The 72089-nt window shown below is 44.6% G+C and overlaps 1 long non-coding RNA gene across 1 annotated transcript; it reads left to right on the forward strand.

The window, feature by feature from the left end:
* Positions 1-7673: 7673 nt before the first annotated feature.
* LOC138472763 (uncharacterized) lies at positions 7674-56073 on the forward strand. Its single transcript, XR_011268678.1, has 2 exons — positions 7674-7776; positions 54879-56073. It is a non-coding gene; the product is annotated as an uncharacterized lncRNA (long non-coding RNA).
* Positions 56074-72089: the final 16016 nt, after the last annotated feature.

Genomic DNA, 72089 nt, shown 5'->3' on the forward strand with positions numbered 1-72089 from the left:
AACATATTTTATATGGTTTGGATTTGCCGAGGGGGAAAAAACAGAGGCTTTAGCCTCTCAGTGAAATTGAATTAGGTTGTGGTATTAAATGAACGTTATCAGTGGAATTGAGCACTAAGTGCGTGTGACAATAAAGGAACTGCTTATTTTGGGTGTTCCATTTGTCTGATGAGCGTTTCTTGAACACCTCATGTTTGTGTTTTTATTAACTTAAAAGATGTTATGTTTTGTGTGTTTTATATGTATGCCCAAATTGCAGAGTACCTCGGATTACCCTTGTGCTGGTATCTTCATAATTGTAATGTGTTTTGACATGTGTGTTTGTGTTTTGTACCTAAAGACAAATGTCGAATAAAGGCTATGAGGATGATGATGATGAAATAAAATGCAACTTTGAGATGAGACTAATACTGCATTGTAGATTATTCTCATAGCATTCATTGATGCAGATTTCCATTGACAACACATTCATTGTGGTCATGAAGTTGGTATTCCAACGGGAACAGACCCTCCTGTAATAACTGTTCCTGGATCAGCATTGCAGCTATTTTGGACTGCAGAAGCAGGCCTCACATTATTGCACTAGAGACTTTCAAAACCACGACAGGCATCAGCAGCACCTCACACGACTGCAGGCTCGACAGATGTTTTGGACTTCAACTCCCCTCACCTCATAAGGGTGCCCCCATGTCCTCTGAGAGATGCTCACCTAGCCCTTGCATTTTCTTGGCTTTGCAGGATGTATTGTTTTCCTTTTCCTGTTAGAGGTCTAGGACTACATTTCCCAAAATGCATTAAGCGTATTTTATTTTTATTGGGTATTGACATGAACTACACAAAACACAGACATCCTGCATTGCAAGGGGCATACCACTAACATAATAGGTTAAAGGGCATAGTGCATACTATAAAACTGGACTAATTGCAAATATATTTGCGTGAGCAGTTACGATTTGTATTTTTTAATCAAACTCTTATGGCATCACTAAGAGCGTGTAAAGGTGGCTGTAAAGGCATCAACACCCAGAAACATTATCTCCTTCCCAATGAACCGCCTCTCCCCGAACACCACCATCTTCTTTAGACTCAATGTTCCGCTGAAGCTGCCCTGCTAGGCCTGCAATGTTACCATTTATTGCCCTCGTGAGTACTTTCCACTTCTCACTTTCCCTTCCTGGTTTTGTGAATCGATGCACTCGGCCTGAACTGCGGTAATTCAAACAGAACAAAGTAAGGCCTTCACGTGATAGAACATCTGATGACTCTGCAATGATGTGTGCAGTGCATACAACTGGGGAAGAGGTTGCCAAGAGCACCTTTATTGTTGGTTCAGTTCTGTACACATCATTTGCCAAGATTACCCACAGCATTCTCTGAATGGAACCCACTAGGTTCTACCAAAAGAATCATACCATGCCATGCAAAAAACCTCACCTTTGTTGATAAATCAACTTTTAGATGTCAGGAGACTGCCATAAAATGGGAGATAGACCAAAACATCTCTAAGTATGTCGAGCCACACCTCTCTACGCCCTTAGTGAGTTGCAGCACTCCTGGGTACAGTACGGTGTGTCTCTTACCTGCTTCTTCCTCTGTTGTGGACTATTACATTATCTATTTCTGTATTGCCACCAAAACAGTTTCATACTCTATGGGGGCGCTGTAGTCTATGTTGTGTCCTTACCTGTACAGCCTATTACAGCCCTTTCTATTCATTCATTCTCTGTTGGCGTTGGAAGGGAAAGATACTGTATGGGGATTGTGGTGAGTCAGCGGAAGGAGTCAGACACACACACGTTGGACATTTTAAGTGTTTTATTTAAATAATAAAAAAAAATGCCTAAGTCGCCCTATTCCTACAGGGATGTTCCCTACCTAACAAAACTAGGTAAGGGTGCTCGTTTGTCGTCAAAGGTCCAAGGAAAAATGTCCAAAAGCCTACTTCTATTTGACCCTTCCACCTGAATTAATAAGTAAATAAATTGCCAAAATATGTATCTTCTGGCACCTTCCCTTTAGCCAGATGTCTTGGTGCTTTATTTCAAGGTTAGTCCAACTGCAAGGAGTCTGATAATGCCACTTTGCTGGCAGCAAGTCAATCTGGACTGTTTTCCTGGTTCACACTGTCTTTTTCATGAGCTTCTATAGCTCCTGCTAAATATATTCATTGGCCTGGTGCTCCAGGGGGTGCGAAACCTAGCAATGTACTGGATATCCTCCTCCCTGTTTTGCTGAATGCAATCAATTGCAGTTTGTCCTTTTACTTTTTAGTCTGTCAGATTCTTTACAGTCAACACTCCTTCGGTTGGAGTTTGGTATTCCCTTAATAATGGTGTGGCACCGCCACCCCAGGGGCCTCTTTGTTGGGTTCCCCTCTGTCTTTCTTAGATTTCTCAGATTGATGCTTGGACTTAGTTCAGAGCGCTTTTCACAGTCTCTTAATAATGGATTCCAGTTTTTATAAACAATTATACTTGGCGATCTTTATTGATCTCTCACAATTGGTGTTTTCTTTCTTTCCCAATATCTTATTTGATACTTAGAGACGCTCCTCTTTGGTGTCTTCTAACTCAAAGGTTCCTGCTCTCTTAATGCCCCCCATTCAGTATGGATTATAACTCTATGTTTCCCCTCCTCCAATAGATATACTCAGGCTTTCTTAATGCTTCACATTCAACATTGCTGACAATGTTCTTTGGTATTTCCCAATACAGCTACTCAGGCTTGCTCAATGCCCCAGAACCAATATTGTCAATGACCTTCCTTGGTATCTCCCAAAATGCACATTCATGCTTTCTCAAAGATCCACACAATGATATTGCTGTTCTTCTCAATTAATTCATGTGTTCCCAGTTGCCTCCCCTTTCTCGGTGCAACCCCAGTACCTTCTCTCACGAGGGGTGGCTTTTCGGGACTTGGCATCCGCACGGGTCGGTTTCCTCGACTCACCGTCTCCTCTTTCATGGCTTCATGGCAGACTTGCTTTTGTTGTCTCACTGTGTTGGTGTGCTCGGCGTAGGTCTGCTAACGGGAGATTTTGTCTTTCACGTTTCTTTTGGTTTCAGCGTTGTTGATTGGGCCACAGGGCCACCACAGCTTATCCACGGTCACGCCACCACATAAGACGGTCTGCAACATTCCGTCCTGACCGCGTTTTCCCTGCTATTCGCTGCGCAGGGCCATCAGCGTCTTTCTTTGGCGCCTTCTTCCTCTCAGGTTGCAGCGGGCTCTACGGCTCCACACTGCTCTGCCCTGACAAGGTGTAGCAACGTCAGAGGGCTTCCCCTGTGTATGATTTGATTCATCCAAGTTACATCCAAGTTTACACTTAAAGTGGCATTCCCTTTTTCTTCATGCATCGTATTTGATCCAGCATTACCTGAAGGCAAACAAAAGGAAGGCCCATTACCTATTACTGAAGGCAATTCCATTTAGGCAAATAGTGTTGCTTGTATATGGAGAATGAGAGTCTTTGTCCCCTAGAGGGGAGTCACTATCAGTGAGGTCCCACTTGCTCAGACCCCTCCGGAGGGTCTTGTGGAGCAGGCTCACCTCCCTAGCCTCAAAGGGGGAGTCTCCCCACTGGGGAGAAGGAGCGAATACTCTTGTTTTTTCACAGGATACAGTACTTTATGTTGTATTGTTCGCATTTGAGAATTCCCAACACATTAACGTGCTCTATGTTTCTTTTCTTGAGCACTTATATTTCTGCTCCACCTGCCCGTATGGAATGCCATCTTGGAAGAGCCATTGCCCCTGGTCAACATTATAGTGTTGGGGAAGGTCAGGGGCCAGATCAACCTTTCTACTTCATATCGGTGGAGGTGCAAGCAGTGGAAAGGAGGCTAGCGTGCAACAAACGCTAGAGGAGGGAGCAGGGTTCACAACCTGCTTACAGACTTGATGATGAGGCAGAAGTTCTTCAAGTGCAGGAAAGACCTTCAAATGAAGGAGGACTTTTGGATGCCAGTAGAAAAGCCTAGCACCTACAGGGCTACCCACACACCCTGATCTCCTACATGCAGCAGATTTCCTCTGAACTGTGCACTCAGAAGTGGCATTTGCATCTCCCAGGGTACAATGTGCACCTGTTAAGGAGGATGGTGTAAAAGGAGCACTGGGGGCTGGCTGCAGATTTGCTGTTACATGAATTGGCAACAAGTTGAACAGCCCCATCATTAAGAGCCTCTGACATGTTGCTTACTTCTGCCACAGCATCCTCAAATGGCACTGCCAATCCTCTTGGGGCTGCTGCCGCTCCTCATCTTTACCAATCAGCTCAGTGCTCTCTATCTACCCTCAACACCCTAGTCCCAACCTTCCTACTAATCCCTCATGGCACCCCTCTTGAAAACCCCAAGGACACCTGTCCCATTGGCTGCATCGGCCATGGTATCTTTGCCCATGACACTGCATACATGTGCACTGGAAATCAGCAATGAGGGGCATTGGATCCCTTCTTGCAGTCCTTTGCCCTACATGGACCCCTCGCCCTGCAACATGGTTCTAAGGAAGAAGAGCTCTGGTCCAGAGGCATAGCCAGGATTGTCTAACAAGTGGGGCGTGAAGGTAATGTAGTTGGTCCCATTGCAGAGACATTAAAGGAATAGTTCACTCAAAAATGTTATTGTCCCAACAGATGGGCAATAATCAAAAACATACATTAAACATATTTTTTAAGAAAGTTCCTATGTAAAGTTTTGAGCCAATGAGGCTCAAAGCGTTTAGATGGGAGCATCCATTTTGTCATTTCAGGCAGCCTCCTCAGCTCATGTTAAGCTCTGCCCTGGCGGCATTAAACAAGCAGCAAAAGCCCCCTACTGGGAGCTTTTGCTTACTGCAGCCAGAGCAGAGCTGTACATGGAGGAGGCTGCCTTCACTTTCATTTTACGTTTTCAGTGCTCCCCAAGCCTAGGGAAGCACAGAAAACGTAAAATGAAAGGCAAAAAGCAAAGGTGCTCCATTATAAATACAAAATTGTTGTATTTGTGATTGCCATGAAACCATGGAAATCATAAATACAACAACGTTGTATTTCTGACTGCAGCGGCTTTCGCTTTGAGTCTTGTGGGCTCCCCCGTGTCGGAGCCCAGGAAAATTAGAAAGAAAACCGCAGCATTTACAAATACAACAACATTGTATTTATATTTGCTGTGGCTTCAGCTTTGAGTCTCCTGGGCTCCCCTGCGTCGGGGGAGCCCAGGAGACTCAAAGCTGAAGCCACAGCAAACATAAATACAATGTTATAAATGCTGCAGTTTTCTTTCTAAGTTAGAAAGATAACTGCAGCATTTATTTTGCAGTGCTTTGAAAAAAGAATGAAATGTAAAGCACTTACCAGCAGCAGCTTGTGTTCATCTCTGCTCTCCACCAATAATGAAGCAAAAGCCACCTGCTGATAGCTTTTATTTATTACAGCTGGCTTACTTTTGCTTCATTAGTGCTGCAAGGGCAGAGATTAACAAAAGCATAGAAGGCTCATTCATTTCACAAAATGGATGCCTCCTAGTGCTCGAAATGTTTGACTTTGAGCCTCATTTGCTCAGAATTTTACATAGGAACTTTCCTAATAAATATTTTTTATATACATTTTTGATCATGGCCCATCTTTTGAGCCAATAACATTTTTGAGTGAACTATTCCTTTAACATCTGTAAATGCCGACACAGCACTGCCAAGCGGGCATTTACAGTTTTGGGTGGGCCTTGCCTGCTCAGGCCCTACCCTGTCTACGCCTCTGCTCTGGTTCCCTGTTGCCCATAATACTTTGAGAGCCATCCCCCCGGAGGATGAGCAGGCCGCTGTTATTAGCATCTATAGACATTCCATTGGCGAGATTGTCCACATTCTCTCAAAACACTTGGTCATGCTTCCACAGTATCAAGAATATTATAAAAAATGTAAATGCTGATGGGTCCGACAAGATGGCATTTATAGCTCTTGATCTGCGGATGCAACGCTGGCATTTCTCCACACATTACTGACAAGATACATATTTGTGGATTCATGCCTAGTCACTTTTGCATTCCCACTCGCCTACTTCCTCCCTCTGCCCCAGGCATGGAAGTGACACTTTCATCCACCTCAGACCAACACACACAGTGACTCTCCCCGACAAACCTCAAAACTCTCACCCATACAGGACTCTGCCTCATGAATGCAGACTTGCCTCAGTCCTTCTCGCAGCTCTCCATACCTCCCTCCCTCCCTTCCTTCATTCCTTCCTGAGCCATAGGTTGCACAGTACAAAACGCTCCCACAACATCACTCCCGCCCCCTGCACCGTTCCCCCAAAACTGCTATAAACGCCAGAGTAAGGCCGCACACCGAAAGTACTGTACTGTCTTATGTATATGAGAGGATAGCACAGCAGCAACATGCACGCCTTGGAAGCAAGATGACACGAAGCAACACAGGTTCGATCCCCGGGTTCACGCTTAGAAACATCTGGGTGTTTAAGTGCGTTATAAATACGCAACTAAGAGAAAAACAATTACGCAACTACAAAACAAACAATTCCTGTAACAGTGCCTCGATGCCTGTGGGCTGTTGAGCGCTTTAAAAATAAAAAAATAAAAAATACACTATCTGATCACAGTTGCAGAATAACATCGGCATTGATTATCAGAATGAGTTCAACTTGCGGCCTGCTAGGTGAATGCATTTCTAAATACATCCAGATGTATGTAGGTGCATCCCAGAGCCAGCAGCACGAGTAAGGCAATTTGGTGTCAGCCTTCGGAAGCCATTACTATTCTGCAAGACAGATAGAAGGGTAAGGCAGGCCTATGCTGCTATGCGTCAAACCTCGCACAGTGCAACGGTGCCTTATACTGTGCCTTAATGCACCATACGCCTTACACCACTTGGGTTGGCTGGGCTGCCATGCGAGGGGCGCAGTCCTGCTTCAAAGCACCTGCTCAGAGCACTGGGGACAGCATGTTGCCCCGCGCAGGGCTATGCCCGAGTGATGTTATGAAAAGAAAAAGGCCCTAAACGCAAATGATGCAAAGTGCCTTCAAGTATAAAGATATAACATGGCAGCGGAAATCAACCCCGGGAGCTCCCTTTGAGGGGAAGGGGAAGGGGGAGGCAATCAGGGTCGTTGCACTCCTTCCTGAACTGACTCATCCATACACAAGGTTAATGCACTTACAATAATATCGCGGCCCGCACAGAAGAGGGCTGGCCTAGAGCAGAATCGCGACAGGCATCTGAAGCGCTGGCGGGGCTGGGGCAGAATCAGTCTCTTACTCTGCCTCGGGCCTATTAGATACTCCTTATCTATGCATGTGTTGTGGATTATTTGGTAACCTTGGGTCAGTGTGTTCGGACACTAGAGAAATTCCTGGTAGCTCAGCAGCACAGTGCCAGGGGCCGAAAATAATCCCTCCGTGTTAAGGACTAGGCACCTGACACCTGCCTTTGCTTGTCTCTTGTTTTGGGCTTGCAAGGCAAAACACAACATTGTACACATTAGATACAAACCACATCCGTCCGCTTTTTGCTAGTCCTGGCCGCCGGGACGCTTGGTTTCATGCGCACCTAATCTGGAGAGCGCGAGTAGGTTGGGCAGCCCCAGGCATGGCGGAGGGCTGAGCCCGGCCCTCGCAGTGAGCATCTCCGGCGCACTATAAATGCCGCCCTCCCCGGCGCTCTGCTTCAAGCGAGGTCCTGGCGTCACCGCAAGAGGCCGAAGGGGAGCAGCAGCAAAAGCGCCTGCCCGTGCCAGCCCGAGCAACATGTGCCTAAAATATTACCTGAAAGAATGCCCAGGTAGGAGGACCATGCGACGGGCTCTTGCTCTGATAGAAAGCTATGCAGCATCGGGAATCCCTGGAGGAGGGTGTGAGGACTTGACTCTGCCAGGTCTGGAAGAGACGAGGGCGGGTGAGATGTCAGAGCTGTTTGAACGTCTCAGTGGTACAACTACAGTAGGAGTAGGCACTAGAAACGGGGTCACATGATCAAACTTTTGGGCGTGGAGCTCCAGGCTGAGGACCGAATCCATGTCGGGTTTTCAGGATACCCCGTATTAATATTTATGAGATGAATTCGCATAAAATTATTCTAAATGTATGCACATTTTTCATCATGAATATTAAGGAGGGATATCCTGAAAACCCATCAGGATCCTGGCCCTCGAGGCCTGGAGTTGGGCAACCACTTGGAAAGATTCCCCTTATTAAAATAATCTGCAGAAAACTTTAGTATTAATATTGCAAGTATAATGTAAAGTACTCCAGTTCTGATGCACAAAGTATACTACAGTAAACGGTACAATGGGCTTGCCCAGCTCCAAGACACGAGGGCCAGATCAATGCAGATCTTTGCAGATGAGGAGCAGGTGCAAGTGGATCTAGGTCACCTGGCCTAAGCCCTGCCCACCTCGTGCCTTCCTGCCTGCTGCTCTTTTTCACTATTTAGCAAGCCCCACCCACCTGGTGCCTTTCTGCTTCCTGCTCTTTTTCACCACTTCGCAAGCCCCGCCCTCCTGGTGCCTTCATGCCTGCCACTCTTTTTCACCACTGAGCAAGCCCCGCCCACCTGGTGCCTTCCTGCTTGCCGCTCTTTTTCACCACTTAGCAAGCCCCGCCCACCTGGTGGCTTCCTGCTTCCCGCTCTTTTTCACCACTTAGCAAGCCACACCCACCTGGTGCCTTCCTGCTTGCCGCTCTGTTTCCCTACTTAAGGAGCCCTCCAGCTTCTTTTCCTTTGCAGATGGGGAGCAGGTGCAAGTGGATCTACGTCACCTGGCCCAAGACCCGCCCACCTGGTACCTTCCTTCACCATCACTGTCTTGCGGCCAATACTGGATTTGAATTTTATGGACTTCATTCATTCATGGTGCGTCACTCTTTCTCAACTCTCATGCTGGACTTCCTTGCATCTTGTACTCATGTTGGCCCTGAATTATGCTGTTCCCATCTTCATCTTGTATCCTGGCTTGCAACATTATGTGTTACTACTGCCTTCTGCAATTGTATTCGCTCTCCACTCTTGCTTCTCCACTCTTTGTGACTGCTTACTCTCTTTTCTCTCCTCCTTTCCCCTTTCCCTTTTCCTATCTCCTCCCCTTACTTTCTTCTATGCACTTACTCTATCAGAATTGTCCCTGGACCTAATATGATAGCAACCTCGTCTGTTTCCTTCACCCTCCCATTACTGTTTTTTTCCTCCACACCACCCCTCCAGCACTATCTGAAATGTCGTCAGGCCTAGTATGATAGTCGCTTGTTTTGTTCCTCCCCTCCCTTTCTGCACCCCTCTCCCTCACCTTTTGTTTTTCTCCGGCTCTACCAGAAATGTCGTCAGGCCTAGTACTGTAGTCGCCTGTCTGTTTCTATTTCCTTCCCACTCTCCCCCTCCCTTCCATATCTATGTCTTATCTCTTGCACTATCTGCAATGTCGTCAGGCCGAGTACAATAGTTAATTTCACATCCTTACTGTTCATGGCCTGTAAGAATGTGGTTGTATTTTCCCTTGTTCCCTCCCTTGCCTTGAAGTGCTTTGAAACACATTGTGCATAGGCGCTATACAAATAAATGATCATATCATAAACAATCATATCACATCATATCATGCTTGCCTTTAAGGATTCCCTTCATTAATATTCATGACATACATTTGCATACAATGATTCTAAATGTATGCAGCATTTTTCCTCATGAATATTAATGAGGGATAACCTGAAAACCCATAAGGATTCCAGCCCTCGAGCAGTGGGCCAGACTGTAGCAATGATAGATTCCACCTAATGTACTAACATGCTTCAGTAGCAAATATACTCAGAATACTCTAGTATATACTACAGTACTGCAGTAACGGGTGTACATAGGCTAGGCTGAAGAAGGATGCATGCAATCACGCACACCTGTCCCTACAGTATGTGAAGATGCCTGGAGCAGCATCATAATCTCATGGCCTTGACTTTTTAAACACCACCTTGTTAGCCAAATGCTACATCAGGGGGCAAACACAGAGGAGGTGCCGCGCCCTTCATGGAACTAACACTGTGATGATGATATCATACTGTGCGAAATGTAACATTCACAAGTGATTCATGCATCATGTGAGTAAAATATAGTAGGGGGAACTTATAAAAATAGTCTTCACCCAAATCATACAAATCTACACGGCACTCAAAACCCCTTTACATCCTTGGATTGATCTATTTCTCCCCAAAATAAAGCTGCCAGCAGAAGTTGCGTTTCTGCATTCTGCTAGAAAATAAGGTGTTGCTGAAGAAAATATGCTGTCCACACCCCGTTTTTTTTTATTAATGTGACACGGTTAACATAATCAAGATTTCACATATAATTACACATAATAGATTGTATTTTTTTTTAAAAACATAACATTTCAATAGAAACGTTCTGCATACAAATGATCTAAATACATTAAAAATCCTACTACAAAATATTAAAATTCATCATCAAGAGTACACGTATAGTTAAATAAATCACAGCTAAGATTAAAATACATTGATTACACTCATTAGATTACAGCCAAAAGCTCAACTAGCAGTGCGTTTAGTACGTACCAGTAAAAAGTCACCATCTAATTTTAATAAAACCATTTTTACTTAAGAATTTCAGAACCTCTATCGTCAGTGCCATTTCAACCCCTGAGCCTCGTCTAAACCAGAAATCATTGCTCTTCAAGATGGTCAACAAATCGGGAAAAGGACTTTATCCTGGGTTCCTGTAAAGCCGAGGATTCAATCGTTATATGTTTTACAACTCTTCACTGGCACAAAAATTACTATGAGCTGGCATCTTCACCGTTTTAAAACAGGCTGCCATCACCTCCCTAGTCTCCACCAAGTTTGACTGAATCTTAAAAATTGTCCACGCCACTAGGCCGTGGGAAACTTGTGTAGATAAGGTGGGATTGAGCACAAAGGATTGTCAATCGTGGAGAAGGAGGTTTTGAATTTTGTAATGTCTTATTTTCTTGATAGTGGTAATCCAATCCGAGATAGAAGCCGATCTTTTATCCAAGCACGGGTTAGACACCAAGGTATCAGTTGATTCATTACTATCCCTTTGAATCTTAAGGGCAGAGTTCTTCAATGTCAAAAGGGTAATACATTTCCGCTCCTCCATAGCTACCCTTAATTCTATGAACATAGAATCTATTGGGGGAGCAATCAGCTTACTAAGTAATGTTAGAATCTTCCAGTTGAGGCAACCCTGGAGAGATACCAAACCAAGTTCATATCTCACCAATGCCATTGGGAAGCTCTGGGGAAGATTTAAAACCTGCTTCCAAATATGACCTTCAAGCCGGTGTCAGTTAATGTCATACGCTTGACAATCAATCTCCAGGTCGTAAAGAAGAGAGGTGACAGCCTGAGTTTTGTAAAATTCTACCACGGCAATGATTGAATACCTACAATAGTTTAGTACACTTTCCTCATTTGAAATGAGAATTGGCCTGCTTTATTAAAGAACCTAAGGGAAATCAAGCTCTTGTTCTGAATTGGATAAATCTCAAACCCGAACTACGTCGCGCTTCTCACCGACACCCGATTATAATTTTCCAACATTATAAAAGCAATAGAAACAACGCTCTAGTTACACTCGCATGACACTTTACATAGCAAAATGAGAAAAATGTGCCTCTGTAACTTTTGACCACATATTTTAAAGGACACCTAATTTGGCAAACAAATTATTACTTCAAGTCGGTCTGAACACTCATACCAAATTTGGTGAAGAAAAAGAATGTTAAAAATATTGAATAGGTTTATATTTGTGAACAAGAATGGTGTAAGAAGAAAAACTATTACAAAACATCACTTTCAGCTAATAATAATGTGAGGATTTCTATTGCTCTTTATGTGGTTCCACTTCTAAGCACTGTTTTAATTGGTGTTTTAAGCGCTGTTTTAATTGGTGTTATTATTGTTATTACCCACTTGTAATACTCAATTTATCGATCTTGAAAAGATAATGGTCTGAGTCGGGACAATCAAGCTCATGTCACATGGTACCGTACAGCTCCCCGGGGGTTGAGTGTTGCATGTGAGCTACCAATCTGGCTGCAGTTTGATGTGAACCCTGCAGACACTATAGTATACACTGTATAGCTACTACAGTATAGTAACCATTGAGTACAGTATTTCATACACATAATTGTACAGTTCAGTAATACTCTACAGTTCACTACCATAAAATGCTAAATATAATGCAAGTATTCTACAGACACAATCCATGTACTACAGTTTTTACTAGAAATTACTGCAGTTGAGCAGTGATTACGGTTGAACACTGACATATGTACTATACACTTGTACATGTAATGTGGCCACCTTTTACTACAGTATTTACTGCAGACTCTTTTACAGTTCTGTAATACTCCACAGTACTACTTTGTACTGCAGAATATATTGAAGTATACTAGAGACAAGATTCATGTACCATAGATTCTTCTAGACATTACTGCAGGTTAGCTAAGAATACTACCGTAAAATATACTATATGACAATAATTTGTATAAATAGCTGCAGTACACAAACCATACACTTCAATATTGATCCCCAAAACACTGTAGATTACCATATCTTACTACTACAGTATACTGTTGGAATATTGTAGACTACCCTAGACTATTTTTTCATAAGAGTCCTGACTGGTTAGTGCCTCGGAATGTTACATAGCGATTGGGAATAGGCAATTCCTCCCCTGATTGCTTTTAGATCCCTTGCTAGCAAATTGCCTGCCCTCACCTTCACCCTTTAGCTCCCTGCTCCCCTCACTGTGTTCTTCCCCCTATGATTGTAAAGCGCTCCATTGCTTCCCAAGCTAGGTCCTGCTCAACGAGTACCCTAATAATAACAGGCTAGGCTTTCACTCTGTCCCAGCAAAATGGCCTTTTACAGGCACTTTGGTAATAATCTCAGTTTCCCTACCAGCCTCTCCATCTCTGAGTCTGACGTGTAAAACATTGAGGGATGTTTCTGTCATCACAGTATCTAGGGATTGTGACACGCGTTATCTGTTTGCGCGACTGTGCCTTGTTATTGTTCTGCTCCCGTGATCTGCAGTGTGTTCCTGGATGGTTGGATGTGTTGACACAGGCCTACCGAGACTTTCATTCATGCATGGCCAGGAGCCGGATTAGACTGCAGTTTAGCCACAGGTGAATGTCCCAGTACTTAGAATCAGTAGAAATCAGGCTTTGAGGGGGAAGTTCTCTCAGAAATGTTATTGACATTTAACAATAAAGTCTCGGTAGGCCTGTGCCAACACATCCAACCATCCAGGAACACACTGCAGATCAACAGAGCATGCATTTTTTTGCATTTTTTGATCGATAAGAAAAAAAATTGCTATGCGTTTTACCTTCCATTTTCTCACATTTACACATGCGTTGGAAGCCACCATCTTGTGCTGAGTTCAAGTACCCTCACGGCAGTAAATTATAAGACCGCCCCTAAAGTTGACATCATTAGAAGCTTACACCCCTTGTCACAACACTAGTGCATTCTCATGTCTCCCACCCACAAACCAACCAAGGCTGATCCTGCTTATCTGGGGAAGGAGGTGCACAGGGGCGACAGGGTTGAGCCCGTCCAGGCTTTAAAGCCATATATAATCAGTGCTTCATTCTAGCACCCTGAAGCTACAAACCATTTGCCGACCCTGCCCTGTGAAGCTAAGCAGGATCACCCTTGGTTGGTTTGCGGGTGGGAGACATCATGTTAATATATATTTGTTATGAATCAGAAATCAGTATTTGGGCAGGGCCTAAGAAATGCAAGTAGCTGAGAAACCTTAAAAAGACATGTATCCTATGTAACTAATGAATTAACCAAAGACACGCTGCTGAGTTTCCGGACCTCGCACTGATGTTAATGTTAATGTTAAAGGACATTTGTACCGTGTACTATCACCACCGGAGTGGTCCCCTGGCGCTCTGGTGGCTCTGAAAGAGGAGGGGAGGTTGAGTTAGTGGGATGAAACAGGAAAAGTGCAAGAGAGCAGTGATGTGCTGTTGGCGGCCTAATCCCGGTGGGTCCGTTGGCTGGGCCTGGGGTGTTTGCGGCCGGTAGTCGTCGTGTACTGTTGTGCAAGACTATGTGTGTTTTTGTTTTGTTGTTGCAATGTAGTGAAGTTTGTGCGGTTTGTTGTGCTGTAGGTTTTGGTTGTGTTTGGTTTGGGGTTTGAGAGGTGGATGTAGAAAGGGAAATTGTTACTAGGGTTGGTTAGTTTGCGTCTCTATCCTAGTTGAGGCGCTCGGCTTGCGTAGTCTCCCCTGATGCGGCTCTGCCGTGATCTGGGTCAGACTGGCATACAAGGTTCCTTACTCCTCCGGCCCCCACCTCTAACATGCTCTCTCATAGCTCCCCTTATCCTCCCTTCATACTCCTGTGGCCAGTGCACCTGCCAATGTCAACCTCTCAGGTAGTGTGTTGATTTCCAATATCTCGACAATTCGACACCACAGTGGTACCTGGTGATAACTAAGGGGTGGGCGAAAGTGTTGGTGGGATTGTCTGGGGTAGTTGACTCAGTCTCCGTGCGTGCCACCTGTGTTCCAGTCTATCCGGTGTCACCCGTCCAGGTGCTGTGGGAGCTACCCTCCCGGGTCTGGGATGTCTGTGTCCTTTCCGGCTTAGTCATCCTTTTTCCGGTTTTGGTTTCGAGATTTAGTCTGTGGTGTTGAAGAGCCAGGTTGTTAGTGATTTCCTGAATTTTAGGTGATCTCCAGTGTTTCAAAAATATATTTGAAAAGGTGTGCTGAATAAAATATAATTAACCAGTACACAAAAAAATATTGAAATATGAAAACGAAATCAAATCTAAATAACGACATCTACTGGTGTAGAGCAGTATTGTCACTGATCATCATTTTCTTGAATTCTACAATCGGATCAGGCCATAGAGCCTCGGCATAGCTAATATTGTCTAATAAGTGGGGCCTGAAGCTGATGTTGTTGGGCCCACCACAGTCACATTAACATCTGTAAATGCCCACACAGCGCTGCTGAGTGGCCATTTACAGATTTTGGGTGCGCCTTGCCCACTCAGGCCCTACCCTGTCTACGCCTCTTACCTCGCTGGTGCTGAATACTGGCTATCCGCGGCCCACTCCCAGCCTAACTTTATTTCAAAAATCCTGACCTGGTACGTTATGCGTCTCCCTGAAAATGAGAAAAATGTAACATGTTTCAACGCGAACAGGGAGAGGTGACTATCCCTAACCTACGCTGTATAAAGAAAGTCATGTGAACAGTATCACGGCCTTATTCCATGAAAGAGGTTACTCACCTTTCTCTCTATACTCTCACAACCAGCAAACAGCAGATGCCCTGGGAATGGTTAGTGCTTGAATAGCTTATTCTATCAACATACTCTTTGTTACAAAGAAAACTGGCTATGTTTCACAAATCGTTCTATCATTTCAGCAACTGCCTTTGCAAATTATAATTTGCGAAAGCAGTTGCCCAAATGATAGAACACTTTGTGAAACAGCATTTGAACAGGAGTAACATATTTTAGTTTGAACTAGAAAAGGGGGAAGTATTTTTCTTTGCAAATGAGTATGTCGAGAGAATAGGTTATTTAAGCGATAATAATGATGTGATCGGGCGCAGTTGTAACCATTCCAAGAATATTCGTTTTTTTGTTTTTTCAAAGGTGCTTGGTGATCTTAAAATAGAAAGGCGCAGCTCCACCCTCAGAGTACCACGTCGCCTGCGGTGTAATGTCAAGTAACTTCGACATATAAGCGCAATACCTGCTAGACCAGAAAGGGCGTCTAATTTGTTTCCAAGTTGATTAAAGTCACATGCTCCAAATACGCAAAATAACCTTTAGGCTTCTATAAAGGGCATGGTGTGCAAAATAAATAAATAAATAAATACATGGTTCAGTTGACTGACAGCAAAAGATTACGTTTTGAACACTATAGTGGCCAAATGCCATGATTTTTTGAAAACAGCAACCTGGTTTCGCAAATCCCCCAGCCAAAATGTGATTTATTTAAGCAAGGCGTGTACGCGCGCGTGTAAACAAATTAACATTCCTGCACTCCAGGTGCGGACAGACACAAAACATCCTGCATATTGACGCGCTCAAGGGCAGGCAAGCGAGTTTTTTGGGGCCCAAAATCTGCAGCCTCAGCAGTCTGTGGAACACACACTGAGGTCGTAAAAACTCCAAAGAATAGCTCGAAGGTGTCTTTCGCCGCCTCGCCACACGCCGCAGCTGTTCCCGTTAGACGTATGCACTGTTCGCTATGGACAGTCATCGGAATAGGGTTATGAACGTATTTATGCTCTTCTAACTTCAGGCCGTTGTCACGACAACCGTGTCCATGTGAGAATGCTTCACCCCCCCTTACTTTGGCCTCGTGGCAGAGGATTAAGGAATTCATAATCACCTGCGACGTGTCATGGCAGTGTGTGTGTGTGTGTGTGTGTGAGGTGTGGGGGGGGGGGGGGCTTTGGGGAGGGGGGTAAGGGAGGAGGGGGGCTTCAACTGAGCTTTTTCTCGACCAGGAGTTGCTGTGGGAAGAGAGTAGAGGGTACCCTGGTATTTTGTATGATTATGCTGCTCTCTCGAGTCGCTGCTCACTGGAGACAGCGTGGGGGAGGGGGTGAAGGGACACGGGCCCTACGCAACCTAGAATTGCAGTTGAAGAGCACTCAACTCCAGGGTGTATTCAAGCACCTCCTGTTTCAGAGTGGCACCCTCGTTCTTGCTTTGCTCTCGTTCTCTACGTCACTCGGAAATCGTTAGTGGAATAGAGCGCGGCAGTTCAAAGCTACCCATATACAGTGGTGGAAATGGAAACTAAATATGAAGAGGGATCCCACATGGGTTCGGAGGCGGTGCGGTTCTGATGAGGCGGATTTCAGAGGTCTTGGAGCTGGTAGTTGAACTCCACTCAAAGGAAATGTTCAAAATAATAGTTTTAAAATGGTGCAATTTCTTTGAAACTGCTTCTTTCCAAACTCCACGCTGTACATCCGTTCCACTTTAAATCACTTCCATGGCAGTGGTGCACCCAAATTATGTTATCATTGCCACTTTAAAATCGCTTTGGCATCCCATTACCAGAAAAATAACCAGAGAGATGAGATTTTCCAATAACTACGCTTGCAAAGTATAAAAGGTGCCCACCTTTTAAACCCAGCAATCTATACTCCAATATTCCCTAGAAAACAAAAATCCTAATATGAGACATGTGCTTTGATGACAATTTTATGTGGTCTTGTGGGTGAGCTTCAGCACTGGGGGCATGACAACCTGGGTGAAATCCTGGTAGCCAAACATTTGGGCAAGCTTGCCGGCCTCAAAAACACCCAAAGGTTGTTGCATCTGCCCTCTGTAAAATAAAAACGACACTGCCCGCCCGCATGTATCCTTTCCTTGTGCCATATTACTGGAAAAGCAGAGGGTGGCATACCTTTGTATCGTGGTACACTGACAGAGCAACCAGTGTGCTCAATCACCAGAATAGCAGTGTGTGTATGTGTCACAGGTTACGGTTGAGGAGCATTGCCAGAGCTGTCTATGGGCCCAATCACTGGGGCAAACATGTGTGCTGCAGGTCAGGGTAAAGGTGACCCATCAGAGCTATCTGTGTTCTCCATTACTAAAGCAGTCTGTCCTGAAGGCCAGGATTGAGGTGCATTGCCAGAACTATTTGTTTACTCAAGCACTGCAGTAACAGTGGGTGCAGCAGGTCACGGCTGAGGTGCACTGTTAGAGCTGTGTATGGCCTCAATCACTGGAGTCGCAGTGTGTGCTGAAGGTCGAGGTGCACTGACCGAGCTGCCTATGGTCTCAATAGCTGGAGTAGAAGTGTGTGCTTCAAGTCAGGGCTGAGGTGCATAGGCAGAGCTGCGTGTCTGGTGTCAATCATTGAAATGGCAGGGCGTGTTACAGGGCAGGGTTGATGTCCACTGCCAGAGCTGTGTGCCACTTCGACCACTGTAATGTCAGTGTGTGCTGCAGGCTCGTTTTGAGGTGCACTGCCAGAGCAGTGTATGGGCTAATGCACAATAATGGCCGTAGAGGATGCAGGATTTCACTATATCTATTTATTTTGCCGCCCACTGAGTGTTGACCTATAGTTCTCCTAGGGGGGCTAACCCCTACTATGCCCCCTTACTCAGTAATACAGAGATACTTTGTCCATACATAATGAGATGAGACAGACCTTTTCTGAACTTTTTGAAAAACATATGACATTTTATCACCTCAGAGACCCAAGATCACCTGCTCTGGGGCCAGCCTGAGCGCTTCTCAAGCCGACCCCCCTCCTCACTCCTGCGCTGGGTGGGGCAGCTGGACAATGAGGACAGAGAGGTGCATGGCATGAGCCGGCCGCAAACACCACACTGCACACAGCGGATGAATACACTCCTTTCCATACCTCAACGGTTTGTCTTTCCGGTGCTGCGCTAGGTTAGGCCGGGGCTGAGGCAGGCCAGGTCCCGGGATCGGGCCAGAATTCTGATGCCGGTTCTTGGACCCGGCAAGAACCGGCCCATTGGCCAGCGCTGCCCATATGTAATTCTACTTACTAGTGTACAGGCCTGTGTACACGGGTCAAAGTGCAGGTTTCCATTGACCCAGTAGGGCCACTATCAATCCTAAGCCTAGAGCTCCCTCTAGCGGTCAGAACAGCGAAGCTTTGTGAATTGGACCACTGAAACAGGAAGTTATGCGAATTGGCATTATCTCTATGCACTCTAAGGCAACAGCTCCCTCTAGCTGTGAAAACAGACAAAGCTACTGTATTAACAAACATACAGTGACAAACACACATCTGGCCTTTTACTATATTGTTGGATTTGTTTCAATTGGTCGGTAGTGATGATCAGACAACATTGGTATCAGGCCTTCCTCCATTGGGCTGTATAAGTCGAATTAATGCTCGCACCGAAAGGTTTGCCTGGCATGCTTTTGAAAATCGGGCTATAAATGCTCTCTGCAAAGTTGCAAAAAAGAATTAAAGGTTGGTGTGTGGAGGGGAAAGGAGCCCAAACGACGGAAGTCCACGACGGGGCTGAGTCAAACAGAAATGTTCAAGGCATCAAGAGAAAGGAGAGGCCCAGGAGTTGCCTGAGCTGTGGTCAAGGGGAATGGGGCAAGTCTTTTCATGCAAATTACATGGACACGTGGGGTGCTATGCTACCACACCTGAAGCCCTTCAAACACATCTAATGGGTTTCTCGTATAGGGAGCAAAGAAAAGGCTATCCTAACGAATAACGAAGCAGTGGGCAAAAACAGAGCTCTCCCGTTTCCTCATGCTATGCACCTATTTCAGACCAAGTTTTGGAAGCCCAGGTGTGGGCACAGTACTCTACATTCACTCAGAGAACCACCGGGAGACCACTATCTAAGTATAAGGCAAACTATAAATACTTACTATACTACATACTGGGGCTTGTAGGTTATCTTTTTCCTATTTTAAATTTGGGACTACTAGTCCCAGAGTACAAATGGGAAAAACAGGACTGCACACACGTCACGAGGAAACTGAAGAATGCTGGAAAGTACAACTAAACATGCATTTGCGAAGCCACGATTTTGGCCACTCATGCAGGGTCCCAGGCAGAGATACAACCACAGCAGCATACCCGCACTCCTCCTGCCCCACCTTCCTCCCGGCCCTGGCTGCCTACTACTTTCAATACGCGCTGCTTGCTGCAGGCCACATCCTGCATATTTATCACAATGTCTTTGCCTCCGCCTGGTTTAATATAAAGTACTACGCAGCCCGTCAGACAGTAGTGCTCGAGTAGTGCTCTTCTTCTATCGATACTCCACTCAGTGTACAAATCCCGGGGAGATAGAAGATTCTCTGTATTTGGTCCAGAATTTTGGAACTCCCTACCATTGGAGCTGAGGACAATTAGCTCATTATACCAATTCCATAGAGCGTTAAAAACGTTCTTGTTCAGATAGGGCTCCTCTAATATCCTGGTGATTCTACACCTGGGTCTAACTAAGTCTTGTTTGAATTATTTTTTCACCTGCAACATTATACGGATTGGTCCATTCTGTGCACAATACAAATTCCAAAAATACAAATACAGAGTATCAAACAGAGACCTGGCAATCCTGGGACCAGGCTCCTTACAAGCAATGGATAGCTGACAAAGTCCTGGGGGAGATGAGTGTAAAAGGAGGGGAGATAAAAAGGGGCAGATATTAGTAAGTGTAGCAGTGGGAGGTAGGGAGGATTTAGAGGGGCTTGTCTTTAGCAAGAGGGTGGGTGCTCCCTTAAGGCGAAGGAGGCAGAGATTCAGTGCTGATTGGAATGAGTGGAGGTTGGTCTTATCGTTTTTAGCTCAAGGGAGGGTGAGTTCCGGTGAAGGGGGGCACAGAGGCAGAAGGAGCAGAAGCCGGAGGGGAAATATGGGGAGTGAGATCAAACAGACTGAGGACGGTGTCAGACTATATGCTTTGGGGAGGAGAAGACGAAAGGTGTGGGGTTAAGTGATGGCATGGATAGATTTAAAGATGAGAAGAGGTTAGAAGAGAGATTGGTTGTGCATCGTTAACCAGCCAGTGTGCAGCTGGCAGTGACACTTCAGCCATTTATTCAGTGTTTGTGTGGCCAAGTTGATGATTTTTTTCAATGGAAGCAAAGGAATAGGCAGTGATGCCCAGTAGGAGACTTGAGCACTAGTCAAGGCATTTTATGACCGAAGTGGATGTAAGAGTTTTGGCAGAGGGATAGACGGGTGGGGGGTCAGATTGTTTGGATTATTTCCCTCTCTATTCTCCCGTCTGGTCCTACCCACTCGCCGGACATCCGTCCGATGAAACGAGTGTCAGTTGCTGCCTTCGCCTCCACCTTCATCCCCCACCTCCTACTGCTGACTCTACTTCTGACTCGGCTCTCAACAACCTGCATCTCACCATCACAAACACTCTCGATATTCTTGCCCCTGTCATGAGGATCCGCCTGAAATCTGCCACCAAGCGTAACACTTGGTATGACTATGATCTAGGGGCCCTGCAACGCAAGTACAGAGCTGGTGAATGGAAATAGCAGACCGTGTGTGCATCCTGGGACAAACTGGCCTGTCGCCTTCTCCAAAGCCAACATTGACTCTCCATTCATTCCAAAAAGAGGGCCCACATCCAAGCTTGCATTTCTGGAGCATCCAACAACATGACTGAACTCTTTAAAATCTTCAAGGAACTAGCAAATCCATCTTCAGTCCCCACCTTGCCTCTTCCCCTCAGACACTCTGCACTGCGGTGGCCACCCACTTCATTGCAAAAACATTTAAAAATGTCACATGATTCGTGAAACTTCACGTGACATCCCCTAACGTTAATTGTATGAATTAACGCTAATACAGGGATGATGGTACATGTGGTTTTTCTTGTTTTACAGAGATCCACTATGTTTTGTTATTTTATTTTATGTTTTTAAAGAAAACCAAGTGTGGTCTACTCATATTGGAAGCTCCAGCGGATGCCATATAGCATCCAGACATACAGACAGTCGTCCTTGTAAGTTTTCCCTGCTAACTAGAGGCACTTTATTTCTGAATCAGTTCAAAAAGAATACTGAGCAGCTCTCTTTTCCCATTAATATAGGAAACCGGACATTGGATGTTAAACTATTGCCACACCAAAGAGTCCAACAAAGCTCAGAAGTCCAAATTACAGTTTATGGACCACAGGCGGGTTCTGTGTTTATGTCTAGGACAGTAGGCACTAGCCATCGCCTTCAAAAAATTCTATTGCGAAGCACAATCTCTCCTTTTATACTAATGTATGTATATTTATGTTTTTAGATTTGTCAATTTGTGTCAAATGGGGAACAAGATTTATCTTTTAGAAGTAACCTTTGTCCTGACAATGGCCTAACATCTATCTGAGTGACCACTGTTGACATAAGTGGTACACCATCAAGGGCCGAAACATATGTCGACTGATAAGGGAAAATTTAATGTCTTTTTCTTATGTCCTGTACGCATATTTACAATAATTGTTATGCTGGAAGAATTTTCAAGTTATAGTACCCCTTTGTTAGAATAGGAGCATGGTGATTGAGTGGTGTGATTGATGATCACTAGATGATAATGTCTGTAATGTTTTTTAATGTGCTTTTTATGAAAAATAATTAAAGAGTTTTATATTTTGGAAAGTTGCATTCTGCTTTAGTAACTCCCCCAAGAAGGCGTTAACCCTGCTGATGAATCAGACAGGGTAACCTTTACCCTCACCTGTGTTACATAGAGGACTTTAAGAGAGGGGTAGTCAATATGTACTTTATATGTTTCTCCTTTAGACTCTCCCTTCCTACAGACTTGACACCCCGCTAACAAAAAACTAGGGAGCACCCAATCATCTAAACCGTCACTTTATGGGCCAGATACTCAAAACCTTTTTTGGTGCAAGTGATGAGTTGTACTAAAAAGGATCAGGAGCATTCTCAAAGAGCATCTGAATGAGCGCATCTTGGTAGGAATTAGGTGGTCCATAAATGGTAACTATGTGAGTAGATGGAACGTTAAGCCAGGCTATCACAGTACTCTGTGCTTTGGAAGATAAAACAACAAAGAGGAGACTGTGTAGACCTTCAAAGTGTCTATAAACCAGACAATACCCTCTCCTTTCCTCACAGATTTGTAGACATTAAACAATGAGTAAGCCGCATGTAAGGAAATGAACAGTCATGAAAAATCTTTAAGCAAAACAAAAGAGGTGATGGCTGGAAGGTTTATAATGAATCTTAACCTCTGGAATTGCTCCAGGCAACCCTCCAGACCATCAGTCTTTGCCTGCCAAGCCATTTCAAAAGGGGAAATACCATATGCAAATCAGGCTTGGCCTCACCACAAAAAGGGCAGTCCAGCCCGATCTGCTTGGCCACATCCCTTCTGCACGAGACCACACGCATCCCCAAACATGTTTCAGCCTTGTTGGGCCTCATCAGTGAGGAGTAGCTTGGGTCTCTAGGCCCAGCAGGACCCACGTCTGGGCATACCCGTCCCACTCGGGGTGACTAAGCAAAACAAAAGGGGTGATGGCTGGAAGCTTTAGAATTAATCTTAACCTCAGCTGGGCTCAGATCCTTCTCTCAGTGTTAGCCACCCTCAGTCGGGCTCAGACCAACCACTCACTGTGGACATCCTCAGTCGGGTTCACACTTGCCACAATGTTCACAGATGTATTACTGCTCACCCTAATTCGCAGGCATTCCTCAACCATCTTCACATTTTCCAAAATACACAGTTCACTTCGTTTACCACAATGCACAATTCACTTCCCTTAACTTTCTCCTGGTAGCCCTCCACCTGGTTCACATTGCCATCTTAGCATAGTTCTACAGAAAGTCATTCTAGACCCGTTAGGTTCACCCCTAACCTAAATCCCAGTCTTGGCCCCCAGTCAGGTTTTCCCTTTAGCCCTCAGTCAGACTTTCCCCAAGTCGGGTTCACATTTGCCCCAGTAACACAGTTCACTTTGCTTCCACAAAGTGTCAAAGACTTTCGACTGTACAAGGGGTTTGGCTTGACCTTGACCCTCCTGTGACCACTTGACACCTCACGCAGGACTCCCTAGGGCCTCTTGGTCCTTGTAGTTCCAACAATCTCAGTTCATTACCTTCCTTGTTCAGGAGAGATGTGGCAGCCAGAGACCTTCGAATGAGTGCCAATGTGGCGCCAGCCCACTCTTGCTATGGCACCTGTTTTACTCACAAAGTTCACAAGGGTCTCCCTCTGCAGGGCTTAGACCCCTCTTAGGGTTCACATAAGGCCTCCCTCTTCCGGGCTCAGACCCTTCTCACAAAGTTCACAAGGGTCTCCCTAGGCCAGGCTCGCACCCTTATGCTGAGGCTGAAAAAAGGGTATCCCTCTTCCAGGCTTGAACCCTCCTCCAAGACTTCAAAGTGTCAAAAGAAGACTTCCCTCGGCCAGCTCAAGTTTCCAGTCACAATTCACCAAAAAAGGGTTTTGGGACTTCTACTACCAGAATACACCGTCAGGATTTTGCTCCCACTTCTCAGCTCCCCAAAATGGCATTTCCTGGAATTGTGAGCTGCACAAGCTAAAAGGGGATATTGTTCTGAGGTAAGGTTCTTGATGTATTCAGGGCGGACACGGTCTGGTGAACAAGGTAAGTTTATTTGCATCAGGAAGGACCCGGTGCCCTGTACTCCACTCTCACCCCCAGCTCCGTCCTCACACCATCAACCGACCACGCTCCGAATCCCGGACAAACCCAAACATTCTTAACATCTCTCACGCAGGCAGGTGTGCCGTCACCAGCATAGGACACATGATACAACATCACCCCCCCTTTTGCAGAATAATACAACTATTTTTGAATTAACACAAGTAAACCAAACATCTCAACAAAAGTACAATAGGTAAACTCTTGAATACAGTAAGAAACTGAAAAGGAAAGTTTAAAAGAAGAACAACCTGTCTTGAGACAAACACAGATGGTTTTGATGTAATGGTCCTCTTGATCTGGTTCTCTATTGTTCAAATGACATTAATTTCCCATAACATAGTCGCTGGACCAAAATGGCAACCTCTTCTCTCTTGAGTCGCGTAACACTCTATTTACAGAAATAGTTCCTGAAATGTTTCTCTGATGCATGTCATCCACATCTCTAATCTCAACATTTGTATTTCCTCTCTGTTGCAAATTATCAATATTACCCTGCAACCCAGTATCCACATTAACGTTTTCTACATCATTTTGGATGCGAACATCATCCCCAAACAAATTAACTGCTCTTCTGTTATATTTAAATCGTCTATCGCTAGCACTCTCTCCTTTCCACGACCATTTGCTCACTCTGTCCAAATTCCATACAGAACCACCACTAACTCTAACCGCCCTTCTAAACAATTGTAGCACCTTAACAGGGCTGCTATATTTAGATTCCCCCTTTCTCACTCTACGCCCCAATTTTAACCTCACAAAATCACCTGGCAAGATTTTCACTTTGGATTCAGACTCTCTGCAAAGCATTCCAGACCTCTTCTCTAGGTGCTCACAGGTTCTCTCATCCTTGGTTTCTAAACTCCCCCTGTGATTAACACATTCTGGATTGAGTAACGTGTTGGGGGCTCTCCCTCTCATCAATTCAAATGGAGATACCTCCAACCCTCTTTTGACCAACATCCTCACACTCCTGAGCTTCTCCACAAGGGCTTCATCCACAGGAATGCTGTTCCTTAAAGCCAACTCCACAGTCTCTACCACCATCCTATTGCACCTCTCAACTAACCCATTAGTTTGGGGATGATATAATGCAGAGAACCTCCATTCAATTCCCGACTTCCTGGCAAATTCTCTGACATCTCTACTTTTAAACTGAACACCATTATCGCTAATGATCAATTTAGGAAACCCCTCTCTCCTGAAAATTTGCTTAAGAAATTTGATTATTTCAAAAGAGTCAACTTTACTAACAGCTTTTACCTCTAACCAACCTGAATAATAGTCAACCACAACTATCAGAAATATCTTTTCACCTATCAACTTAACATAATGTCCAACAATATCAATGCCCAGCTTCTCCCATGGTGCCTTCCCCTCATCTACATTAATCGGTTCTGATTTGAAAATTTTGCAACTCTTATCGCTGTTCTGACATGGCCAACAATTTCTAATGAATCTTTCAATTGCCAAATCCATTCCTGGCCACCAGTACTTCGACCTCACATTGCTTTTGGCACCAGTGATACCAGGATGTCCTTGGTGTGCCTTTTCAATGAGTTCATCACATAACGCTAGAGGAGGGATCAACTTGTCACCCCTCAGTAAAAATCCATCTTCCATGGACAACTCATCCATCACTTCCCAGAACTACCCTTCACCAATTAATCTCTTCTCAGGCCATCCTGACTCAGTGTATTTTTTAACTTCTTGTAGAACATCATATTTACAGAACTCATTTAACCAAGTTTCTTTAGAAGTAACCTCAAAAACAACTGCTACCATCTCTTCATTACCTTCTACCTCTATCTCATTGCTCTTCAAAGGTAAGCATGACAAATAGTCAGCAATGACATTTCTCTTCCCTGGCACATATCTCACCTTAAAATGGTAGTCTTGAAGCTTGATGCTTAACCTAGCTAACCTAGGTGAAGCCTTCCACATCCCTTTCACCGTAAGAACCTCTATCGAAGGCTTATGATCTGTTTGTATCAAAAATCTGCTGCCCCACAAATATTTCCTAAAATAATTTACAGCCCAAGTGCAGGCTAACAACTCTTTCTCTATCACTGAGTATCTACTCTCCGTGTCAGAAATAGCTCTGGAGGCATAACTAATTATTTTCTCATTACCGTTTCCATCAATTTGGGACAACACTGCACCCACTCCATTCCCGCTTGCATCCACCGTGACCTTAGTCAAATTTCCAAACACAAATCCCCCTAGTTCAGCAGAATTACAAATTTCGTCTTGTATGCGTGTCACTGCCGCATTACACTCGTCACTCCATTCGAACTTGGCATCCTTTTTTAACAGTCGCCTCAGAGGCTCTGTCACGCTAGCAAAATTCCTAACAAATCTGTTGTAATACTCACATAATCCTAGAAATGATCTAAGTTCATCTTTGTTACTAGGATTAGGCGAGTCTCTTATCGCCTTCATGGCATCACCTTTTGGTTTGTATCCTCTACCATTCACTGTGTGTGTCCTAAATACTCCACTTCTTCCATACTGAATTTGCATTTACTATGCTCAATTTTCAACCCCACATCCTCCAACCTTGTCAATACCTCCTTCAGTCTTTCACCATGCTCAATAGAACCTTTGCCATATACAATGATGTCATTCTGATATACTAGTGTTCCTTGTAAACCCTTAAGGAAATGCATCATAACCCTTTGAAATACCGCTGCCGTGGATGCCAAACCGAAAGGCATGTGCTTGTATCTGTATAACCCATGTGGTGTAATGAATGCCGTGATGTCTCTACAGTCTTCCGTGAGGGATATCTGATGATACGCACTTGAAAGATCAATCGTAGAAAATAAGTCTGCACTTCCAATACGATTCAACATTTCAGATATTATCGGAAGAGGAAAAGTATCAATTATAATGTTCTTATTGACATCCCTCAGATCCACACAAATTATTGGTTTTCCATTCTTCTTAAGTACAACCACAATGGGGCTCACCCACTCCGAAGATTCAATCTTTTCTATGACTCTGTCACAGCCACTTCCCACAGTTCCTTCCCCAGGAGTCTCCTCACCTTGGTCTTCACTGTGACTGGCGACTTTCTGTCTTCTCCTCCGGTCTTTCGGGGTTATCTCCTCTTCAGTATCCTTCTTAAGGAGTCCTTTCCCCTTCTTGCGTTCGAAGAGATAGGGACGGTCTCCTCCGGAGGCCACCTTGACCGTTATTTTTAATAAACCGTCAGGTGAACCCTGGGGAGTCCACCCCTCCCAAAACAGGGAAAAAGCCAGTAAGGCAGAAAAAACCCTGTGAGGCTGCAGGCGAGGATAGATTGGAGGAATTGCGGATCCAGAGGCTTTAAAAGTCTTGAGGCCAATGTCCAGTTGATACTCCAATGGATGACAGCTACCGGACTGTGATTCCTTGGCATGGATGAAGGAGCCCTGGGAGAGGCGATGGAGTGTGGAGCCACAAAGGAGAACTTCTATGCTTCCGAAGGATCAAACATAGGCACAGAAGACTGCAGACGGAGGTAAGTTGATTCGGTAGACAGGTAAAGGTATGGGGAGAGAGAGAGAGAGAAAACTCGTGAGCAATAGAGAGCAGTAGTGAGTCCGTGAGAGTAAGAGAGAGTGAATGCGAGAGAGTATGAATGAGAGAGCGAGTGAATGCTAGAGAGTATGAATGAGAGAGCGAGTGAATGCAGGAGTGCGCGAATGAGAGAGAGAGTGAATGCAAGAGAGTATGAATGAGAGAGCGAGTGAATGTGAGAGTGCGCGAATGAAAGAGGGGGTGAAAGAGAGGGATGGCAAGACCGAGGGAAGACGGAAAAGACCCCGAGCAACAGGGAACCGGAAAACCGGAACCTCGCCGACGGGGAAGACAGGTACCAGCCGAGCGAGGTAGAGGGTACTACGGGGGAGAAGCTAGGCTGGAACCGAGGACCAGATAAGGGGAAAGGAAAGGAAAGGCAAGAGAGAACGGCCGTCGCCTAACGAGAAGGCGAAGGGCCGCGGAGATTAACCGAGAAAACAAAAGAGGAGCTCGGTATGTCAGGAACGGTAGTAGGCACAAAATCGAAAGTCAGCATAGCGAGTTGCAACGCGACTCGCAGGGGGCGTGGCTTCCTTAAATGCAGCAGCAACAAAAAGACTGGACCGCTCACAGACAGACTGTTGGGACCTAATAGCGCCTCCATCTTGCCCATAACTTCCACGGTCTCAGCAGTGTGACAGTATGCCCTCTCCTTATCCCTTCTCCCCCGGACTTCCCTGGGTGAAGGCGATGGAACAATCTGAGAAGGCGTGGGGCATGGATGTTACGTCTGGGCTCCCAAGATCGTTCTGCTGCTGAGTACCCTTTCCAATGGACCAGGTATTGTATAGTGCCATGTCTGTAACGGGAATCCACCAGCCTCTCCACTTCATACTCGTCAGGGTCCGGGTCCTCGATCCTTAAAGAAGAGGGTCTACGATGACTCGTAGGATCGGGAAAATAAGCCTTTAGGAGAGACGTATGGAAAACAGGGTGAATCCTCTTCATCCTGGGTGGTAATTGTAACCGAAAGGCCACAGGATTTACCTGGGACAAAATAGGGAAAGGACCTATGAAGCGGGCCGAGAATTTTCCTGGGTGAACCCAACGCGGGAGATATTTGGTTGATAACCACACCTTGATTCCTACAGCCCAGTTAGGGTTAGGGGATCGCTTCTTATCCGCATACTTCTTGTAACGTATCCGGCTTGCCTCCAACTTCTGTACAGCTTCCTTTTGGATGGTACGGAGATCATGAAGATGTTGATCCACCGAGGGCACAGTAGTAGGAGGAATCCCAAAAAGAGGAATATGTCTCGGATGATACCCGTAGGTAAAAAAGAAGGGACTGATGCCTGTAGCAGAATGTTGGGTATTGTTGTAGGTAAACTCTGCCAGTGTTAGATAGGACTGCCACTTATCCTGCTCCTGATTGCAGAAACAACGTAGATATTGTTCGATGGTGGCATTTAAGCGTTCGGTCTGGCCGTTACTCTGGGGATGGTAACCAGAAGACAATGCTTTCTGAATCCCCAGAGAGCTGCATAACGCTGACCAAAAACGGGAGGTAAATTGGGTTCCCCTATCCGACACTATGGTCCGAGGCAAGCCATGTAATCTCACTACGTCTCTCAGGAACACTTCGGCCGTCATGGGGGCGGAAGGTAAGCCATGTAAGGGAGAGAAATGTGCCATCTTGCTCAGGGAGTCAATAGTCACCATAATTGCTGTGTATCCCCCCGAGGGGGGAAGATCTACAATAAAATCGGTAGATACATGTACCCAAGGCTGAGATGGTAGAGGCTCTTGTTGGAGCAGGCCCAATGGTCTGTGAGTGGTATTCTTGTTGGCCGCACATACTGGACAACTCATCACGTATGCCTTAGTGTCCTTTACCATTGTCGGCCACCAGAAATATCTAGATGCCAGGCGTAGGGTTGCCCTCTGTCCCTTGTGACCCGCAGACGGAAGGTCGTGACACCAATATAGGGCTTGCGTTTGGAACTCCTTAGACGGTAGAAATAGGGCGCCTTGATGAAAGTACAACCCACCCCTCTTCACCAGGAGTGGTTGATACTCTGAAGACACATCGATATGATTAGTGGCAAGCTCTACTTCTTGTAGGAAAGAGCTGACTATTCCCAGGATTCTCTTGCCAGCAAGTATCCCATCCTGGCCCTGTTTCTCTTCCTCTTGGTACTCCAGGCTCCGAGAGAGAGCGTCCGCTAGAGCGTTCTCCTTTCCGGGAAGATATGAGATTTCAAAGTCATATTGGGAAAAGAAATAGGCCCATCGAGCGTGTCTGGAATTGCGACACTCCATTTGCTGCAATATCTTCAGATTCCGGTGGTCAGTACGAACCAGAAAGGGATGGGCAGCTCCCTGTAACAAATGTCTCCATTCAATACAGGCCTGTCGGATAGCCAGTATCTCTCGTTCCAACACCGAGTAATTCCTTTCACTAGGTGTAAGTGTTCTAGAATAATAAGCCACCGGATGTTCCGCTCCATCTTTGCCGACTTGTAGGAGGGCAGCTCCAATGGCCCCTCCAGAGGCATCCGTTTCAACCACAAAAGGGAGAGATTGGTTAGGTTGCACCAGAATGGGAGCAGTGGTAAAGGCTTTCTTGAGTACCAGGAAGGCTTGGTCGGCATCCTTATCCCATTCAAACTTCTGGCCCTTTTTTAGAAGACAAGTGATGGGCAAGACTATGTCAGAGAAGTTAGGGATGAAACGTCTGTAAAAGTTGGAAAGACCCAAAAACCTCTGTATGTCCTTGGGACTCTTCGGAACAGGCCATCTAAGGACTGCCCTTACCTTCTCAGGATCCATCTGTACCCCCTCCTTTGAGACGATAAAACCTAAGTATGACACTGAGGCAGCCTCGAAAATGCACTTCTCTGGCTTGACCAGGAGCTGATTTTCCCTTAACCTTTGGAGGACCAGGGAGACATGCCTTCGGTGTTCCGAGAGAGAGGAGGAAAAGACCAAAATATCGTCTAAATAGACCACCACTGAGGCATACAGCAAGTCGGAAAAAATCTTATCAACAAAGCGCTGGAAGACTGCCGGGGCGTTCACCAGGCCAAAGGGCATGACTCTATATTCGAAATGTCCCAGAGGAGTTCGAAAGGCCGTCTTCCACTCATCCCCTTTCTTTATTCTCAGCAGATGGTAGGCTCCCCGAAGGTCTAATTTGGTGAATATAGAGGCTCCTTCTACTGCTTCAAGTACCTCCTTTATGAGAGGCATAGGATATCTGTCTCGAATAGTCAAGCTGTTCAATCCTCGGTAATCTATACACGGCCTGAGTTCAGCAGAGCCCTTCTTTGGGATGAAGAACATTGAAGCCCCTGCTGGGGAGTGAGATTCCTGGATCAAGCCATTCTGTAGATTAGCATCTAGATACTCCTTCAATGCCCTTCTTTCTGGTAGGGACATCGGATACATGCGTCCAAACGGTACCGATGCTTCAGGTTTCAAATTGATGGCACAATCCTCTGCTCGATGTGGGGGTAAAGTACGGGGTTGTATATCCTCAAAGATCTCGGCATACTGCTGGTAATAAGGAGGGATCGTTTGCACCACTGCCGAGGAGGTTGGAACAGCAACCCCCTTCCCCCTGAAAGGAGATGTCTGGGGAAGACACGAAGTGGAACAATATGAAGACAGAAAACTTACAGTATTAGTAGCCCAGACTATCCTGGGATTATGCTTGCGCAACCAGGGTATGCCCAGGATGACGGGAAAATGGGCAGCTCTGATGACATCAAAGGTAATTTGTTCCTGGTGTTGAAACAAAGACATAGTGGCTGGACAAGTCTCTTGAATGATAGGTCCAGAAGAGAGAGGAGCTCCGTCTACACCCTCTACCGGTAAAGGACAGTCTTTCTGAAGTAGGGGAATAGCTTGTTCTTGAACCCACTGAATATCAATAAAGTTTCCAGCAGCACCGCAATCCAGCATAGCCAAGGTTTCTAGTGAAGCAAGAGATCCGAAAGTCAGATGAACTGTAAATACCATGAGTCTATGGTCCTCTTTCGGCTTATCCTGCTGCCTGAAATTGCAGGGATTAATCAATTCCGCCCGGTTCCTTTCCCTGCTCAAGACCGGGGAGATGCGTTTCCCGACCGTCTCGGGGGTACCTCGGGGCAACTCCGAAGCAGATGCTTAGAGGATCCGCAGTACATGCAAAGACCCTGTTCTCTGCATCTTTTTCGTTCCTCAGGAGTCAACAGGCCCCTAGTTGATCCTATTTGCATAGGTTCCTCTGTCTGCGATCGAGTAGGAGGATTTGAGGCGGGTATTCCGATAGTCTGATGTGGTCTGAACCTCCTCCTTTCTAATCTTCGCTCCTGCAATCTAAACTCCAACTGCAGAGACATCGTGACCAACTCTGGAAAGGAAGCAGGACGTGCCATCCGGGCTAGTTCGTCCTTGAGTTCATCATGTAATCCTCGTCGGAAGAGGGTCTGTTGGGCTGAATCTGGCCACCCCGCCTCCGTAGCCAACTTCATAAATGCGGAGGCGTATGTCTGTACACCTTGATTTCCCTGACGGAGATCCAGGAGGGCTTCATAAGAAGAATATTGGACCTCTGGTCGTTCAAATCTGTCCCGCAACAATTGAGTGAACTGTGCGTAGTCATTAACCGCAGGATTTGCTTGCGCTATCAGTGGAGTAGCCCAGGCCAAAGCATTGCCCACTAGGTTGGAGACCAAAAACCCAACCTTGGCCCTATCGAGTTCATAGGCCTTAGGTCGAAAGGTAAAGTAAATCATACAGGCATCCAAAAATTCTTTCAGGAGTTGCGGACTGCCATCATACTTCCCGAAGGAGAACGTCAGGGGAGGCAGGTCACCTCGGAAATCCTCTCGAGCCGCCACCTGTTGACGTAAGTTGATGTTCTCTGTTCGAAGGCTCTGAACCTCCGCCTGTAGACCCTGAATCGCTGTTACCATCTCCTGGTATTGTTCCAAGGAGGCCATCGTACTTGTTGGGCGTTGCAAACTGTCACAGCCACTTCCCACAGTTCCTTCCCCAGGAGTCTCCTCACCTTGGTCTTCACTGTGACTGGCAACTTTCTGTCTTCTCCTCCGGTCTTTCGGGGTTCTCTCCTCTTCAGTATCCTTCTTAAGGAGTCCTTTCCCCTTCTTGCGTTCGAAGAGATAGGGACGGTCTCCTCCGGAGGCCACCTTGACCGTTATTGGAATAAACCGTCAGGTGAACCCTGGGGAGTCCGCCCCTCCCAAAACAGGGAAAAAGCCAGTAAGGCAGAAAAAACCCTGTGAGGCTGCAGGCGAGGATAGATTGGAGGAATTGCGGATCCAGAGGCTTTAAAAGTCTTGAGGCCAATGTCCAGTTGATACTCCAATGGATGACAGCTACCGGACTGTGATTCCTTGGCATGGATGAAGGAGCCCTGGGAGAGGCGATGGAGTGTGGAGCCACAAAGGAGAACTTCTATGCTTCCGAAGGATCAAACATAGGCACAGAAGACTGCAGACGGAGGTAAGTTGTTTCGGTAGACAGGTAAAGGTATGGGGAGAGAGAGAGAGAGAAAACTTGTGAGCAATAGAGAGCAGTAGTGAGTCCGTGAGAGTAAGAGAGAGTGAATGCGAGAGAGTATGAATGAGAGAGCGAGTGAATGCTAGAGAGTATGAATGAGAGAGCGAGTGAATGCAGGAGTGCGCGAATGAGAGAGAGAGTGAATGCAAGAGAGTATGAATGAGAGAGCGAGTGAATGTGAGAGTGCGCGAATGAAAGAGGGGGTGAAAGAGAGGGATGGCAAGACCGAGGGAAGACGGAAAAGACCCCGAGCAACAGGGAACCGGAAAACCGGAACCTCGCCGACGGGGAAGACAGGTACCAGCCGAGCGAGGTAGAGGGTACTACGGGGGAGAAGCTAGGCTGGAACCGAGGACCAGATAAGGGGAAAGGAAAGGAAAGGCAAGAGAGAACGGCCGTCGCCTAACGAGAAGGCGAAGGGCCGCGGAGATTAACCGAGAAAACAAAAGAGGAGCTCGGTATGTCAGGAACGGTAGTAGGCACAAAATCGAAAGTCAGCATAGCGAGTTGCAACGCGACTCGCAGGGGGCGTGGCTTCCTTAAATGCAGCAGCAACAAAAAGACTGGACCGCTCACAGACAGACTGTTGGGACCTAATAGCGCCTCCATCTTGCCCATAACTTCCACGGTCTCAGCAGTGTGACAGACTCCTTCCGATTCCAATCTTATGAATTCTTGCTCAACTTTGTCAGCTATGGCAAATGGTATGGTTCTAGATTTCGAGTGTTTAATTGGCACTGCTTACTTTTTGAGACAAATTCTATGTGCAAAATCCTTTAGCAAACCCAACTTCAATTGGGCCTCACTTCTTCTCGGTTGACCTTGGCTACTATTCACGATTAAAATCTGCTCATCTTCATTGGAATCCAATCTGATTCTTAACCCAGCTTGATCTCTCCATCCGATTATGTTCACCCCTTTCTTGGCCACATAGACTTTCACTTGTGCTCGTCTGTCCTTGAATTGGATGATACATGAGAACCTACCAATCATTTTGATCTTTGATCCATCGAAACCTCCCGGATCTCTAATGTCAGATGCCTTTAAATCACTTTTAAGACCGCATGCTACCAAGTTTCTCCAAGTCTTCTCAGTAATGATTGTCCATGGTGAACAACTATCCACCTTCACCTTGAGTTTCCAATTGTCGAATATAACTTCACAACTCGGGCATTTGAATTCTCCTTCTGGTGGTACACGAATCATGAATACTCTTTCCTCATCTGATTCCTCTTCTTCATCTTGTATGGTAGAAACTTTTTTCTTTCGTCTGCAGGTGACTGCAAAATGGCCTTTTATCCCACAATTCCCACATTTCTGCCCTATAGCCGGGCACTACTTAGCGCCATAATGGCCATATCTGCCACAATTGTAGCATCTGTCCCCTTCTCTAGACTGTGCGGTCAACGACCTGGGTTCGTTCTTCATCCAGTTTTTCCCTCTATATGAGTTTCCTTTATTATCGAAACTCTTAGGCCTGTTACCTTTGACAGTGGTGGTGTCCATTCGTTCCTTGATCCTTAACGCACTGACCATGTTCTGTTCCTCTGCCTCTGACTCAACCTTGCTGCTTTGTTGCTGCATGTTATGAGCAGCTTCTTGTTTCTTGCTCTTCATTTCCCTAGAGCACAGTTGACTGTGTTCAATTCGTTTAGCAATGGCGATAGTCTCTGGGAGGGATGGGTTACCCACCATCCATAATCTTGGACCAAACTGTCCTTTCAGTGGATAATAATTTGGTCTCTGATCAATTCATCCAGAGTGATACCATTTCCAAAATGACAAGTGCGTGACAAAATTCTCAGTGCTGACACATATTCCTCAATCGACTCATGCTCCGTTTGTATTCTCGAATAGAAATTACACCTGTTTATGGCTACATTTGTCTCCGGAGCATAGTATTTGTCTAACTGCCTTATGGCCTTTTCATGCTCATCAGCATCGCCCGCTTCATCTCCTGGTAACTCTGGTAGTTCCCTGAATTTCCTTTAGCTTTCTAGCCCCAACGCATGAAGTAGTAATAACTTCTTTTTGTGGGAGGTAAGTCCTTCTTGTTCAACCACCTGAATATAATTTAACCAAAATTCCTTCCACTCTGACCAAACAATAACAGGTTGACCTGGTGTTGGAAGAAAACTCTCCGGTGGCTGAATGCTGATGCCTTGCATGTTCAAAACGTGCTTCAAAAGTTCAATGTAAATTCAATTTGGATGTGAGTCCTTACTGCCTAGTACCATGCTTCACTTCAATTCATTTCAATCATTTGTAAGGGACTGAAAATATAACACCACTGGGACGAAAATGAAGAAGTCCCAGACTGTCCCTTCCAACTTCGCCTGACTTCCTGGCGGTATCTGGGGTTGTCACGTGACCACAACCCTAGAAGAGGGTCCTTTACTTCAACACGTTCAACGGGTGCCCAATCAGCTCCAAAACGTATGTTTGGTGGGCCAATCAATTGCTTATGCTTCCGCATTGACATCCTCTACGAAATCATGCCCAACTTCTTTGAAAACAATACCGGGCGACCAGCACAAACAAACGCAATGTAAGCGTCCGTTCGGAGCAGCTGCTCTCGATCCCCTCCTTCGTCGCTCCGTGGGTTCGTGGGACGCCGGGATCCTTGTCGCCAACTGATGTATTCAGGATGGACACGGTCTGATGAACAAGGTAAGTTTATTTGCATCAGGAAGGACCTGGCACCCTGCACTCCACTCTCACCCCCAGCTCTGTCCTCACACCATCAACCGACCACGCTCTGAATCCCGGACAAACCCAAACATTCTCAACATCTCTCACGCAGGCAGGAGCGCCGTTGCCAGCATAGGACACATGATACAACAGTTCTCTTGTGCTGACCCTCAGAGACCTGGGTTCGCCTGACTGGCCCAGGGGAGGTGTCTTGCTGTGGGTACCGCCAGGCAACCCCAGCTGCCCCTGATCTTGCCTTCTAAAGGTACAGCTCCCATTCCACAGTGCAGTCTCCTCTGGACTCGCAGGGCCAGTATCAGGGCAATTTTCTCCTCCTCCAGGTCTTCCAGGTCTCACAGGGTCTCTGCAGCTCTTCAGGCCTTCCTCCATCTTCCTGCACCTTTCAGCATCCACAACTGACTCAAAGTGTGCTCTCCTGTTCCGCCTTTTATACTTCCTGTGAGTTGTGATTGGACCCAGGTGTGAGTTGTTGGAAGGGAATGCCTGACCCTGCCTGTCCTCGTTAGCAGGACAACATGGCTGTGGTCCATAGGAGTTAATGGCTCAGGGATTCTCAGTATTTGAAGGACAGAGTGAATGAAGGGGATTCTGGGACATGTAGTGATTTGCAGATTTTTTGAGAAAATCAGCTGAATATAAAAAAATGGTTTGTCAACAAAAGAACAGGGATTATGGGGTTTGTAGTGTTTGATTGAAGAGGAGGGAAGGACATTGTCAGAAAGGGGGAAAAGATGGGTCGTTGTGGATAAAGGTGTTTTCTCCTGCCTTTTCTTAAAGGGAAGCACTGGGGTAGGATGGGAATCCCATAAAGATGGAGGGGATTCCAGGTAGTGGTGTATCACAGAAAAGGGGATACCACATCTCGCCCAAGGGTGTTCCTTCCGCGGTGCCAAAGGGCCCCTTGCCCAGTTGATCCTCCCTCACTAGTCCACCCCCAGGGTTGGGATCCAAGCGCGATGGCCCTCCCCTGGCAAGCTGAACAAAGGATCCCCAGGGTCTACCAGTGAGAACACCCTTAGGTTTCTCACACAGGGCAATGCTAGATATTAATTTCCATGTATCACAACGGTTTTGACGGCAGCAATGCTGTGTGCTTGTGCTGGACATGCCTGTTCAAAGCTCCGGTCAGTCTGGTCTGGCTCTGCTACTGTGGTAAAGAGCACCAATGGCAGAGAAGGTTGCGTTGACAACAAGAGGACAGTCACCAGCCAGCAGCACCTATCCAGGGGCAAGGGAAGGTACTCTGCTGAAGAGGAGTGCCTGTCAAGAGTGCCATCCTATACAAGGAGATCTTGCTACAGAGTTTGACAGGCAAGTTCATCAGTTCAGTAAGGATTTAGCCTGCATATGTTCATCAATTTACTGTAAAAGGAAACATGCTTTTTGTTCTCGGTGGATAGGTGCTCAATATGCTGCACTCTCCATTTTTAGACTCAGACCAAAATATTAACAAAGTTTTGTAAAGACACAACTAGTATGTCATTTTGTTAATGTTATGCTGATTGGTATCTGTAAATCACACATCTTCAGTGCTTCATTCATGCTCTGTGAGTCGGTGGGAATTGCAGCTTTATGCCCAAATGTGTTGACACTGTGGTGAGCTGCAGGGTGTGTTTACAGCAATGAGAAGGGTGCTGCCTGCCCCCAATGTGTCACAGGCATGCTAGACAATATTTGGGCACTGACACTCATTTTATTTTTGCAAATAAATTAAGCACTGGTGGGGAGGACGGCTTATGAAGAGTAGGTTGCTCAGGCTCCCTATGCTACATTTCAAGCAGAAAACATTGCTGTCATCCATACAGAAATGAGGAGGGTGTGATGGTTTTCATTGCATAGAGGAGATTGCATCCTCCAGGGGAGAGAAATGAGAACGGGCTTCTGTAGCTCAGTCAGGCAATCAAGGTGTCTTCTCAGGCCACTAAACTTTAGGATCACCTTCCTTTGCACTCTTTCTGCATGGAAATCAGTACACTCCATGAAATGCGGCTGGTATGGGTATTGATGACCATTCTAACTCAGAGTCACTCCTGTTACCCCGCCCATGTGCACCCTCATGAGTTCACAGAAGGGATCAACAATAAGATCGCAAATCATGGGTGACATCAAATGGAGGAGGTGAGACTCTGGGTTAAGACTGTCGTCACTACCCTCACCTGCCAATTTCAGCGAATTTTGGAGACCTCCGAAGATGTTATCCATGATGTAATTTTTAATCTCATTGTTAATCCCTGCAGTATGGATGTGCTCATGAGCTGAGGAATACGGGTGCTCTGAGTTAAGATGTTTGTCAATACCCAGACTTGCAAAAATGTATGTTATATTCTGCTGTAGATAAACCAATTCAGAGCAACAATACTGCCTGTTTTAAGATTACCACCAAGGCTGCAAAGAGGGCCAAAGATGGATCAAGTTATTGTGTCATGCTGGAGTGAGAAGTCGGAGCCAGAGGTGGCATTTCAGTAGGTTTTTTTTATTTAAAGAAAGAAGAAAACACCTACCATTCCCTAACTCTAGAGGGTGTTCCCTACCTAACCAAGAATTAACTGGGGTGTTTGTCGTCAAAGTGGAAGTACAAATGAATATCTGTCCTCTGTCCAAAAGTTTCCTCTGCTCTAGCCCTACCTCTAATCAACAGAACGACATAGTTAATACCAAGATAATGACTTCCTTCTCCTGGTTCTGTAAGGACCAGCCGTAGGGCAATGTCCAAGAGTCTTTATTTCAGTTCAGTTCTTCTTCTTGAAGAGACAATGCCAGGAGAATGACTCCCTTCTCCTGGCCCCAGAAGTCCAACCTTCTCCTGGCAGTCTTTCGCAACCTTTAACCTTAGGTTCTCATCCAACAATCACAACCCAGCAGAATGACCTCCTTCTCCTGGTTCTGTGACGTAAAGTGCTCTTCTATCTGTTTTTCACAATAGTTGTTAGAATCCCTTCTAGTTCCTTCCAGGTTTCTCTGAGGAATCTCGTGAATGTAGCACATTCTTTATTTCTGATATGAACACTCTTGCTCCCCCTTTTTTAGACAAGGGATACTGCTATCTAGATTCTGTTTACTTTGTTTACTGTTGGAACAATTAATGAGATTAGGGAGATTCTTTCCCAGGTGTTCTTCGCAACTGTTCTTATTCTTAGTGTAAATACTATGACGAGGGAGATCACTTGCAAGGCTGTCTTCGTAATTCTTATTCAAAATATAATCACTACGGTGAGTGAGCTCATTCCTGAGGCTTGCTTCACACTTCTTATTATCAATGCAATTACTGAGTCGAGGGAGATCACTCCTGAAGCTTTCTTCACATGCCCCCACTCTCCTACCAGGTCTCCCATAGCTCCCATTACCTTTACTTTGGTTGGAGCATGTCACAAGTTTTTCTGGGATCTCAGGTCAGCTCTTCTTCTACACACGTTCCCCGTGTGTGTCTCGTCAGCTTCTCTGGTTCCAGTGTGGCTCTGCAGAGCTGTTGCTGTGGCGGTCTCAGTGCGGTTTACCACATGGTCCACCTCTTAGCAGTCATGCCATCACCTGGTTCCTCGCAATCTGAAGGGGAGTTGGTTTGCCACTGACTCACGGAATGCTTCTCAGTCCTCTGCATGTTGTCCTGATGACCAACTTCTTCCCACAACTGCCTCTGCACCGGGTTTTAATCTCCGGTGCACTGATGCCGTCTCCTCTCTTTGGCAAGTCCTTCTTCTGTTTCTATCTGTTGTTGGTGGGTCCACCCCAGCAGAGGGCCATAGTCCTTCTTTTGTGTCTCACGCATATTCTTTATGCCTCCTTGGGATCAATTGTCCAAGTATCTTTCAGATGAGTGTTCTGCATGACTCCGTGAATGTTCTTCTTCTCAGTATCTTCAAAGTACAAATCCTTTTTAGACTGAAGATTCATAATAATGGTGTCTAATCTTACAGGAAGAAGAGGTGAATCATCACAATAGTACACAGTAATACTGTCAGCCCAAACCATGACAGATCTTAAGTTTCACAGTTTTTAGGAGTGGAGGCTTAGGGAGTTCCATCATGCAACATGAGTCCTTGTCCCCATGGGGTGAGTCGCTCCCTGTGAGGTCCTCCCACTTTTTACCACTCCTAGCGCTACTATTGGGTAGCAGCCTTGCCTCCCTAGACTCACAGGGAAGTGCTCCCATCTGGGGAGAAGTGAGGAGATCCCATGAATCGTCACATGCAGTGTGTGAATGAATGTAATCACTGCGTGGCCCCAATTGCACCCTTGGTTCAGCATTGTACTTGTGACAGGTTGCCTGTGTTCCTGCAAATGTGCTTGCAGGCAGCCGCACTGCATCCAACTTGGGCTGGGGGTATTGGGCATGAATAGGGTAGCACAAGTATTGTGGAATAACCGTTACAAAAGTGATGTATTGCTCATTATGGGTGCAGCACAAAAAAAGTTCAGAAAGCAGCATTGCACAACACATGTTTTTGCCAACCGTCTTTCAGCAAAGAAATTCACTTATTGCATGTTGTAAGGAATGCAGTAATCAGTAATCTGGGGACAAATCTGCAAAACATGTCATGAGGCCTGTTGTGTCTTGTGTTTGTGATAAGCAAATCTTTTTAATGGGCTGTAGAGGTGTGCTTTTCGTTGTGGAAGGAGTCATGTGGATCTATGCCTTTTTATCGTATCTAGATTGCCGGTAGTTATTGCAGCAGTGGTAAAGTTCCATTTTTAAAATATTATTGCTTACCATTTCTATACAAAATGGTGAAATCTCTTCCCCAAATCTACTTTAAAAGAATGAATACAAAAAGCTCAAATTACAAAATTTGAGCTTTTTGAATTTTGGTTGTTTGTCCCCCGCTGGGCATCTAATGTATGCGGGGCACACCCCTGCATCCCCTGCAGCCCATAATACTGAACTAGGGAGGCTGGGGACACCCCCGTAACTCCCACTCCCCTTGTTTGGTATTATGGGATTCAATCTTTTATACGAGGTCGAATGCACACTAATTGTGCATTCAACCTTTTTTCCCCCTCTACTTTGGGGTAAACCCTTCTTCCCACAACCCCCATCCCTGGTATATAACTTTTTCTGTTTCAATCAAATTTTTGGGATGTTTGTAACACAAAAGGATTCTGGCAATTCTGCCTCAGAAAGTGAGCTTTGCTAATCAGGCTGATCTTTATAATGCTCTAGGCTGAAAGGTATAGTGTGATATGCCACTCTCCTGTGACTGTCTACTTACAACTCAGCAGATGCCCTGTCGTTTTTCAATATTACAGTTATAGAATAACATGCACATTCCTGCAAACAGCCTGCTGGAACCCACATTTCCAACAGCCAGAGGCTGCTCTGAACCATGGGCAACCCTGCTCCAATGATATCATTGTACATCCCCAAAGCCTGGTGAAAGGTTACTTAAAACATATGAACCATACCTGGTTTGATATGGTGTTCTATGGGAATATACAATTACACTGGCCAAAATCCTTTTCATGTAATTTTAATGTCAACCTGGTTTATAGTGACTCATTCAACTTTCTGAGTTTTGTGCATCACAGTCATGGGATGGGTTTCACACAAAGCAACTGATTTTGGTCCAGCCATTGAAGCTCCCTTTTGTCCTTGCTGGGAAACCTTCTCTCCTTCCGAATAAGACAGGCATATGCTCAGGGGATTAGCTGGGAACCAATGTTCAAAATTATAATTACTGGGGTCTCTGTAGAGTAAGGCAGACAGAGTAGAGAGAGGCATCATTAAAAAAACACAGGAGAGTAGTTTAGGAGTTCTTAGGCCACTCACACTTCCTGTTATCCCTCTGTACTTCCTGCAGAAAAAGCAATCTCGAATTGCCATCACCAAGCAAAGACTCTTGCCAGGTTTTGACCATTACAGAATGCTTAAAATGGACTCTCCCACTTTTGCAAAATTACTATATAAGAGGGTGAGATGCCCCTTAATTGAATTATCGTTGGACATCAGAAGAAGGTTTCACCTCAAACTTTATTGGAGTACAGCAAGGGTGCACAATAGATTTAGCTGGAGGGACGAATGTACCACATACGTCCCATACAGTGGGCTGCACTATCCGTGGAAATGAGTGGGTGGTATAGGCATCGGTGAGCAGATTTGAGTGAAAAAAACGTGTTTTTTAAGAAGCTCTTTTTATTACTTTTATTCTAGAACACATAATGCATATTGTTTTAAAGCCATTCCTGCTTTGATTTTTTTTTATATTTTTCGACTGAAATCATGTTGTAAACAGAAGTAAAACTGCACATTTCATGATGCAAAGACAGGAAATGGACCACAGAGGCCACACCTGACATGACAGACATAGTGACTGACTGACTTTATGCCAGGCAACACTTCATCATTTAACTCATGTGACCTGGAGGGCCATAAATAATGTCTTCAAGAGCCGCATTCGGCCCACAGGACACATGTTGTGCACCCCGGGTGTACAGTCTGCCCAAAGTCTGCTGCCTTAAAGGTTTAGAGCAATACCCTCTCCTCACCCACTGAAAAGGCCCATGTGAAGTGACCTGCTGTCTGTACAAGTCCTTCTGATGCCTGATTACTGGAGATCCAGCTCCATGGATGTGGCAGCCCCTGCAAGTGCTCTCCGGCAACGTTTTGGGAAGGGCACAGAAGGACTCATCACTGGCGGAGCGGGGCCCCCGCAGCCCCTGTGGTGTGGGGGGCCCACTATCACATGTCCTGGGAGGGGACCCACTCGGACCAAAAAAAAAAAAAGACAAAGAAATTGTTTCTGTTAGTAGCCACTCTGACTTCATAAAGACATCATTTTCGTTCCGGTTCTGTCCTTTCACGGAAGTAATTTCTTTATGAAGTCAGAATGACTTCAAAAATAATCCATTTCTTTTTGAAGTAATAGGGCTCTCCTACACCACATGACATGGAGGCCTCCCGATCCTCTGCAGATGACGGGAACAATCGTTCCTGGCTGCTGCAGGGAGCTGAAGGCCTTGTTCCCTGGACCAACAGATTAAAGGTAAGAACATGTATTTTCTTTAAATATGTTTGTGTGTGCATGTAAGTGTGTTTATATATATATAACAAATATTTATATATTGTTATGTGCATTAATGGGTGAGTGCATGATGTATGGGTGGCGGTCTGGGTATGCCTGTGTGAGTGTATGGTGAAAGGGGGCACACTTAAATGTATGGGAGGCTGGGTGTGCATGTGTTAGTGTATTGTGAAAGGGTGCACACTTAAATGTATGGGTGGCCGCATTGGTATGCCTGTATAGTGAAAAGGTGCACACTTAAATGTATGGGTGGCTGTCTGGGTGTGCTTGTATGGTGAAGGGTTGGACACTTAAATCTATGGGTGGCTGCCTGGGTGTCTCTGTATGGTGAAAAGGCACAAACTTAAACCTATGGGTGGCTGGGTGTGCATGTGTGTGTTTATGGTGAATGTTGTGTGTTCTTGTGCTTCAGGGGCACAACAAAACCTACATTTCGGGGCAGGGACAAACCCTTCAAATGTTGGGAGAGGTGCTAACTTCATGGGCGGTGGGGCATGCGCAAATATATTTGTGTGGGGGCATCTAACTTCTTTATGCATTCTAATGAGACTATTCTAGTGCAGTTTCAATGTTACAAGCAGTTAACTCCCTCCTTTAAATTTGAAAGTACCCACTTGTGGACTGCTGTGAGAATGAGGGGTCTTCTGTAGCCACTCTACCCTTCCAATCACTCCCCTGGCATGCAAGTACTAAAAACACATCACAATTTCAATTGCCTTGAAATTATGCTTTTGAATGTAGGTACTAAAACTGAAATGCTTTACGTTAGTAATTGCCGGGCCTTTGTTAATGGTGAAACCTAGGCGCCGCTTAACATCTGTGTCCTGTTCTGTCCGGCAATGGCTTTGTAGGTCAGCCAGGTCGAGTCAACATAGCCCAAAAGGTAGGGGTGGTGGGGGTAGGGTGGTGGGGGTGAGAGCTGAAGCCTAGTCAGATCAGTGGTGTTGTGCCACTGCTTGTGTTTAATGCCATGATTACTTATTGGTAATCTTTATTATTCCTAGTCCATTTCTTCCTTGTCCCAGTACTTTTGTATGAGGCACTTTGCCTCATACAAAAGTACTGAGATGAGGTAGCTGGACGTGGAGGTAATGCCTGGCTTAGTTACCTGTAATATTCATTACTCCTAGCCCCACTCTTTCTCATCCCAGTACTTACCTATTAGACGAGGTGCCTCATATGTAAGCATTGGGATAAGGAAGAGGGATGTGGAGGTAATTCTGGGCAGAAGAGCTGATTTTGGGGGTTGGGGGCAGGGGGTTGAAGGGAGAGGAGAGGTGTGTGTGGGCCAGGATTTGTGCAATACATTGTAATGGACATCAATGTCCAGGCTAAGCAGGCATAACATGTCGTATTAGTAGCTAGAGAGTCATTTTGCTGCAGCCAGTCAAGTCATTTCTAAGTTTGGCTTGACTTTTTGTAACTGGGCATCTCTGAGTAAGCAGTCCTGCTAAGTGTATTTACCTGGCTATACTGGCATTTGGGTACTGCCAGTCTAGCTGTTTCTCACTGTGGCATTGTATATTTTTCTGCACATCTGTGATAAAACAACCATGATATGTGTTATTGCTTTGACTGGCATTTTGGTGCAACCAGTCTAGGTCTGTCTAAATGTGGCCTGGCATGCTTGACTGTAATATGTTATTACGTGCCTACGCTGGTCTATATGTTTTCATTGTGGCATGGCATTATTAATGGCAAAGCATTACATTAATTAAAACATGAATGTTCGTGTGCACTGTTGGTTTCTTGCATGTATTGGATTTTTGGATTGGTGTTACCCTACAAAACAATTGCAAATGCTCTGGCTTTTCAGCCAATTATTCCTCAGAAAGTATGCTGTATAATGTATTAAAACACATATTATATGACAAGTCATTTATTACGCGCCTGTACACATCTGTTTCTATATCTTTCTCCCACTGCAGTGTGTGGCCTACCCCTACAGCAGCACGTTTGTGCGTATTCCACAAGCATGGTAATCTGAGCCAGCCCAGAGTGTGGCTTGACTCGTGATTTGTTTCCTAGCTGGGGGTGAGGGGTGGGGGGGGGGCTTCAGCATGGCTCACAGGGTGGCCCCCCAAATTTTGTGCTATGCCACTGGGACCCACCATATCCCCAAAGACCCTGGATAGTGCCCCTGGCAACCAAGAGGCCGTGGAGCAGCTCTGGGCTCTATTTCCCACTTAGACCACTTCCAAACCACTTTTGATCAGCCACAAGACCACCGATCTTCCTTTCACACTTGCTGCATTTCTGAAACGCTTCGAACTATTGAGCTGCTGTCTCGACCATGGTTTGCCTGTGTTCCACCCGTCTTTGAGCTGATCACCACTGCAAGACCGCATTGCTGGACCTCATTGAATCAACTCGACGGCTTGGAGCCGCAGACTCTACCATTGGCTGCCCATTCTTCAGCTTAATCTAGGCGATCAACGCTACAGGACTGCACCACATTGTCGCAACAGAGAGTTGACCCATTGGAAGCACATGAGTTGACTGCCTAGAAGCCGTCTACAACCATTGGAAAGCATTAAGAAGCCCAGCTCAACGCTGTTAAACACCCAATAAAAAGAGAAAGGCATGAACAGTGGTTGTGTCCCTCTGACCTGGTTTTAAGGGACCTAGTGACAATTTAACTCCCTACTCCTTACCATTTTAACGAATATCCTTAAACTGGTACTTTGCTGCTGAAACTTGTGCCTGTCTACCCTTATCTTCAGACCCAGAATTCCCCTTTTATCCAAAAACCTACATATGCTGTGGCTCCCTTTACAGCGGTGGGTTATTTGTGTCTGTAGGAGTGTGTTTGTATTTTTAGTTCAATTGAATACTCCTGTTGTTCATAAAAACTTGATTGGAAATTTACTTTTTTTGGTATGTAATGTAATGTAATGCAAAAAAGGAGCTACTAACCGAAGGTATCAAAGCGCTCAGCCAATCAAAGCACACAAGAAAGTGGAAGGGACCCTGAGCAAAAATAAATGAAAATACAAATCTTTTGACTTTTTCCCTTAAGGCAAGTAGATTTCTGGTTTAACAAACATCATCAGGAAGGGCATTGCACAGTTTGGCAGCAGAAATCGCACAGGACTTGTCAAAACTCCTGGACAGTCTGAAACGTGGTTGATGGACATAGTATAGCGGGTGGTGGCCCAGAGGAAGAATGCGCTTCATGTGGTCCATAGCATAAAAACGGGCTTTGTCATAAAAGGGCTTTATGAGCAATGGTAAGCAGTTAAAACGTGACTCCATACTTTCCCGGCAGCCAGTGTAGCTCTCTCAATAGTGGAGATATAAGGGTACATCTCTGGCATTGGTCATCATCTGTGGTGCAGTATTTTGCACTACCTGAGGCGATGAAAGACAGACCCAGATGCACTGGAGCATAGGGCATTACAGTACACCGACCTAGAGCCGGCACAAAGGGCATTACAGTAAACCGACCTAGAGCCGGCAATAGCCATAGAGATAGTGAAACAATGTTTTTCATATAGTAGTGGTTTGATCTGCTTCAGAAGCCTCAGATGGAAATTGGAGGTGCTGAACACTTTGTTTACATGAGGATTCGAGGAAAGAGTGGAATTCAAGATAAAGCCTAATGTTTTCATTCTGGTTTGAGGCTTTATGGGATTTCGTGTGAGCATGAATTCTGGATAGACGGCCAAAGCTTTGGTGATCAGGTTAGGAGAAGCAACACGCATAATCTTTGTGTTTTCTTGATTTAAACCCAACCAGTTCTCTAACATGCAAAGCTGTTCTTGGCTAAAAGTGGATTGAATATGGTTGATGTTGGTCTCAGGATTTAATCGACACAAAAAATAATGTGAGTGTCATCCTCACAGCTTTGAAAGCTCGCCCTGAGATTTACTAAGAGGTCATGTAGCGGCTTCATACATATATTGAAGAGGATTGGAGAGATGCTGGTGCCTGAGGTACCACAATCTACCCATCTGGTTGACTAACATTAGGCCATATTACAAGTTTGGCAGTGTGGGAAAAAGGTGTTGATAATTCCTTTTGGTGGTGAAGGAATTACCACTGTTTTTCCTGCAGCACTATATTATAATTGTGGTGGATTTACCGCTGGTGGAATTACTGTGATGGACATTTTTGGAGCAAAAGTGACAGCTTCACCTCTAGCCTGTTGCTGGAGGTAAATCCTACACTTTACCTCCAAAAACCGTCAGATTTCCCACCCGTAAATCCACCAGAAATCCACATGTAGTCCAATGGATTTCAAAAATGGGGAGTTACCACCACTTGTAATCCAGTGTAACCCCACTGCACCAAGTGGCGGTAAAGGTAATCTAGTTTGGCAATAATTCTGTAAGATTACCACCCAATTACTGCCCAACTCTTAATGAGGCCCTATCCGTAATTTCGACCTGCAAAGTTCTATTACTGAGGAGAGAAACAATCCAGCTGGCTGCACTTTCATATACCATGGCTGACTCCCTAATACCATGAAATAATATGGAGTGGTCAATGGTATGAAATGCATTTTACAGGTCCAGTAGCATCAAGAGGCCTACATGGCACTGATCCATAATCTGTAAAAGGGGAATCTTTTATGACCGAAAATGCCAATCCTGCACTTAATCAGGGTGAAAGCCACACTGACGACCCCCCAGGAGATGATGAGATTCAAGACGGGCCTGTCATTGCGAAGTCACACAATCCAGAATCTTCAAAATAAGGGCTTGTCAGTAGTGGGCCGATAGCTGGCAAAGTCCTCTGGAACAAGGTCTGGTTTCCTCAGTAACCAGGCTTCTTTAAGCTGAGCAGTCTCTAAAGGAAACTTTGTTATATTTACTAATTAAAGGGCTCAAATAGTCAGTGCACTCCTTAATGACAGTTGAAGGGCATGGGTCACCAGGGCAGTTTGAAGGTTTAGATGTGACCAAGAAAGATTTTGGGTCTCATTACAAGTATGGGAGTGCGGGTAAAAATGGCAGTATTGTGATGGTAATTCTGTTACCATCGCATTACCGCACCGTTGCTCTACAGATTCGGTGGTAAGGTGGGGGATTTACCACCAGCAAAAAGCTGTATGTAAATCCTCCACCTTATCGTCAAAAATCGTTAAAATCTGGGAAATTACTGTACCCCCGCCAGTCCTCTCTCACACTTGCTCAGGGCCCTACATCCCCACCCCCACTCAATGCTCTGAGAAATGAATCCAAGAGAGTGTCTCTCTCTCTGCACTTACCCCAGTCTCACCCGTCCTGGTGCACTTGATCCTCCCCTCCCTTTGACCCTTTGTGCACTTGCTCGATCCCTACGCACCACGCCTGAAGATCGTTTGTCTGTCTGTCCCTTGTCTTCACCTCTAATTGCACTGTTAAAGTTGCAGAATCGCCGTCAGGCCTATTTGCTATATGCCATAAAGTTTAATGTATTTATTACACACTTACTCTGCCTGTGCAGACTACTATCATCTCAGATTTTCAAGGGCTCTGAGCGACTGTTGTTTTTTTCCCTGTGCTCCCACCCACCTTGAGCGCTTTGAAACACTTGCCTGTGTGTAGGCGCTATATAAATAAACAATACCAATACAAGCACCATCCTGCCAACACTTGTATTCCACGGTTAATCAGCAGCACTAAGTGGCAGTACCAGTAAACGAGTTTGTTGGTAATTTGGCAGATTCACCACCAAATTCATAATATAGCCCTTAGTCTTTCTAATGGTGGTAGTGTGGAAATCAAACAATTCAATATTAAGACCCGTATAAGTACAAGCCAACAGGGCAGAGGGCATTATCGAAGGTTTGTTCCTTAGATGTACACGCGTAAGAGCTAATGAGGAGTGAATGTGTGCTCTAATCGTGAGGCTCTTCTCACGGAACTGCTAAATTTCATCACACCATGATGAGGACTAAAATAAAGACCTAGTTGTAAAGCATGGATTTTTCAAACTATTCAATGCTCTAAAAATGTCTCTCGGAGTGAGATGCTGCTTCAATTTGCAGGGCGTAAAATCTTCTGTTTGCTTCCACAATGGCATGTTTGTAGAGAAGCCGAGCAGATTCACAATTTAAATTTAAATGGTTAGGGGTTCTCCCCCTTTTCCATTCTTTGCTTCTAACATCCATTTTGAACAAGGAAAGATTAGGTGTGTCCACCTTACGCCCCACATGTTCAGCTTTGATAAATTTATATTTCAGCGGGTGAATTGAATCCATATTCAGCGATATGCGAGTTTTAGATTGAAAAAATATGATCAACCTGAGTTAGGGTTAAGAGAACTGGGAGTTAGTTTTCATTTGTCGCGAAATCCAATGGGCACCCGGATGGAGCCCGAAGGAAGAAAGGACTGGACATTAGGTAAATCAAATAGCATAACAGCATGATTGGACCGGTGGACAGGAAGCAGAGATGGATTCGAAGGAACGATGTTCCAAGTAGTATCCTAATCCAGAGGAAGTCCCCTAATGTGTATTTAATTTGTTAAAAAGCAGAATCCAGGTTAATTGAAAATAGTATGCAAAAGCATCGCCTGACTATCACTATCTTCATTAAAGCGTAAATTGAAATTGCCAGCAGGATCAAAGGAGAGGAAAGCTTTGGAAAAGACAAAAATTATCTCCTTAAAATTCTGCATAAATCTAGAATCACAATGAGTAGGAAGATAGATGATGATAAATGGAATGGAGCGAGAAGATTGGCTCTTACAGTTGAAACGGTGTTTGGCGCCGCTTGGTGGACTCCGGGACTTCCTGGTTCGTGGCCCCGCCCCCCTGGGCTTATCTGCGCCTCGCTAACCCCGCAGCGGTGAAGCCCGCGGCGGGGCAAGGGCGCGGTGTTTGGCGCCGCTTGGTGGACTCCGGGACTTCCTGGTTCGTGGCCCCGCCCCCCTGGGCTTATCTGCGCCTCGCTAACCCCGCAGTGGTGAAGCCCACGGCGGGGCAAGGGCGCGGTGTTTGGCGCCGCTTGGTGTTCGGCGCTGCTGGAGCCCAGCCGGAATGGACATTGAAAACAGAGGTGAGCTGGGGAGGCGGACTTCGACGGAGGTGTGTGGCGTGCCCTTCCATAAGTATCTGGACACAGAAACCTCACAAGTCTCGGCTATGGCGCAGCCGACTACTGACCCCTTATCCCCGCTTCCCCCACTCCTTTTCTGCCCCCAACTCACTGACCATGACCCCCCCCTGCAGAAATTCCAGCGTAAGACTGTGGTACTGAGGAGACAGCGACCACAGGGGGGGGTACCCTCAGTAACTACCATGGGCACTACTTTGGTGGCCACTGAGACATGTGGCGGCTTGCCTGCCACCAAGCCCATTGTAAATCAGTCCCTGCCTATATCCGGCACCCTAGCAGTGACACTAATTCCACCACCAGTAATGGTTCAGCAGCACCTGGGGAGCCAAGTAACCCTGCATAGTAACCAGGGTGGTCTGTTCAAGCTGTTTCCGGATGCCAGCGGAGATGCTGGTGGCAAGCCGGAACCAAGTCTTCCCCTGTCTCAAAGCACGGCTTCAGCCCAGACCGCAGCCGCAACCATCGGACCCCTCTCCCATGGAACCCCCTCAGCACTTGCGTCATCCCTCCTGGCTGTAGGGGACAGACTGGAACAAATTGTCATAAGGGGCAAATCCTCCTCCAGCTCCCATGATAGTTCGTGGAGTGATGTTTTCTCATCTACGAGCTCTGGGGCTAGTCCCTCCCCCCGTTTGACCCTACCCTGGATGGTTGAGACCATCAATCAACCAACTGTCGCCAGTAATCATGAGTGTAACTTGTCCATTGACCGACTCCCAGAGGAGGCTCTGTTACATAGGGGGTGTGGGTGCAACCAAGTTCTGGCGGAACTGGCCATCATCAAGGCTCTCTTGCTATCTGTATTAGAGGCCCAATTGAAGGGTGGTGGAATTGTCCAGGGGGAGTCCATGGTGACCGCTGCAGCTGCCGTGGGGTATAAGGCCTTATCCCAGGAAAGCCCCTTGGAGAGTTTACTTGTTCAGGTCCCCCCAGTCCTGACCACCCCCAAAGGGACTGCCTTAACCTGGCATTAGGGGAATCATTCTCTAACAACGGGCCCTGTGTTCCCCATGCCATTACCAGGGAGAGCAGGAAGGTCTCCAACTTTAGTGTAACGTCTTTACCTTCGGTGGCCCAGTCCTCTGCTATCTCGGGCTCCGTGTGTTCTGAGTCCAAAGACCAGGGCCTGTGGAAGTCTGGGGGTCAGCATAAACCCTCAGAACAAGGAAAGCCCAAACGCCCTATTGTCTTCCTACAAGGGGTTCCCAAACTGGCAGTAAACAAGTCTGAACCAATGGACGCCCTACTTAACAAATGTTTATTTTGGCTGAACACTTCTGGAGGTTGCCCATTTGTACGCAGAGAAGCTTTGGTGGGCTGTTGCAGAATTCCAAGTATGGGCATGAACAACAGGGATAGCATCAAACTTTCTTTTTGGGACCAGAGTACAGCTAACCGGGTTTTGGAAGGTTGGGGGCGGGCAGGCCAACTGGCTATGAGTGGGATTTCAATCAGCATGCGCCCTTTTCTAAACTCTGCTGTCCCTCCCAGATCTGCCAGAGTTAACACTGGGGTTTTTCCTAACAACAGCCCCCTCTCAGGGGCAAATCTGACCACCTTGGGCCAGAGGCGCCATGGGAAATGGTTGAAGTAAGGGGATGGTGGGTCTAGACCATTGTTTCAAAGAACTGTCTATGGTCTCTTTTGGAGGGGGCGGCATGTTCGTACTGCCCTGTTGTTTTCCTTAATATTGTTTCCCTGTAACTCTGTTTTCGATTTGCATCTCTATTTCTAGAACTGTTTTTGCAGGATGTACTTTGATGGTCATTTTTTGGCCGAATAAAGGTGTTTGACTGACTGACTGAAACTATACAGATCGCTGTATGTTTGTTGTTTGGAAGCTTCGTTGCTGGTTCACACCTCTCCTTAAGTGTATAGCCTGCCCTCGGCCCTCGATACCACAAGAGATGATGAAGGTAAGGAGGCTGTGCCTGCTTTACCTTTATGGTTGGGATCACTGAGGGTTTAATGGTAGTGTGGGGTTGAGTAGGAGTTTAGAAACCAGTGGTCAACCTTGAACTCCATCAAAGCAGTAGTCATTTTATCACATTGACAACCCCAGTTTTCATTGAATTATTGTTCCATTTATTTTAAAAAACAGATACTTTTAAAAGGTTTATAGTCATAATGTCGAAATAAAAATGTCGACAGACAAAAATGTCGAAAAAAAATGTCGAAAATAATAATGTCGACATCCTATACTTATAATGTAAAAAGTCATTTTTTCGAAAAAAAAATGTCGACATTGTTTTTTGACATTATAACTATAAACCCTTAAAACTATCAACACCTCACCCAACACCCCCCTGCCACCCCCCCCCACACCCCCCAACCACCCTTTCACCCCTCATACTCAACACATACCAATTATTTATTTATTTATTTATTTATTCAATAAATAAATAACCTAAAAAAGGATCATTTACTATGGGGGGGTCCCCCCCCAACCCCCCCTCACCCAACACCCCCCTGCCACCCCCCCCACACCCCCCAACCACCCTTTCACCCCTCATACTCAACACATACCAATTATTTATTTATTTATTCAATAATTAAATAAATAAAAATTGTATTTACTATGGGGGGGTCCCCCCCAACCCCCCTCACCCAACACCCCCCTGCCACCCCCCCCACACCCCCCCAACCACCCCTCATACTCAACACATCATATATATATATATTTATTTATTTATTCATACACTAAATTAAATTTCGAAAAAATATCGAATAATGTCGACATTTTTGTTTGTCGACATTATTGTTTTTCGACATTAATTTGTCGACATTTTGACTGTCGACATTATTGATGTCGACATTATGACTGCACACCCTTTTAAAACATGACCTTAACACCGATGAAAAGACAAACCGAGAGTCGTGGCCCGATGATAAGACACGGCACTGCGCATGTGCAGCTTCAACCCCCCAATGGCCTATGACAGTAGCAGATCAGTGGCGTCATGGAAGGGCATGCCACTGGCTGAACCCTCAGCCTTTCACCCAATAATTCAAATGGGATGAGAGGAAGCCAAAATGTATGTTCCATAAAGCTGTTCAGGAATGGGTTGGGAAACCGGCATAGTGTATCCATTCTGAGCTCTCAGGGTTTTTGTAGGATTTTTATAAAGGCGCCTCATTCATAGAATTCAGGCACAACATCACACAGTTAGTCTGTTAGTTTGCCAATTAATTTCCAAACCGTACATCCTCTGGCTTTGCAGGGCATGGCTTTACTGCACCACACATGGCCTGTATAATTCCACTTGCCTACCCAAGTGGTACACACCATACCTCTAGCAGACCTTTCCACAAAACCTAATGGTAGCTGACTCAGCAGCTCCCTGCCCACATACTTTCCTGTTGGAGGCCCTCAAGCCAATTAGCCAATCTACAATTGTAAAGCATACCATCAGTAAGTGGGCAGAAGCCTTGGACCAAGGCAGACACTATAGACACACTGCCCTATGTGCACATGTGGGCGTGGCAACCAACCAGCACTCATTGCACACCACCACCCTAAGCATGGCTACGGCTTAGCTCGGCCCTTTGCTCATGTACATCTAGGATTTTGTCAAATAAAATACTGTCAGCACCGTCAAACACACTACTGCTGAAAAAGCTCCAAAACCAGAGAAAATGTTTTGCTGAAACTTGACTGGAAACTGGATTTTGCAAGCCCCCTACAAGGGTTCACATTAGTCTGCCACTTTTGCATGGTAACCATGAAAATCAGCAGCGTGGGTGGCAAACGCCATTTCGTGAATGATTTTCTACACCACAGAATGCCATTCACACAATGACTGGACATTCTTCACAAGGTCCAAATGGTTTGAGCACCAGGTTATGCACTGCTTGACCCCACTGTTCCAAACTCAAACCTGGGCCAGAAGTGTGAGAGGTAAATTACTACCTGGGAAAACATTCTATGCACACAATTTGTATAGGCAGTTTGAGTTTGGCCATCATAGGAGCAAATAACTTAAAGTAGGCCCATTTGGAAGGTGTTGCATTTATACAAGCTAGTACTCTCCGGTTGCATGCACCACAGAGGACACGTGGAAGTGGCTCTCTTATAAGGCTGATTATTCAGAATAAGACAGCATGTAAAAGTGCATGATATGTACGCATTGCATCTGAGGCGCGAACTGTCATCGCGCTATTTCTCTCTCTCTCTCTCTCTCTCTCTCTCTCTCTCTTCCTCCCTCTCTCTCCCTCTCTCTCTCTTTCTCCCTCTCTCTTTCTATCTTTCTCTCTCTCTCTGTATCTCTTTCTTTCTTTTTTTCTCTCTCTCTCTCTCTCTCTGCCTCTCTCTCTACTGCTGCTCATGGAACACTTCTTGAGTGGCAAGGCAGGGGCACCATGAGTCTGCTTGAGCTGGGCTGGGAGTTACAGATCATTCAGTGTGCTTGGAATCTTAGGGCATTCCACAGTTGTGGGTCTTGTACTCGGAGAGAACTACCTGCATGTCTTGTATGTGCTTCTCATCTAGTGGGTATTCTGGGACTGACCTGAGATTTATGATGTGGGCTTGTGTTGGTAGGTGGTCTTGGTATGCAGGCCTCAAGTTATATACTGTGTATTCATACAGATTTATAGAAGGGAGAACGAGTCTCCCCGCCATTTTTTCTGTCCCACTCTCATCCAATGTCAGTAAATTCCAAATGTGCTGAAGTGGACCCAGAGGACAAGCCCATGCTCTACAATCTTAGGAAAAGCAGTTTTTATAAGTATTTATTTTTGTTTGATAATCTGTTGTGAAGTAGTTTGGTTGTCGAGGGAGAATTGAGTGTACTAATTCTTGTTGCACAGCATGCTTGTCACTTGTGTTCATTGTCCTTTCTCTTTTTCCTGTTCTTTAGATCCGGATTCATGCCACTGCCTGCCCGGGGAAGGAAGCACCCAGTTCAACACACACTCCACGTTCCTTGTGGATTGTCGCAGTGGGAGAGCACTTCTGATGTCAGCAGACTCAACTTCAAGCTCTGGTCATGTGCTCTCCCCGCAGTTCGGCCGGACTTCCCGGACAATTCCTGACGCCAAGACCTATCTGATCCTTTGCACCAAAACATCCAAACTTCAAATCATAGGTGGAACCGGCCACAGGAGTCTCCCAGAACAGAAAACTGTGGCTTCAGAAGGAATCCACTCTGAACGATGTTGCAACACCACTAAATCAGAAACCATTGAAGCAGACATTTGTAAACCACAAATGCTTTCCTGCCATGCAGGCATCCATTACTCTTCGATAGCAAAGCCGATTTCATCACCACTGAAGCCTCCATCCCTGCAAAGTTTGGCTAGTGGTGTTTTCAAAAGGCTACTTAAAGGGTTAACAGCATGTCTTCATGGGTCACCATAGAAATTGTTTTGCTGGCACTGTGGGATAGACATTTGTAGACCGGTGACGATCAGCGGAAGGACAATGATGTGGATGGCATTATTGTCTCGAACATGCTCCATTTTACCAGGAGATATGAGATGGGGTAGTTGCACCATTGTGAGCAAATAAGAAACAATGTTACAAACTCTCTTTCCAGCCTTATGTTGTCAGGGATAAGCCAATGCCTTGCTTCTTTCCCTCCTCCAGAACTGGTTGTTATCTCACAGGTGAAGACGTTCTTTTGGTTAATGGACACACCTAAATCACACATTGTACCATGAAGTAGAGCGGGTAAAGTTGCTTCGAGTTGCAGCGAAGTACAACTATGGCTGAGCTTCAGAACCCACCAGTTACTAAACTCCAGTCAGCTTTCAGATTCACGTAAAAACGAATGTGCAAAGGATCATGATTGCAATTCATTCGGCATTCCAATCAATTTGCTCTCCGCTTTCACTACCCTGAAAACCGGATTTTATTTTCCACTGGTAGGCAAACCTAGCCCCAACTACAAATCTTAGTCAAAGCAAACTTTGAAGTTTTGCAATATTCATTTTAATACCAAAAGCTTTATCTCTATATATTTTCATTGTTTGCATTCGTATTGCTGAACTAACTGTATTATTTCTGGATAGTGTAAAAATCATATATTATAAAAGTTCTTCTGCTGTTTTCAACTAACTCTCACTCTATTGCTGCAGTGGCATAGGATGTATAGAGGCTCTTCAGACTGCCATTAGTTTGCTTTCGAGAGATTGCTTGTTTTACCCCAAAGCCTTCTTTTAGAGGATTTAGATGTTCTTTTCCATGGTGACAAAATCTTTACAGAGTTATTTATATCACAGCAGGTCCCTCCCTTCCTCCCCTGAAGACTGAGATGGTCTTCTGGGGACCACTATATCCAAATAGACCTCTTTTCTAGAGGGGTCGTCAGAAGGCCATCTCCTCTGCCACATGTTCAAGGCACTGATGCAGCCTTGCCATGAGAGTCTGGTAGTCTTTGTGGCTGCCACTGTATTATAAAAGAGCTAATCCCCTAGAGGAGTGGATGGTCCGCCACATGATGCAAATACCCACACAGAGCTCCTTTCTAGATAGGTTTACTTGATCCCCTTCAGACTGTCATTGAGATTGAGCCTTTACAGTTTCCCTACAATGCTGCGGAGCTCTCCTCCGCAATGCTTGGACTGTCTCCCCATTGATGATTTATCACTGTGGACTTCTATTACAGAGGGTAATCTGATGGCTATTTTCTGCCTCTGCATCATTGCACAGCTCTTCTTGAGAAGGTTTCTGAAGGTCTGCTACATCCATGGTTTCACCTGGCAGCCTTTACAGAGAAGGTGGACCAGGACTGCCTCATGTTGCTGTATCAGTGCATACTAATTAAAACGTGGACTAAGAAGCAGAAGCAGCAATATTAACCCCATCATTCAACAATTTAGGAGAACTTTCACGAGGTGTATGCGGTGGACAGATACATTTATATTAATGGCAGGCAAGTACTGCCTAGCACTTATTATCCATCCATGTCCTTCCATATACTCCACATCACACCCATCTGTCTTTGGTTTTACTTTGTGATTACTTCCAGATTTATTTTCCATGTCCCTTTTTATTCCTTTACTGATGTCGCTCTCCACGAACTCTGTCTTACTCCTAAGACACTTTGTCTCCCATCACTACCTACATCTTTTCAAGATAGTGGATTCATTTCTTTTCTCCAGCCATATCAATAACCAATCACTATCTCCCACTAAAAAGTCAATGACTTACCCTTTTTTCATGACTGGATCTCAGATATCTAGCAAGAGAACTCCTGTACTAAGTAAGACCTTCCAGGGTTGCTAGGCCTAGATATTGACTCCTCTGAAATTGCTTCTCAGATATCTAGCAAGAGATCTCCTGTACTAAGTAAGACCTTCCTGGGTTGCTTGGCCTAGATATTGGACTCCTCTGACATTGTTTCTCAGCTATCTAGCAAGAGATCTCCTGTACTAAGTAAGACCTTCCAGGGTTGCTGGGCCTAGATATTGACTTCTCTGACATTGCTTCTCAAATATCTAGCTAGAGATCTCCTGTACTAAGTAAGACCTTCCTGGGTTGCTGGGCCTAGATATCGACTCCTCTGACATTGCTTCTCAGATATCTAGCAAGAGATCTCCTGTACTAAGTAAGACCTTCCTGGGTTGCTTGGCCTAGATATTGACTCCTCTGACATTTTTTCTCAGATATCTAGCAAGGGATCTCCTGTACTAAGTAAGACCTTCCAGGGTTGCTAGGCCTAGATATTGACTCCTCTGAAATTGCTTCTCAGATATCTAGCAAGAGATCTCCTGTACTAAGTAAGACCTTCCTGGGTTGCTGGGCCTAGATATCGACTCCTCTGACATTGCTTCTCAGATATCTAGCAAGAGATCTCCTGTACTAAGTAAGACCTTCCTGGATTGCTGGGCCTAGACTCCTCTGACATTGCTTCTCAGATACCTAGCAAGAGATCTCCTGTACTAAGTAAGGCCTTCCAGGGTTGCTGGGCCTAGATATTGACTCCTCTGAAATTGCTTCTCAGATATCTAGCAAGAGATCTCCTGTACTAAGTAAGACCTTCCTGGGTTGCTGGGCCTAGATATCGACTCCTCTGACATTGCTTCTCAGATATCTAGCAAGAGATCTCCTGTACTAAGTAAGACCTTCCTGGATTGCTGGGCCTAGACTCCTCTGACATTGCTTCTCAGATACCTAGCAAGAGATCTCCTGTACTAAGTAAGGCCTTCCAGGGTTGCTGGGCCTAGATATTGACTCCTCTGAAATTGCTTCTCAGATATCTAGCAAGAGATCTCCTGTACTAAGTAAGACCTTCCTGGGTTGCTGGGCCTAGATATCGACTCCTCTGACATTGCTTCTCAGATATCTAGCAAGAGATCTCCTGTACTAAGTAAGACCTTCCTGGATTGCTGGGCCTAGACTCCTCTGACATTGCTTCTCAGATACCTAGCAAGAGATCTCCTGTACTAAGTAAGGCCTTCCAGGGTTGCTGGGCCTAGATATTGTCTCCTCTGACATTGCTTCTCATTTCGAGTTCTGACCTGTGTGACTTACAGCTCTCTTCCGGACCTTGTCGTTTCACTTTAGTCAGACATCATTGACCCAAATGTGTCTAATTTCATCAACTTTTCCCTTTCCGAAGGCCTGGTCCCCTCCTTGCTCACAAGGAAGCTTGTATCATATTTTTGATTCTATATTCTTAAGAATGTTCATTTGATTCCCGGTTTACCGTGGCTTTCTAAGATCTTGGAAAAGACTGCAGTCATCCAACTTCTACTTCATGTTGAAAGATTTTGATTTCTTAGCTCTCTTCAGTCTGGTTTTCGTCCCCTTCATGGCAGAGAGTAGGCTCTTGCTTCCATTTGGTTCAATATTCTTCTAAATGCTGATGAGGACGGTTTACCCTTTCGGTTATGCCGGACCTCTCTGCAGGCTTCGATTCCATGGGCCACTGTATGTTTCTTGCTCACCTCTCTGATGTTGCTGGAGTTTTGGGAAATACCATAACCTGATTGTGGTCCTTTTTATCCAACCAAACTCAGTGAGCTATTGTGGGGCAGTTTTCTGATTTATGTTCGTTCCCCTGTGGGGTTTCGAAGAGCTCTCCTCTTTCCCTTTATATTTATGTCAGGTTTCTGTTTGCATTCCTAAAAAACTGGGATCTTCCGTTTCACTCATATGTCGATGACACCCAGATTTATGTAAAAAGCTGCACTCCTTCAAAAGATGTATTTTCCTCATGAGATGGCCTTTTTCTCATTCAATATTGAATGTTGAGTAACCTTCTTCTGTTAAACCCCATCAAAACCGAATTTTTATTTTTCAGTTCCAAACATCTCACTTATCCAGCTAGACATCCCTCACCGCCAGATATCTGGAGTACCAACACTGCCTAAGCCAAATAAGTGAAAAATCTCGGGGTATATTGAAAGTTGGACTCTCAAGAGAGACACATTTCTGAGGTTGCTTAGACTTCTTGCTTTGGACTGCAGCAACTGCAGCATCTCCGCCCTTTCCTCTCTCAACCTGACCTGGCCATTGTCACTGGTGCTTTAATCAATCCTAAACTCGATTATGCCAATGCCTTGCACCTCAGCATTCTGGACTACCAGCTTGAACGCCTACAATGTATTCAAAATGCAGCAGTGCGTCTTATTTATACCCTTCCTAAGGCTAACCATGTTTCTACTTCTTGTGAAGCCCTTTCCTGACTGGCTTTTGGTTAGAGAGGCTGCAGTGTTCCTTACAAGAGGGGATAGGCATTTTGCTACTGATGGCTCTCGCCTATGGAATACTCTCCCCCACAATATTCAAACTCTTCCTAATTGACTTGCCTTCCACAGGGCACTTAAGTTTTTCTTTCTATTGTCGACTCCTCTCCTTTTTAAGTGCTGTCTCACTGATAACACCCTGCACCCACTCACAGATGCTTCTGTTCGGTTTCTTTTTTTGTTTTGCACATTCATAAATGAACATACAAATATCTGTATTTTTTTCATGACCTCTTGTACACAGACCTCCATTGGCAAATGCTCACTGCCTTTATAGCTGCGAGGTCTTTAAATGCCTCTACCTTTTTGCCACTCCCTCCCCTCACTACTATACAGATTTAAGCCCTGGTACCTCGCGTCATAACATTGCTGATGGCGACCTTGCACCATCCTAAAAGCACCTCTCTGGTCTATCTCTAAATCATCATCTTTCCACAGATTGGACCTGTGTAATTGGACACACAATTTAAGAAGACACCTTTTTGGTGGTTTACACAGTTGTAACAAATCTCCTCCTTTTTCCCGGACATTCTTTTCCCTGTGCACCCCTACGTTGCTGTTCCGGGGTGTCAACTTTGCAGACTTTTGTTTCACTTGCCTTGAAGAAAGAGTTCTCTTCCACAACCCCTCCAAATGATACTCCTGATTTTATCCCAATGCATGGCCCAGGCAATGATAATTTTTGCACTCTTTAGGCCACTTCTTTTCGTCATGTGGTGGACTCATTTTACCAGTGCCTTTATCTCCTGTTGTTTAGCCATTCCCCAAACCTCTTTACTACTCTGGGAACCCACACTGAGGATACTAGGCCCTTGTGGCCTTCCATGTAATACTACTAACAATGATAGCTGTTTACATAGCACTTATTCTCCACTGCATTTCCTTTAGGCACACAAGTACCAACAAGTTAGATTTACCCAGTTCAAATAATTGTATAGACCTTAGAAGGATTAAAGCCCAGTTTCAGAACTCTTCTTGTGGACCATCACTGATCCCTGAGTCCAGTTCCAAGTCACATAGTTAAAGAGACATATCACATTTATTTGCAAGACCCCCCCCTTCCCAAATTATTCACCATGGTTTACAAATATTTGCTACTCTTTCTTTCCTATGCCTGTCCACTAATTTTCTCAACACAAGGTAAGGTTTTCAGGTCTGTTCCTGCCAGTCTACATCCTGCTTCAATTTTTGTGAAGTAGGCTACGTTTGCTTTTCTCATGTCCGTCACTGTCACATCTGTGTTCAGTAAGCAGTTAAATAGGTTTACTTGTGATGTCAACACTTCCCTAACAACACTTCAGGGATCAGATTCAACTAACCAACCTGGAAGAAAAAAAAAACAACAGACCAAGAGATTTGCACCAGATTTCTTTCCGATCTTGGCAGCCTGTAGAGTAAATGGGCAAGGGGTGCAGCTAGAACAACTTTGTAAGAACAACCTTCTTTAAGCCTCCATCTATTGAAGAACATTCTCACCAAGTGACACACTCCATAACATGAATCGGTACTCTTTGCGATAAATAATATCTCAATCAAATATGCAAATCAAATTCCCACTTGGAATCTATACTCTTATATGTCAAGCAATGCACACCACTTTAGACTACCATTCATGCAATACCCGGAGGTTTGTGGATACCGTGCTGCGTGACATAGGACCAGACCTCAATCACTCATGAAATCTACAATTAAGATACAAGAAGCAACAAACCCTAACCGTACCCCGGCTTCCCACCCTCTAATCCCTCAACTAACTCTTGACTATTGAAATCTTGCAACCATGACTCACCAGGTCGGGATATTTTATCCACAATCACTTATATTGATGTGTTGTGGTCAGGGAGTGTTGACTGCCCTTATGACTAACTTGCATCCCTGTATAGCCCTCACCGAAGAACACAAAGCTGCCATATCAGCACACAGGTACCTAGTTCTTCTGACACTGCACTCATCAACACCACACACATTCATCTGTCAGACAAACACACCCCATCCATTTTCCATACAGGGCCACGCGCAGCAAGCCCAACATTATTGGCAGAAGGGCGCCATGTAGGACCACTTACTTTACCTTAGAATCAGATTGCTAGGGAAATGACAGAGACAAAAGAGCCATCTAATATGGCATAGGTGATAATTACAGCACCATATTATTCAACCCTATCTTTTAATGTCCCCATATCCTTTGTATTTTGGTCTGGTCGTGAGATTTAGATTTGAATGTCTACAAATAAGCTCTGCATTAGGCAGATGGGATTAGGATTTAGATTCTGTTTTGTGTTGTCCATTTTGTCACACTTGTGTTTTTCTGACCTGCCAATAAAGATGTCAATAAGAAGACTAGTCCATTAATGTTAAAGTTGCTCTACTTTACTCAAGTTAGACCTTCTTTTTGGTTTACTATCAGCAAATTCTATGCCAGCAACATTTCTTTGATCATAATCTTTAAGACAGGTGCTGACCAGGAGAGCATATCTTTGGAAATAAGATTGATATTTCATAGATTTTATTAAGCAGTGTAATGTTTTTATTGTTTTAGGCATGAATGTTGTTTTGGTTGCTGTAATGGAGGGCACCTCAGAATAAAGATAATTAACGAAGTTTACTAGTGATGTCCATACTTTCCTAGCAACACCTTTGTATCCTATTCACCTGCATATGTCCTAGCTCCAGCCTTACTTACCATCAGAGATTCGACTGTAGCCCGACATCGATAGCTTCTTCTATGAACATATTACTCGACCATGCAGCTATTCCCATGGTTCTGCAGGCATTCTTCCCATGAGTTATATGGTTCCTCCTGGTTACCCCTTCCTAGTACTAATTTGTCTGAAACACGTCTCCTTGTTTTACTCTTTGTGACTCTGTTTCTGCTGTTAGGAGATCACACTCCTAATTGCCCTAACAGAGTCACTTTGAATTCCAAAATACTCTTTGGTCCATATCTGAATTTCACAACCCAAACTTTTTTTTATCATTGGCATGTGGTAATTTGTCACCTCTGCCCATAGCCATCGTGCTAAGCTGTTGGTTCTTGAAGAAATGGCTCCAATAAAGAGTCTAGTGTTGATCAGTGTTTCGCTGATCTACCGATTACATAAAATGAATGATGATGCAATTCTTACAAACGTTTGCAACACAGGGACGCATTTAGGAGGATCAGCTACGAAATCTGCTTGTCTAACCACAATTATATTGTAAAGAAATATATTCATATATACAATGCAATAAAATACAGTAAAACATATATTGTAATTCTTGCAACATACATTGCAGAGGACAGGATGTAGGGTAATGGTTATGTTAGAGGTCTTTGGAGTTAGGAGACCTTTGTTCTAATCCCGGTGTCCCAATTTGACCAAATTATGTGATTTTTGGACAACTCAAATTATATCTTTGTGACTCAGTTCCCCAAATTGGGAGGAAAGGGGAACCAGTATAATACCTGTATTTAGATGCATTGGAAAAGTGAACATTTACATAATTTCTAACCTTATTTTCTATATTGCGCAATAACTAAGCCTTTCTTATGGTCCCAGCCAGGCGTTTAGCTAATTTAGCATTGGGCCATTTCTGAAAAACTGTACAGTAGGAACCACTTACTTGATTGCAAAGGTCCTTCAAAATAGTAATTTCTTTATTGTGTGCTAATTATTTTTATTTTAAAATGCTTTTCTTTTACATGGTATTCTGATCAATGTTATATACAATTGATTAATAGTCAGTTGTATAATTCACTTTCACAAGCAAACTTAATTCTGTTTACAATTGTTTTACTTTTAGAAACAATGTTTTCACATATTATCTATGAAATACAGTAAAACGATTCCTGAATATGTTGTTGACTCTTACCTTTCATTAAATACTGTATACAAATCTACATATCTTTTTACATATATTCATTGGTTCACAATGTTCATCATCACACTTTCCATTCACATATTTATACATTTTGTTTGCAGTATTCCTTAGTATAGCACTACTAGCCAGCCAAGGGGCGGGCTTACCAGGAAAATAATTGCCTTCTAGCCTTAAGTGACAGGACAAACTGAAGTAAGGAATGTCACCCAGGGGTTAACACTGTTGGCCATTTTTGTAAAGGAAATTGGCTTCCTGCATACCACTGGAAATAGTAAAGAGAGCTCACGTTGAACTCCCATATTATTTCCATTGTGGAGAGTGCAGCATCTGAAGAAGACGGGAGGATTGTAGGGATGTGTAATAGGGAAATAGATTTCCCTCTTCTGAATTTCAACAAGGGTAGCTCCACATTTCAACATCCGCATTTTAGCATAGGTTTGAATTGTAACTAGGGCCAAGGGTGTGAAATTAATATGTGTGACTCATGTTTGAGACTCAGGCTGAATCTAATAGGTGCCAATATTGGAAAAGCACAGAGCACATGCTAGAAAAATAATCACTTTGCTCCACGATACCACAGTTGTGGGCTGAGTTGCATTACAATAAAACTAACATGAAACTAACATACTAATTTACCATATCCATTTAACATACAACAGATTCCCATACTAACATTTAGTTCAAACCAGTCCATGCTGGTTATATAAACTTGGTGCAGATTGATGGAAATGCATTGTAGTTTGGTAACAAAATAAACTAAAAGTCCAGACATAAAAGTGCGCTGTGTCTGAATGGGGATGTGTAATATCAGAAGTGTGGAACGTGAGATTCGTTCTGCTAATGACATTGCATTGTTTAAAAATCTTTCAGAGCAGGAAAGCAGCACTGAGATGTAGCTATTGCTTCCGTTTCTAAGCGATGGGGATGGACACGGTCAGAACATTCTTGGGTTGGCTGATTGACAAAAAGGTAGGTGGTTTTGAATGACACATGAGGTCTCAGAAAAAGGCTTAAAAAGTCTTACAGAAGGAAAGGGTGGTGGCTGTTTTCACTCACTCACTGGCTCGTGAGCTGCCAGCTGTCTAAGGAGAGGTTCCAGTTGCTATTTTCCTCTGGCTCACTTCGGGAGAAGTGTGTGGCAGAAAGGCTGGTAGAGGGTTCGTTCTAGGTGAAAAGAAAGTGGACCAGATAATGAGATCTTGTGCCCAGCAGCTAGATTGGGGTCACAAGCAGTTCAAGACACACATACGATTAAAGATTTTTGGTAAGTTCAGTCAACTTGAGGAGCTTGTTAATGAGTGCTTGGTATTAGTGTAGAGTGGTTAAATCTGTATGTCAAACTGTTTTGTTGCGATAAAACTCAGATGTGACCCAAGCCCGCGCTCTGCCAAGTTTTGTTGCGAAGTTCAAGGCCAGTGGTCGCCAATGTTGCAGAACTCTGGCCATTATCACAAGTAGAATGTTTTGAAACCCATTGCAGGAAAGGCTTAGTTTATGTTTTAATTACAACATGGATGCACATGCCATTTTGTGTAACTTGCATATTTGCATATCTATAACTTCTGATAAAGAATAACAATTTGAAATAGGTGACTTAGCCTCAATGTACTTATTGTGTGCTCAGCTTTATTGGGTTGGCACACAGAGAAATGCAGAATGTGTGGAAAAATATAAAAGCAAAGTTAGTCACTGTAAATTGTGTTACTCTGAGAGGCTCTGAATGAATGTTTGTGTTTCATTTACATGGTAAAGGTATTCTGAGATGCAAGCCAAAAGGGCATACTGTGTTATTGTAGTTAAGGTACCACGGAAGGGAATAAGTTAATTGTTTAGAGTGTACTAAGTCCAGTATTGCCTTACCATTAGTGATTCCGGTATAAGAACAATTATCAGGTGGTACTCTGAAGTTAGGTTCACCACTATACCACAAAGTACCAAAAATACCACTATATCACAAAAATACCATGAAATACCAAAAATGTAGCCAAAAGATCTCTTACATGTTGGTGCATTGGCCGGGAAATGGTAAAATAATTACTGGGTGTGGCCTTGCATCTTAAAGCATGACCATGTTGTGCACTAATTCTGTGGATTAGAGCTGTGAGATAGTGCAGTACTGTGTGCTCGCTTGAGTTTTGTTATAGTGTTATTTGCAATAGTACCGCCATGTCCCAGATTCACACAGAATTTTCGGAATTATCAGATTGCCTCAAAGTGAAGCTTTATGCTCACACAAACTGGTCATGTGCACATTTGACAACAGGGAAAAATAGGATTAGCAGAGAAGTGGAAAAAGAGGCTTTTGAAGGTATTTTTGATGACCGAAGTATTGTGCAGGTGTGTCTCCTTAGACTTTTCTGAGCATCAGAATGCACAGAGGTGAAGAATTACATCACCAGCCTGTGTGCAAAACTTTGCTTTCTTCTATACAGTTCCATGAAGATGCAAGGGAAAGACAGTGAGGTCATTAGCAAATTACAGTAAGTTTGGACAATGCATGTGATCAGGTGCAGCAATTGAAAGCATAATTAAAACACATAGAGCTAGACATTGAACTGCAAGCCACATGTAGTGACCTTGCTGCTCAATTGGCTCAGATAGAGAAACAATTTCATGAGAGTGAGCAAGAATTAACACATTTAAAAACAATATTGGATGATATAAGGCAAGATAAAGATGTTCCGAATTTCAAACTTTTAGAAAAGATAATTGTGAGAAAGATAAGGAATTCCATGCCATGTGACAGGAGATATTGAAATTACTGGATGAAAATGAAAGAAAAGCTAAAACACTTGATCATTGTCAGACACAGATCAATGAATTGCAAGCAATAATCAACAAGGTCAGGAATGAGAATTCTGCTCTGTGTCATGAAGCTTCATGTACAGTGCAAAAACCTGGTACAGCAAACATTTAATCTCAAGTCCCAGGAAAAGCAACAGTGTACTACATTCACTGGAGCTGAACTGGAGCTGAACTTAAGCCAGCCCTAGCCAGCCTAGCCTAGCCAAGGAAATGTACCAGCAGCTGTCCACATGGCCAGACCTGGTTATAACCCAATGTTAGGATCTGAATCACCTGCAAATACTCACACACGTTCTTGCCCACAAGAGAACAGGAATGAGCGACAAAATGATATATACTAGAATGCACCATGTAGTCCTTTAGAAATGATGAAATCTATCAAGACTTTGATTAAACCATTCAAAAGGAAAGGGGATTGGTACATGGAAGATCATTTGGAGGCGGTTCATGATATATTCAAGGCTCTTCAGATTCAGGGAACAATATGGATGGTATTTTCACCTCAAACTAGATCCGGTGCTTGCTGGTATCATTTGTGGTCTCAATGAACAGGAACATTTGTCATGGGCAGACTTTAAGAATGAGATTAGACACCGATTCTCACCTTATCAGTCTATACAGCAAGCCAAGAAAGCTGCCTATAGTATGGCTGCACAACAAAATTAATCCTAACTCAGTAGAATTTAAAACTGCATACTTTTATGGGCTCCAAAAAGAAATTGTCTCCCAATTAATCAGTGAATTTGACAGGGACAAACCACTAGAATGGATAATAGAATAGAGGACCAAACTGTATGAAGTGATATTTGGTCAGAAAGAGGAGGGGCCTAGGAATAAAGAGGAAAAAACTAATTCTAAGGAATCCACACCAGCAATTTTGGAGGTAAAGTCTGTAAAGATGCCGCTAGAATCAGCTCAAACTCAGGCAAAGAATGAAATGACACCGAATCAAAGGGGCGTGGCTCCACAGAGGTCATCACCCCAGACTCTTATGTTCCAATCCATTGATCCCAGTGACAGAAGTTCTTACATTAGTCCTAGATACCTTGGTAGTTCTCCCAGGGTGGGGGTTTCACCATGATATACCACGCCTAAATAACAATCAAAATCAAATGTACAACAGCCCATACCAGACATTAGGGGCCCAGAGTAGATTTGACCCTAATAAAATGGTGTAGGGCCACCATGAAAGACCAAGTTATGTGGATAGATTAATTGAAAATGGAAATCAGCATAGGGAACAGTTCCCACCAAATGAAAGACAAAATACGAATTATGTACCTCGCCAATATAATAAGTCCAATAGGTCCCCACCGCAGGTTGACCATGGTCAAAGGATGGTCACTCCACATACTCCACTTCCTGTGTCACGTGAATTCAGGGGTAACACAAACAGAAATCAATCTCCTGAAAGATACCGGAACAGGCCTAATCAGGGCAAGTTTAATCATTACCAAAGAGAGGAATTCAGAGACATGGACAGGTTTCAATGCTTACAGGCCCAAGTCAAAATGTTGTCTGAGCAAATAGGAAAATGATGTGCAGTTCAAAAGCAAAAGCCAAGTGAAGGTGCAGAATGTCATAAGTGTGATCTTGTATGTAGCGACAAGTGACTAGCTAATCACCTCTGCCCTAATGAAAACACAGATGCCCATGAATCGCCTTTGAATAAAAATACTGAATTGCTTGCCGATTTAAAAATAAAAAAACAAACAAATGAAAGTAAGACATGGAATTATAACACACACAAAAAGGGAGTGTGTTTTAATTTGGAGTTGAACCAGACCATTAAGGTGTGTGAAAATGAAGAGCAAAAGGGGAAAATGAACAAGGAAACCCCAAAGAACAGAGAAGCAGATTTAAAAAGAATATCCAATGTGAAAATTAAACACAAAATGAAGAATTAGGATGAAAAGATAGGTAATCCTTACTTGATAATCAAAATACTGTTGATACCCCCACAGAGAAAACAATTGCCCAAAAGGCAGGTGCAGGTCAGTCACCTGAGGAGTATTTTGAGCCACACATGTTCCAAGAGACAGAAATGACAGGAGTGGTACAAAATGCAGATAAGTGTCACACACCAGAAACTGACATGCTGTCACGTGACACTTGGGAAAATACACAGCCAATAGGTTGCAATGTGGAAGTAGGTAAAGAGGACCCAGACAATGGGGAAGGCACAATGAGAAAATAGGGCATGAACACTAGTGGTCCCAAGTCACAGGGGCAGTCAGTGGCTACACTCCAAATGGGTTCTGAGCCCAGGAGAATAGACAAAGAAATTCAAAATTAAGTGGGCAAAAAGGAGGGTAAAATGTCATTTCCTATGCCTAATTGCCTGGCAAAAAGTAAACATGAGCTAAGAAAAGTAAGTCCTGAAATTAGTAACAATTCAAATTCTGTATGAATACTAGAAGAGGTTGAGGATAGTTACTTTACTCCTTTCACCATTGAAGAAAAATGAAATTAATTTGCAATGATTGATACAGGTGCCTAAGCAACAATAATGTCAAAGGAACTGGTGAAAAGTATCAATGAAGGGAAAGCCCCACAAAATCATGTAAAGGTGAGCAAAGTGAAGGCCCCTTGCACAATTTCAAAATGGAAAAATACCTATCGAAGGTGTTACTGAGGTTGACATATAGATAGGGAAGCATCGGATGAGACAGGAAGTGTTGGGTCACACACATTAAAGAAATACCCTTCCTCATAGGGACAAATTGCCTGAGGAGATTATCGCCCATCGTTATTGTGGTAAATGGAATATTGTGGTCTTTAGCTAAAAGTCTTTGAAACCTAAGAAAATAATGACCCAAAGCAACAGTGTAAAATAATGCCACACTGTTGCTAAATCAGAAAGTGCAGCGGAAGTACCTCTTCACAATGGCTGTGTGCCTAGTGTCATCGTCATTCTCATGTGTCAGGATGAAATGCGAGGAGAAAAAGAGAAGCAATCTTTGGAGATTTAGTTGGACCCTAAAAAAAACTGCCAAACAGAAATAGATTAAAACACATTGGGCCTCATTACACGGAAGGCGGTAAGGGTTAACGGTCACCGGTAAGGGTACCGGTGACCGTTAACCCTTACCGCCTTACTACAAGGTCCCTTTGCGGGACCCGACCTTAACGGCTGGTGTAGACCAGCCGTTAAAGTTGGGACCCACAAAGGGGCCTTGGTGCTAATTACGGTACCGCAATATGTGGTACCGTAATTAGCTCCTTCCCCATTTCCATTATGCCCTATGGGGCAAAAAAGGGAATGGGGAAGGGCCATGGAGAAAGGGGGAATTACCGCCCCGCCAACATTGGATTGGGTTGCTAATTCCCCTTTCCTCCATGGTGGTACCGGTATGGTACCGGCGGCAACCATGGTGCTGACAGCACCATGGTTTACCGCCTACCGTGTAATGAGGCCCATTGTGTTTTTATCTAAATGAAGAACATCACAAACCAAATTTTACTCCAGAGTCAGATCAGGAAAAACGCATTTCAACAATTGCAGAAATACACATGGGAGAAGGGCAGTCATGGATCCTATCCATGTGAATGGGCAGTCTGAAATGATTGAAGCCACTTTGGCGCTTGAGCATGAAAGGAGTTTCATTAGTGAAAAGGTGCTCTGGCAAATACTTGACAGAGAGGAGATCCCAAAGTTTAAAATAAAAAAAAACAGCACTTCTGTGGCCTAGATGACCCTGAATTGGGACAAAGAATTGCAGGAAGGTGCATGCTAAATGTTACAATTGGCTCTAAAAGCATTCATCACAATGTGTGGATCATGAGTGGAACACAAAACAAATTCTATTTGGGAAATGACATCATGCACAGAATGTGTATTGTATTAGACTTTCTAAATCAAAAGGTCTGGTCCAGACTGGGTGGAGCTGCACCTGAAATTGAAGACAAGAGACAAGCTTATCATTGTTCGCAAATGACGCCATATGCAATTGAGCTTCAAGTGAAAAGGGATGTTACCATTGCAGCATTTACCAGACAATTTATTGTAACATTAAAATACAGGAAGGGACAACAGATACAACATTCTGATGCACTTGTGTGTCTAAATAAATCCATAAAGCATCAAGGATTAGAATGTGAATATACACCATTGGTAGAGATTGGGGATGGACCTATTCAAATTTTGTTTGGTGGTCATTAAAGGGTGTTAAGACATTCAGTTGGAAGACAATACAGCATTAGGAATGGCATTACAGAAATCTTACTGCACTGCTGATTTCAGTAACTCAGTGATCGGGAATATCCCTGAAACCTATGTAACTGCACAGGTTGAATTACCAGACTCATTGAAGTCTAAGCCAAAGGGAATCTTTAAAGATCAGTCTGTGTACCCTTATGAGCCAAGTGAAATGGTATGGTGTCATCAGGATGATTGTATCCTTTCAAATTAGGTGAATCTAAAAGAGAAAAGCAGCATATTGAAGTGGAGGTTGATATGCCACAATATTTGAGGGTCGCGACTCTCCAAAAAGACACTGCCACATAGTTAGAGGAAAGTACAGAGGTTCCTCCTTTGGAGGATTTCCCAGAGTTTTCTAAAATGGTAGAGGAGCAGATTCAAGCTGCAGATGCTTCCACAAATGAAGAAGAGAAAGACAAATTGAGGAAAAAATGTTATCAAGTTCAAGCAGGTTTTTGCCAAAGATGCATATAACTGTGGGCTGACCGATTTGTATGTTGCCACACTACCAAAAGGACATGGTAGGGAGCTGGTATTTGTGTGCCAATATAGGTTGCCCTTGGCATGTCTGGAGTCACTGGTTGAAATAATGAAACATTTAAAATCTAGAGTAATCATTAAGCCTATTCATAGTACACCAAATACTCCCATATTAGGTGTGCTAAAACACAATGGTCAATGGCACTTGTGTGCAGATCTATGAGAATTAAACAAAAAGGTACCAGTTTCAAGGTGGCCCCTTCCATGTATTGATCAGGGCCTTGTACAGGTTCACAGGCCAAAGGTATTTACCACCTTAGATCTTACAGCTGGATACAGGTGTGTGCCACTAGCTGAAAACATTCAACATTTATTTACATTTTCATTTGACAAATCACAATATGCATGGTCCCGGACCCCTTTAGAGTATGTCAGTAGTGGGAGTGAGTTTGGGATGTTCCTGAGCAAGGAACTCCCAGTTGCAGCTGAAAGAGGAACAATTGTTTATGTGGAAGATGTGCTAATGAAAAATGAAGATTTTAAAAGCCATCTAAATGAGATTAGACATGTAATCAGTCGGATACAGAAGGCTGGGGCAAAGGTATCTTTACCGAAAGCACAGTGGTGCAGAAAAAGGGTAAACTTCCTAGACCATGAAGTGACACAACATGGATTAAACCAACAAAAGAAAAAGGTGGAAGCTATTCAGTAACTACAAGATCCCACTAACTTGAACAGTTTAAAGAGTTTGTTAGGAATGACAATTTACAACAGAAAGTTTATTGAAAATGATGCAGCGATTACACATCTTTTGGTGAGATTACTGAAGCTGGGTGTACCCCAGAAATGGGAAAAGGAACAAAGTGAGGCAGTGGCCATGCTAAAAGGGTATCTAATGAGAGCACCATGTTTGGCATATCCAATGAAAAAACAGAATTTCTTTTTAGAAATAGGATTCACAGATCAATTTATGTCAGCAGTGTTATATCAAAACCATGATGAAAATAGCAAAACCATTGCATATGCTAGC

This window comes from Ambystoma mexicanum, chromosome 8 (assembly GCF_040938575.1).
Source record: "Ambystoma mexicanum isolate Mex_15411 chromosome 8, UKY_AmexF1_1, whole genome shotgun sequence".
Classification (NCBI taxonomy): domain Eukaryota; kingdom Metazoa; phylum Chordata; class Amphibia; order Caudata; family Ambystomatidae; genus Ambystoma; species Ambystoma mexicanum.